Source organism: Talpa europaea (assembly GCF_964194135.1).
Source record: "Talpa europaea genome assembly, chromosome: 12".
In the NCBI taxonomy this organism is placed as follows: domain Eukaryota; kingdom Metazoa; phylum Chordata; class Mammalia; order Eulipotyphla; family Talpidae; genus Talpa; species Talpa europaea.
Window position 1 is genome coordinate 81295613 of NC_140079.1, and position 72089 is coordinate 81367701.

General features: G+C 41.5%; 4 protein-coding genes across 4 annotated transcripts; 3 read left to right on the top strand and 1 right to left on the bottom strand.

Moving 5' to 3' along the window:
• Nucleotides 1-284: 284 nt before the first annotated feature.
• Nucleotides 285-1097, top strand: GJC3 (gap junction protein gamma 3; the record flags this gene model as incomplete). The annotated part of the gene is made up of 1 exon (XM_084250173.1): nucleotides 285-1097. One exon carries the CDS (start codon nucleotides 285-287, stop codon nucleotides 1095-1097), a length of 813 nt encoding a protein of 270 aa, XP_084106299.1.
• A 17541-nt stretch (nucleotides 1098-18638) lies between these two features.
• Nucleotides 18639-19577, top strand: LOC311182580 (olfactory receptor 2AE1-like; the record flags this gene model as incomplete). The annotated part of the gene is made up of 1 exon (XM_084251452.1): nucleotides 18639-19577. The coding sequence occupies one exon, from the start codon at nucleotides 18639-18641 to the stop codon at nucleotides 19575-19577; it is 939 nt and encodes a 312-aa protein (XP_084107578.1).
• A 5436-nt stretch (nucleotides 19578-25013) lies between these two features.
• OR2AE1 (olfactory receptor family 2 subfamily AE member 1) lies at nucleotides 25014-25958 on the top strand (the record flags this gene model as incomplete). The annotated part of the gene is made up of 1 exon (XM_084251451.1): nucleotides 25014-25958. One exon carries the CDS (start codon nucleotides 25014-25016, stop codon nucleotides 25956-25958), a length of 945 nt encoding a protein of 314 aa, XP_084107577.1.
• Nucleotides 25959-27671: 1713 nt separating this feature from the next.
• LOC311182576 (cytochrome P450 3A12-like) lies at nucleotides 27672-53352 on the bottom strand (the record flags this gene model as incomplete). Its single annotated transcript, XM_084251447.1, has 13 exons — nucleotides 27672-27767; nucleotides 30299-30461; nucleotides 31339-31565; nucleotides 32594-32754; nucleotides 33865-33931; nucleotides 35248-35375; nucleotides 37850-37998; nucleotides 38682-38770; nucleotides 39561-39674; nucleotides 42461-42560; nucleotides 48114-48166; nucleotides 49969-50062; nucleotides 53282-53352. The coding sequence occupies 13 exons, from the start codon at nucleotides 53350-53352 to the stop codon at nucleotides 27672-27674; spliced, it is 1512 nt and encodes a 503-aa protein (XP_084107573.1).
• Between the last annotated feature and the right edge of the window lie 18737 nt (nucleotides 53353-72089).

The window sequence follows — 72089 nt, forward strand, 5'->3', positions numbered from 1 at the left end:
TCTCTGACTAGTCAAAGTTTGGGAGCGAGTGAGGAGGAAGAAAGAGACAGAGACCTTCGTCCCCTCTAGCGGTGCAGGGGGCCACACCTGCTGCCACACCTGCAGCCACTCACCACTAGACAGAGATGACTCCACGTTCTCTAACGAGGCCCTGTCAGAACCCTAGTGTTTGAGCAACCAGATCCCTGGAGAGGAGCAGGAAGGCTGCCTGGGCCAACCTGGCAGCAGGAGTGGAGGGCGGGGAACACACCTACACCCACAGTTGTTCTTTGTTCCCTCACAGGATGTGTGGCAGGTTCCTGCTTCGGCTGGCAGCTGAGGAGAGTCGCTGCGCCACCCCCGTGGGGCGCCTCATGCTTCCCGTGCTGCTGAGCTTCCGCCTGGCACTGCTGGCCGCCAGCGGGACTGGGGTCTATGGTGATGAGCAGAGTGAATTCGTGTGTCACACCCAACAGCTGGGTTGCAAGGCCGCCTGCTACGACGCCTTCCACCCTCTCTCCCCGCTGCGCTTCTGGGCCTTCCAGGTCCTCTTGGTGGCTGTGCCCAGTGCCCTCTACATAGGTTTCGCTCTGTACCACGTGATCTGGCGTTGGGAAGAACCTGAAAAGGCGAAGAAGGGAGAGACCCTGGTCCTGGAAGGGGAGGGCATCAGGGAGCCCTCAGAGGCTGGAAGCCCAAGGCTGCTCTGGGCCTACATGGCCCAGCTGGGGGTGCGACTGGTCCTAGAGGGCACAGCCCTGGCGGGGCAGTACCACCTCTTCGGGTTCAAGGTGCCCAGCTCCGTTGCATGCCGTCGAGAGCCTTGCCTGGGGAGCATAACCTGCAATCTGTCCCGCCCCATGGAGAAGAGCATCTTCCTGAAGACCATGTTCGCGGTCAGCGGACTCTGTCTCTCTTTTACTCTCTTGGAGCTGGTGCTTCTGGGCCTGGGGAGATGGTGGAGGAACTGGAAGCACAAATTTTCCTTTTCAAACTACTTCCCAACTTTAGAGCGCACCAGAAGACACAAGGAGGGAAGGGGCAGCGTCCCAGTGGTGGAGCAGTTCCCAGAAGTAGGTGAGAAGGGGCCCAGTGGCCCTCTTTCCTCCCACCCCTGAAGCCTCTGCGCTGCTGATCTTCTATGGCAGGCCCCTCACCCTCGAGAAGCGCACTGCCCACAAAGTCGATAACCAGGACCCGACAGGTCTGACTGCTGCTTCCAGCCCTCTTCTCCATTTCTTCCTTCCAATGATTCTGGACCAAAGCGCTCAGTCAGGTTTTCCTCCTTCCCTTCCATTGAGGACTCTTCCCATTTAGAAAGTCTCAGTTTCTGGTTGATGCTCTACTTTGCAGAGTTGTGAAGACACCTGGCTCAACTCTGAAGAAACCCTATGATTGGATCTTCTTCCCAAAGTGCAGTGAGTAGGGGTTTATCTCCAGGATGCATTAGTGGCTATTGAAGCATCTGCAAGGGCCATGCTGTCCAAAACATCTCCTGGGAGAACCCCTGCTTGAGCTGCTCACCAGAATTTCCTGGTGTAGGTGTCACAGTTTTTAAGGGTTCGGTCCCCGAGTCAGCCACCAGAAGCCTCCACAAAGCTGTGCCTTTCCCTGTCCAGCACAATAAATATTGACTATGGCAATCTCGTTGCTGAAGACAGTCCTTCTTCCTGTCCTCTTTTTGGTTCTTCTGTGCCCTCAAATTCTCAACAAAGAGCAATTACCTGGTTTTGTTTTCTTCTTCTTAATCCCAAATTAACCCCCAAGTAAATGAGGCAGGCTCACTCCTAAGGGAAGTTATTTTGGTTCTCCTGGGGGCACTTATTCAACAACTAGGAAAATAATACTTTTTCTTTATGCTACACAAATGTTATATAAAGAATCCCTTATTTATAGCCAGAAGGACAGGACCCAGAGTCCAGCCAAGTGACCAAGACAGCAAGCAAGAGAAAAAAGCAAGAGGAAAAAGAGACCAAGAGAAAAAAGCAAATGTCATTTTGAATTCTTTCTTGATAGTGTCAATTTTCAAACAACTTTACTGAGAAATAGCTCACATGCCATGTAAGTCACTCATTTTGAGTACAAAAGTCAGTAACTTTTAGTATATACAGAGAATTGTGCATCCATTCACACAATTTAAAAACCTTTCTATCAACTCAAAAAGAAATCCTTAGCTACTACTCTCAAATTCCCATATCCTTCATTTAGGTATTTGTAAGCAACCACTCATCTATTTTCTGCCTCGATAGATTTTCCTATTTTGGGTTTTTCATACACATGGAGCCATACAATGCAAGGTCTTTCGTGACTGGCTTTTTTCACTTAGCACAGTTTTGAGGTTCATCTGTGCTGTCTTAGTCCTTCACTCCTTAATATGGTTGAATATTATTTCATTGGATGGCGAGACCACATTTTGTTTATCTGCTTCTCGGTTGATGCATACTTGGCTTGTTTCCACGTTGGGGCTATTATGAATAATGGTGCTATGGCCATTCATATACTAATTTTTGTGTTCTCTTGGATAAACATCTAGGATTCGAATGGCTGGAACATACGGTAACTCTTTAACTTTTTGAGGAATTGCCAAACCATTTTCCACAGCAGCAAGGTATAAATGGGTTCAATACTTGGCATTTGGGGTTTTTGTTTGCTTTGATTTTTTAACTGTAGCCATAGTAGTGGCTGTGAAATGGCATCTCATTGTGGTTTTGATTTGCACTTCCCTAATGACCTAATGATGTTCATTATCTTTCCATCTTTTTACTGCACATCTGCATGACTTCTTTGAAGTAATATCTCTTCAAATCCTTTGCTCATTTTAAGATCAGATTGATTGGGCCTCCCCTGGTGATGCTGGTGGTTGAGTGCAGCGCTGCAAAGCTGTCCGAAGCCTTGGCAACGCTGGTTTGATCCCGGCCGGCCAGGGAGGGTCCCATATGGCACGGCAGACCTCTCCTGTCTCGTCTGCTGCTCCCCTCAGCAGTGTATTTTGTTAGTCTGCCTGTTCTGTTCCCTGCTCTGTCTCTGGTGAATCCTCTCACTCTCCCGAGCATCTGGCCTGTACCCCAGTTCTTGTATAAATAAATAAATCTTAAAAAAAAGATCAGATTGATTGTATTTTTGTTGTTGAACTCTTTATATATTTTGGATATACAATCTTTACTGGATATATAATTTCCAAATACTTTCTTCCCTTTTGTGGGTTGTCTTTCATTTCATTGATAATCCTTTGAGGCACAAAATTTTACATTTTGATGAAACCCAATTTATTTTTCCTCATGCTACTTATGATTTTGGTATTATATTTGAGAAAACATTGCCTAATCTGTGGCTATAAAGATTTACTCCTGTATTTCCTTCTAAGAATTTTGTAGATGTAGCTTTTACATATAGGTATTTATAATTAGGTTGTTAATTTTTCTATATGGTGAGTAATAAAGTCCAACTTCACTCTTTTGTATATGGATATCCTGTTGCCCCTGAACCATCTGTTGAAAAAACTATCCTTTTCCCATTGAATGGTTTTGGCATCTTTATTGAAAAATCAATCGATTGTGGATGTATGGGATTATTTCTGGGTGCACAGAAATCTATTTTGTTGCTTTATACAAGTATCCTTATGCCAATATCACATGGTCTGATTACTGTAGCTTTGTAATAAGGTTTGAAATTGGGAAATATGAACCTTATGTTGTTCTTTTCCCTGCCAATATTGTTTTGGTTATTTGGAATACCTTGGAATTCCATTTTTGTAAAAAGGTTGTTGGAATTTTGATAAGGATTGCATTGACTCTGAGTAATATGGGGGATATTGCCATCATAACAATATTAAATATTAAATCTTCTAATCCATAAATACATGATGTCTCTGCTTTTATTTAATTTTTTAAAATTTATTTCAACACTGATTAGTAGTTTTCAATTTTCAATTGTGGTCCTTCTTTGGTTAAATTTATTCCTAAGTATTTTATTTCTGCTCTAATTTTTTTTCTTATTTCTTATTTGTATGTGTAATCTGGGTTTGTCAGCAACTGAATGCTTATTTTCCTCCAATTCCCTTTCCTCATTTTGGTCCCATTATTTTTTTGTATCTTTCTTGACCTTGTTCGCGAATTGCACGACCAGCATTTGAGTTATTTTCAGCCTGGCTCCATTTTCCATTCGGAAAGATGTAAGTATTTCTTTCCTCAAGCAGCTGCTATTTGTGCATTTTTATATATTTTCCTTATTCATTTGTTGCATTGGGTAACATTCTTTTTTCTAGTTTCTTCCATGTTTTCAAGCTACATTATTAAAAGGTGCATTTTTTTAAAAAGTTGAGGTAACATAAGTTTACAATGTTTTATAGATTCCAAGACTGCATGGTAATGCCCACCCACCACCAATCAAGCAGCCTTCCTACACCTTCCCCCTTCTGGTAACTGCCATTGTGTTGTCATAGTCCAAAGGTTTGTTTTTGTTTTCTTTCTATTGCACAAATGAGTGGAATCATACAGTATTTGCCTTTCTCCTTCTGACTTATTTCACTTAGTGTAATCCCCTCAAGCTCTATTCAGTTTGTCTTACATGGCAAGGTTTCATCTTTTTTATGAGTGAGTGGTATTCCACTGTGTGTGTGTGTACCACATCTTTATCCATTCTCTGTTCTTGGGCACTTGAACTGTGTCTATATCTTCACTATTGTGACTAGTGCTACAATGAACATTGGAGTACAAATATACTTTTGAGTTAATGTTTTCATGTGCTTTAGGTAAATACCCATAAGGTAGTTCTATTTCAGATATTTTTGAGGATCCTCTATTGTGTTCCCCATAATGACTATACCAATTTACTGTCATACCAACAGTTGACAAGGTATTTTTCCCCTCCACATACCTGCCAACATTTATTATTTCTTAATTTTGATAATTGTCATTCTAACCAGTGTGAGGTAAAATATCATTGTGGCTTTGGTTTGCATTTCCAAATATAAGCAATGCAGAGCATCTTTTTGTGTGTCAGTTTGCTATCTGTCTCTCTCCTATGGTGAAATGTCTGTTTAGATCCTTTCCCCATTTTTTGATCAGGTTGTTTTTGTTGTCGTTGAGTTGTACGAGTTTATAAATTTTGGATACTAACCCTCTGTCTGATATATGATTTGCAAATATCTTCTCGCATTTTGTTGGCTGCCTTTCCATTTTAATGATGGTTTCTTTTTGTTGTGCAGAAGATTTTTTTTTTCAAGATTTATTTATTTATTTATACAAGCACTGGGTACAGTCAGAAGCGCGGGAGGGTGAGAGAATTCACCAGAGCCAGAGCAGGGAGCAGAACAGGCAGAAGGACCGAAGTACACTGCTGAGGGGCGCAGCGGGCGGCAGGAGAGGTCTGCGGGCCATGTGGGACCCTCACCCGGGTGAATCGAACTGGTGCTGCAGAGGCTGCGGGCAGCTTCGCAAGCCAGCACTCAACTGCTGCGCCACCGGGGAGGACCCAGAAGATCTTTAGTTCAATGTAGACCCATTTGTTTATATTCTCTTTTGTTTCTTTTGCTATTAGAGATGAATCCACAAAGATATCACTAAGACTGATGTTAAACAGTTTTTAACCTATGTTTTATTCTGTGCATATTATGGTTTCAAGTCTTATATTCAGTCTTATATTCAAGTCTTTACTTCATTTTGAGCATAAGCTGATGATTAGTCTCATTCTTTTACACGTGGCTTCCCAGTTTCCCCAGAACCAATCATCAAAGAGACTTTTCTTTCTCTATTGTATGCGCTTGGCTCCTTTGTCATAAATTAGTTCTCCACTTAGATATCATTTTAATTCTGAACTCTCACTTCTATTGCATTGATCTGTGTCCATGTTTTTATTCTACTACCATACTATCTTACATCCTGTAGCTTCATAGTATAATTTGTAGTCAGGGAGCATGATGCCTCCATTTTTTTCTTTTTTCTAAGTGTTTTTTTTACTGAGGTCTTTCGTGGTTCCGTATCATTTTAGGATAATTTGTTCTATTCTGTGAAGAAGGCCATTGGAACATTAATAAGGATTGTGCTGAATATGTATATTGCTTTAGGTAGAATGGTTATTTTGACAATATTGATTCTTCTGATTCACAAGCACAAATACCTTTCCATTTCTTTGTGCTCTTCAATTAACCAGTTTTAATGCTTGATGTTGCCCCCCTGCCATCTTGTGGCAGTTTCTGTTACTGCAGGGAGGGAGTTTTCTAAATTCTCTCAAAAGTTCATGTTTATTCAAGAATGCTATTAATATTGAGATCCCAGAATACAAAAGGACTTAGGTAGAGTCTTGGGTAACAGAATTAACCATACAAGTAGTTCATGCATGTTTGTTTGTTCCTTGTCTTTGGAGTCAGCTCTGCAAAAATATAGCTACGAATGATGTCAAGGGGCTTATTGCCTGTGTTTTCTATTAGGCATTTTATGACATCAGGTCCTACATTCATGTCTTTAATTCCTTTTGTGGTGAATTTTATGCATGGTGTAAGATAGCAGTCTAGTTTCATCCTTTGCATGTCTGGTTTTCTCAATACTATTGAAAGAGACCATACTTTCTTCACTATATATTCTTTTTTTTAAATAATTTTATTTTATATAATTCTTACATCATTTTTCATTTTTGCATAATGTATGCATTTTCATTTTGGTTATATTCCCCATACAATTCCCATACACTTTTTCTGACCCTAATCCCTCTTTTCCTCCCCCTGCCCCCCCACTGTACTGTGTCTCTGCTCTATAGTTGCTTGCTGATTTTGACTTTTACTTTATTGCAATTAGTCTTTTTTCTGGTCTCTTATTTAGGTTTTCTAAATTCCTGCTATGAGTGAGACCATTCTGTATTTTCCTTTTTCTTTCTGGCTTATTTTGCTGAGTATGATCCCTTCCAGCTCCATCCATGTTGCTGCAAATTGCATGAGTTTATCTTTTTGATTCCATTGTGTATATATACCACATCTTCTTGATCCAGTCATCTATTTTTGGGCATTTGGGTTGTTTCCATAGTTTAGCAATTGTAAATAGTGCTGCTATAACCTTAGGGGTGCAGGTGCCCTTTTGAATTAATGTTTCTGTGTCCTTTGGGTAAATACCTAGGAATGGAGTTGCTGGATCATATGGAAGCTCCATCTTGAGCAGGTTGAGGAATCTCCACACAGCTTTCCATAGTGGTTGGACCATTTTGCACTCCCACCAGCAGTGCAGGAGAGTTCCTTTTTCTCCACATCCTCACCAACATTTGTTGTTGCTAGTTTTTTTAATATGTGCCATTCTCACTGGAGTAAGATGATATCTTATTGTAGTTTTGATTTGCATTTCCCTGATTACAAGTCTTCACTATATATTCTTGACTCCTTTGTCATAAATTAATTGTCCACACACAGGTGAGTTTACATCTGGGTTCTCTATTCTGTTCCATTGATCCCATTTCTATCCAGCTTTTCTATCCTTATCCAAAATGTCTGTTTTCACTCTTTTACCATACTGCTTTGAGTTCTACTGCTTTGTTATAAGTTTGTTACCAGGGAGTATGATACCTCTAGCTTTGTTCTTTTTTTCCCTCAATATTTCTTTGGCTATGCAAGATCTTTTGTGGTTCCATACAAATGTCAAAATTATTTGTTCTATTTCTGTGAAAAATTACATTGAATTTTTGATGGGGATTGCATTGAATTTCTCGATTGCTCTAGGTAGTCTAGACATATTAATTGTACTTCTCCATGATACAGAATGTCTTTCTATTTGTAACTTCTGCAATTTCCTTCATTGGTGTCTTATGGTTTTCAAAGAATAAATAAAATAAACTCAAGAAAGCAAGACATTTTTATATCTGAGTTAAGACAGGGAAACAAAGAGTAGCTTAACATATGCTTTGAGAAGAAGAGCAGGGCTTGAGAGTATAATGGAGTAAATAAAAAGGAACGTATGTAAAATTTTCACTTTCTTCAATATCTGAAATCTTTTCAGATGTTACACTAAGATTTATAAAATTATTGTATGATCAACAGCTATGGAGGTAAATACAAGAGGTAATAACTACATCATTTTATTGACTTCTTTTCTAATATGTCATATAGGGAAAGCCTCAAAAGGGTTCTGTGGGTAATGGAAACTAGATCTTTCTGAACTGTCTGATCAAAAGGGCTGGATAGGAAGGGTTTATAGAGCTCTTGTTTCTAAATTTAAAATCTGGTGTGACATTGGTGGTATAGTGGTGAGCATAGCTGCCTTCCAAATTTAAAATCTGGCCATGAGCTCTAGGAATTGTTTCCATGGCTAATTGGTTCCTTGGAGAAGATTTTTCCATGTTGTCTGCAAGCCACACACCTCAAATTCTATCATTCCCCTGGCCCCCAAAACAAACTTCAAGTAAAGCCCTTCGGGAGTGCTTATCTTAATGCATGCAATTCTAATTGGCATCTTGAGTACTAGTTTCCAGAAGAGATTCAGGATGAGTCCCATGGGTTGTGATCGCCAATACCATATATTTAGTGTTCTAATTTGCCTCAGGTGATGTCAGAGGTCCTATAGGATAAGGGATGTTTTATTCTTAAAGTTGGTGCTTCTTTTCCCTCATGACTGACTCACATCTGGCCCACCTTGTCCTCCGTCTAATTCCTATGACTCCCTAGGACACTTTCTGCCTCTTAAGAAAAGTAACTGGAGGGACAGCGATCAGAATGCAAAATTATTAGGAAAGTTACCTAAGCGAGGGGGAGAGACATGAGCCAGAAGTTGGAAAAATTTATGCTATGGAGATATAAAGAGAAAGATGAAAATAATGAGTAAACAGATGAGGAAATATATGGATACTTATGTAAAAGGGGAATGTGCAGCTATCTCGACTGAGTTGGTGTGATCAGGGGGAGCATGGGGAAAGTTGGGTGCTTGTCCCCCAAGAGGCTGAGTTTGAAATAACAATGTGGGAGATGGTCACAAAGATTAAATCCTAGTCTACATTACTAGGGAGAGAGATAATAAATATGTTTGACCTGCTAGTCGACCCCCTCAGCCTCCATCCTGTGCTTGGGATGGCCTGCAGGTCGACCCTGTCAGCCTCGTGCCTGTGCTGCAGCCGACCTAGAGGTCGACCAGCCAGCCTCGAGGCTCTGCTGGGGCTGGCCTGCACCTCAGCTCCCTGGGCTTCCAGCCTGTGCTGGGGACAACCTGCAGGTTGAACTCAACCTCCAGGCTGGGCTGGGTTCAGCCTGCTAGTCGACCCCCTCAGCCTCCAGGTTGGGCTGGAGCTGGCCTGCAGGACCACCAGGTAGCCTCAAGACTATGCTGGCACCGGTCTGCAGGGCGACCCCCTCAGCCTCCAGCCTGTTTTGGGGCCAATCTGCGGGTCGTCCCCCTCAGCCTCGAGGCTGGGCTGAGGCCGGCTTCAGGTCAACACCCTCAGGTTCCAGGTTGTGCTATGTTCGAACTGCTGGTCGACCTCATCAGCCTACAGCCTAGGCTGGGGTGGCCGCAGGGTGACCCCCTCAGCCTCCAGGCTGGGCTGGAGATGGCATGCAGTTCGACCCCCTTGGGTTCCAGCCTGTGCTGGGACCAACCTGTAGGTCAAACTCCTCAGCCTCCAGGCTGGTCTGGGGCCAGCCTGCAGCTCGACCCCCCTCGGCCTCCAGTCTGAGCCATGGCAGGCCTGCTACTTGATCCCATAGCCTCCAGGCTTAGCCTTGGCTGGCCTGCTTTCGAACACTTAGCCTCCAGGCTGAGCTGGGTCCTGTGGTCATCGAAGAACTTAGCCTCCAGCCTGAGCCATGGCAGGCCTGCCCTCGATCCCCTTAGCCTCCAGTCTTACCCTGGGCCTGCCTGCATTTGAACTCTCACTCTCCAGGCTGAGCTGGGGTTGCTGCTGGTCAACCTCCTCAGACTGCAGGCTCAGCTGTGGCTGGCTATTGTTCGACCCCCCCATTCTCCAGGCTCAAGTCTGAGCCATGGCCTGTGTGCTGCTCGACCCCATAAGCTTCCAGGCTGAGCTGGGGCCAGCCTGCCCTTCATCCCCCTCAGTGTCCAATCTGAACTGTGAATGGCCTGCCGCTTGACCCCAGCGGCCTCCAAGCTGTGCTCAGGAAGTCCTCTAGTAGACCTCACCAGTCTCCAGACTGAGCTTGGGTTGTCTTCTGGTCAACCCCATCGGCCTCCAGGCTGAGCTGGAGCCAGCTGCTGGTTGACCCATTCAGCCTTCCAGCTGAGTCGGATAGTCCTCTAGTGGAACCCATCAGTCTCCTGGCTGAGTTTGGGTAGTCCTATCGTCGACCCCATCAGCTGAGGGGGACTAGCGGCAGGGCAGCGATGGCTCAAATTTCAGACTGATTGGGTCAAGTGGCAGGCCAGCGCCAGGTCAGCATATAGGCTGAGTGGATCAAGCAGCAGGATCCCCATTTCACCAGGGAGCTGAGGTGGTGTACCAGAGGACTACCCCCTGGAGACTGATTGGGTCTACCAGAGGACTATCTCTACTCAGTGTGAAGCCTGAGTGGGGCAACCAGCGCCAGCCCCAGTTCAGCCTAGAGACTGAGGGATTCGACCAGCAGGCTAGCCCCAGCTCAGCCTGGAGGCTGATGGGGTGGACTTGAGGACTACCCAAGCTCAGCCTGGAGCTTGACGGGGTCGACCAGAGGACTGCCACACTTCAGCCTGGAGGCTGAGGCGTTTTACCAGCAACAGGCCCCAGATCAGCCTGGAGGCTGAGGGGGTCACCAGAGTACAACCAGAGCTCATCCTGGAAGCTGAGGGGGTGGACCAGCAGCCAGCCCCAGCTTAGCCTGTTCTTATCTTTCACATGGGAGATTTAAATGTTGTTTCAAAATCTAGATCATTTTATTCCTACTTATAACCCTTTAAAATCTGACTGTAGCACACACATAAAATCCAAAGTACTTTGCTTAGCTTGAATGAATGTACCTGCCCTGGCCATGCAACATTTCACTCATTTTATCCCTGTCATGCTGCCCCTTGCTTCCTGTATTACCAGGCACATTAACCCCTGGATGGTTCTTAAATACACAAGAGTCCACTTGACTTGTGCACATATTATTCTCCAAGCCCTGGAAGTCCCAAATACTCTCTCATTTCCTTTTGATCTTGTTAGGTGTAAGCTTGACAAAATGTGCTCCCCTGATGAGCCTGTCTACTATTTGCATAATAGTATACATTTTGCTTTATATTAATTGCCTGACTTACAAAACTGCAAGTTCCACAGGCAAGGATTTTACTGTATTATTGTCCTGGGACAGGGACAAGGGGAAGACAGAAATCAAAGATAAAAATTTTCTAAGAGTTTTACTATTCCTTCAGGCTGGTAAACAGGGGTTAAAAAGCTTGATGACTTTAGGTCCAGACACCAGCCGCCATTTATATCCTTGGCTCATTGTGTTTTTCACTAATTTCCCCCAACCTGGGCAATTCTGAGCTCTCCTCCACAGTTACCAAGCTGGTCAGTATGGGGCAAAGAGGAGTTAAAAGACCTGGAAGAAGAAGGGAGTCACTTTCCTGAGACCAGATCGGTTCACACTGCCGCTGCGGGCACTCAGCCTCCACAAGATGCTTGCCTTGGAGCTGACGTTTTCTTCTAAGAGTTTTATAGTTGTAGGGGCCTCCCTGGTGGTGCAAGGGGTTAAGCATCAACACTATGCAGCATGAGTTAGATCCCAGCCAGAGATAAACCCACATGGTGCAGCAGACCTCTCCTGTCTCGTCTGCTGCTCCCCTCAGCAGTGTATTTCAGTCAGTCTGCCTGTTCTGCTCCCCACTCTGTCTCTGGTGAATCCCCTCACCCCCTGCACTTCTGGCCTGTACCCCAGCTCTTGTATGCATAAATAAATATATTTTAAAAGTTTTATAGTTGTAGTCCTTGTATTAGGTTTTTAAAATTTAGGTAACATTAGTTAGTTTCCAACACTGTCTGGTTTCAGGCGTATAGTTTGTCACCTCCATGACTGTGTATATCACATCACACTCATCACCAAAAGTCCAGTTACCGCCCACTACCAACCAATCACTTACACTTCCAGAGTCCTCCTTTCCCCCAACCATAATGTTGTCAGAGTCCAAGGTTTTATCTTGGTTTATTTGCTTTGTTTCTTTACATTCCACAAATGAGTGAAATGATTTCAATAGGTTTTTTTTTTTTTTTTTTATAGAGGCATGTTTTTTATTTATTTATTTATTTATTATATTTGTTTGTTTGTTTTGTTTATACATGCGCTGGGTACAGTCAGAAGCGCGGGAGGGTGAGAGAATTTACCAGAGCCAGAGTGGGGAGCAGAGCAGGCAGAGGGACTGAAGTACACTGCTGAGGGGAGCAGCGGGTGGCAGGAGAGGTCTGCGCACCATGTGGGATCCTCCTCCGGTGGCCGGGGAGCAGCCGGGGATCGAACTGGCGCCGCAGAGGCCGCAGGCAGCTTCGCAACCCAGCGCTCAACCGCTGCGCCACCGGGGAGGCCCTGATTTCAATAGGTTTTGATGATTTTAAGTTAAATTTTGCCTACGGTATAAGGCAAGGTTCCAATTTAATTATATCTACAATAGCAATCAAAAAATTGGAATTAACTTATCCAAGAAAGGAAAGATTTGTACTCAGAAAACTACAGAACTGTGGAAACAAATTAAAGCAATCAATCAATGAAAAGATACCCTGTTTTCATGGATTGGAAGACCTAATAATATCAAGTCATCCATACTGCTCAAAGTGACCTGCAGTTTCAATGCAATCCAGTCAATCCAAAGGGCATGTTTCAGAAATAAAAAACTTATTCTAGGGCCTCCCTGGTGGCATAAGGGGTTAAGATGCAACCTATGGAGCTGTCCACAGTCACTGCAGCATGAGTTCAATCCCTGGCCAGAGAGCAACCCACATGATGCAGCAGACCTCTCCTGTCTCACTCACTGCTCCCCGCAGCAGTGTTTTTGGTCGTCTGCCTGTTCTGCTCCCTGCTCTGTCTCTTGTGAATCCTCTTACCCCCCACACCTCTGGCCTGTACCCCAGTTCTTGTATGCATACATAAATCTTTTTTTAAAAAAAAGAATTAAAAAAAAACTTATTCTAAAACTCATTTGAAATCAAAGGAACCCAGGTAGCCAAATGACCAATTGATTCTGAAAATGAACAAAACATGTAACTCGTCTCTTGATACCTCCTTACTAAAAACTTTTCAAATAACTCACATTCTGCTCTGAATAAAACCTCCTTGGTCCATTGCAGCCACTGTCACACTGGCCTCCTTTCAGCTCCTGAAATAAAACACAAATTTCTTACTCTGGATTTTGAATATCCCGTTGTCTTTATATTTACCTACATCTCTTTTTATCTTCTGTTACCACCTTCTAACACCCCCTATTCCTTACCTTAATTTAGAAAGCTTAGCTTAACACCCCTTATGACCCAGTCTAGCAGGCAACCTGCCACTTTTGCCCTAGCTTAGTGAATACGTCCTTGTCATAATTTACTAATTGTTCTTATTTATTTATGCAAACCTTCCCTTTTCTTAAAGTCACCCCTCACAGTCACACTTGTGTGTATGTTTGCTGATCCTACTCTTTTAAATCCATGTGATGGGCACCTGTCCTGGATAGGTCCACTATTTCACTGTAAGCTCTGAGATAGGGTGATGGAATCAAATATGTCACCAACCTAAAATTGTTTTGAAAAATTTCTTTCTGGAATTTTCTGAACCAGTGGTGGAGGACTACTGAATTTCAAGTCATAAGTAGGGCATCCAAGCTTCCAGCTATATATTTAAACTCCTGTGAAAATGCCTAAGAGAGTGACATTAACACAGACACTAAGACCAAGTCAACATTATTGAAGTTTCCAGATCTAGCTGATTCTGGGTTCAGTTTACCTAGTTCATTGTTGACCCCACATCATTCCCTTGGATAGCATACATTGTCTTATGTCACTTGCATTTGAAGAGCATGAATTCAGACAAATTCTTTTTTAAAAAAGGTTTATTTATGCATACAAGAACTGGGGTGTAGGCCAGAGAGTCATGGGGTGAGAGGATTCACCAAAGAGAGTGGGGAGTAGAACAGGTGGATCTACTGAAATGCACTGCTGAGGGGAGCAGCAGGTGAGACAGGAGAGGTCTGCTGTGCCATATGTGTCAAACTCTGGCTGCAGTGGCTGGCAATACCTTGATAGCACTGAGACTTTAACCTCTGCACCACCAGGGAGGCCCCAAGACAAATTCTTAACCCAATAAGATATACTACACTTTCTTAGTTATTTGTTTTATCTCTAAGTCCAAAGAGGGAAGGACCATGCTTGCTTGTTGGTCACCCACACATGCTAGCCAGTATGATGCTTGGGACATAGCAAGTTTCAAAATATAAATCAATGAATTGTATCGATGCCACAGCTACCTTCACTAGAAATATGTAATATCTTGGTGAAAGGAGACCACTGGGTAAAAGCGTAAACAATAGGTTTTGAAGTTAGCAGTGATAAATTGAATCTATTCAAAGAATTAACAACAAAATACATTAGTGAAATAAGACATTTCAATATCTGAGTTGAGAGAGAGAAGTAGAATAGCTTAACTTATCTTTAGAATGAATAGGAATACGGGTGTAGGGGCAGGAATGCACAAAGCAGGATGTCTATGATCCAAGCAGACAGATAATGAGAGTCCTGGAGCACTCGGTGGCTTTTCAGGCTTTTCTTGAGCTTTTACCAGGTACACGGCAGGCAGGGGTACTGGGGGCCAGGAGGCTGGCAGGCCTCCCAGCCCTTGACGAGTTTTCACTCCTTCTGGGCTCTCTGGTGATCTCCTTCTCTCATTCCCTTGCTGCTTCTCGTTCTCCTTCTATTCTGCTACTCTCGTTCTCTCTGCTCTGGTGGTTCTGCTCTCTTCTCCTGGTTTCGCTGGAGTCCCTGTGATGCCGCCCTTATAAGCCCAGTCTCAGCCCAGGTGCACCCACCTATGCATGCCCACCCCCTCCTCCAGGTGTCCGCCATCAGGCAAGCATGGAGCCATCATTAACGCAATGGCGGGAGGGCGGAAAACCCTGATTAATTTTTCACTTACCCTACATTGGGGTATAAGAATGTGAGAGGAGTAAATAAGAAGGAGGTATAGGACCATGCCACTTTCTTCTTTTACTCCTTTACCCACATCTTCTCACATGTAATTAATGTAATCATTCACATTTTGGATGACCAGCAGTGAGGGTGGAGAATGCTAGTAATTGCCTGGCCCCACTGCTTGACTTTTCAAAAGGATCCTATGGGCAATAGAGCTAGGTCTTTCTCAGATTGTCTTAATAGGTTGGGTGGAATGAAGCTAGAGAGCTCTGGGTTCTAAGATAAAAAACTATACAGATTCTAGGAATTGTTTCTCTCCATGGTTAATTGGCCCAAGATAACCCCTTATTATTTCCAGAGTCTCATTCCTCACAACATCTCATTCTCTTGACCCCTAAAAAACAACCTCCAAGTTAAGCCCTTTGGGAATGCTTATATCAGTGCCTACAGCAAGTCTAATTGGCATCTTGAGTACTGATTTCCAACAGAGATTCAGATGTGTCCTCTGGGTTGGAATCCCTGATGCCATATGCTAAGTGTCCTCAATTTATCTCAGTTGACATCATAGGTCCTCTGGGTTAGGGGTAAGATTTATTTTTACAGGAGGTGCTTCTTAGCCCTCATGATTGGTTCCTATCAGACCAAGTGTGTCCTCCTTCTAACCCCCATGATTTATGCTGAGGAAGCATTCATGCAGTGAGGGACAGGCTTAAAAAACAATGCCAGAGGTAATTTTTTTATTTTATTAGGTAGGAAAGGAGTTGCAAAGCCAAGCAAACAGTGCCTGGAGTGATTCAAAATAGCAGAAACACCAGAAGAGAATTTCTCTTGATGGTGGACTCAGTGATGAGTAAGATGGCAGCAAATGTAGCTTCTTAATCAGGAAACATTAATGGAAATTCTTACCTTCCAAACTATTATTCTCATTTTGGGGTAGACACATGACTTACATGCACATTTAGAGGGAGCAGAAGCATTCACATGATTCAAGTTGCAGCTAGTAGAGATTAAAAAGGTACATAACCTGTACTGCTATGTAATAGTAGAACTCAAAATCTAAACATAGACTACAAGATCATCACAGAATTACAAATATTGCTGTCCTTGGTGTTATTATGACAAAGGGTCATTACTGTAAAAAAATGAACGTGTAGGACAGTTTTCTTTAAACCATGTAACCAGTAATTGGAGGTTCATAGGGTCAGAGAAGGAATTCTTCTGAGCACTCCAGGAAAGGCTACTTTGGATGATCAGAAGCCAATGTGTGAGTCGGTGTGGACCTACCCTGTCTTCTGCATTTCACTGTTACTCGTGTCCTGCCTACAAGTCTCTGCAGAGAAAATTCCAGGTAAGCTTATGTTGGGATGTTATGGGATGAGCTGTGCAGAAAATCCTTCATTTGAAACTTGGGCATCTCCTACCATTTTAGTTTATTTCTCCATGCGTTAATTCATAGGGTGACATCTGGACAGTTTAGAAGGACAGCTTCTAGAGAAGGAGGAGAAGAAAAGCCACTTGAGGGTCAGAAATCAGAATGTGAAGTTATTGGAAAGGTTACCTAACATGTCTTCCCCGACATGAATCAGATGATGGAGAATCTAACACTATGGAGATCTACAGAGAAAGATGGAAAGTAATGAGCAAAGAGATAAGGAAGTCTGTGAATACTTTTATATAAAGGAAATGTGTGGATAACTTGGCTGGGTTGGTGTGATCAGGGGGAGCTTAGGGAAATTTGGCTCTGAGTCCCCATAAAGCTGAGTTTAATATAACAGTATGACGTCATGGCCAAAAAGATTAAATCCTAGACTACATTAACAGTGAGAGAGACTACATTAAGATACTACATTAACAGTGTATCTTAGTATGAAAGATTGCCTTGAACTTAAATGATTCTTGTCCAATTATCCTGTGAATAATGCATTCAGTTCTAAGTTCTTTACTTTATAGAGTTTTAGATAATCTGGATAATCTGGAAGATCTAGGGAAATGTTTTAAGAAAAACATGAAAAGGGGTAGGGTGGATATATTAGTCATCAATTTAGATTTTTTTGTTTAAGTTGGACTTCATCTAGAATCAAGCTCTTTCGATCAGAATTTATATGATAGGATTAAGAAGGACTTCGATATTTGTCCAGTTAGAAGTTATAATCCTAGTTTAATCAGCCTGATCCAGAAGTTGAAGACTCTTGGGTCTACACTGGACACATCTATTATTGTTTATAAGTACATAGCGTAGTGACTTTGGTATGTCTCATCCTAGCACACGTGTGTCACTTTAAATCTCCAGGTAATGACAATACCAACTTATCTTCCATCTAGCATGGCACAACTATCAATATTTCATGTACAAACAAAGCATGTTAACCTGTCCCAAGAACAGGATATAAAACACACCATTCTTTCCCCACATGAGGATATAAAATCTCTTATTTATCCTGGGTCAAATGTATTATAATCCTACCTGAAAATACTCCCCTTTTTATTTCCTGTAATATGAATTGTGAATTAAGAGATTAACTATTAATATATCTTATGTTAGAAAAGAGGATGAACATGGAGAAGAAAATGAAAGTGTCTGGTTAACATATTAAAATATTGCGATTTGTAGGTAATGTACATATTTTGGTCATTCAGATGACCAAAGTATATTTCTCATACATATTAGGTCTTTACCCACAGTTCTTATTTCACAGCTCCCCCAAAAGCCTTGTATTTCTGGGCCTCCCTGGTGGCGCAGCGGTTGAGCGCTGGGTTGCGAAGCTGTTCGCAGTCTCTGCAGCGTCTGTTCGATCCCCGGCTGCTCCCCGGCCACCGGAGGAGGGTCCCACATGGCGCGCAAACCTCTCCTGCTGCCCGCTGCTCCCCTCAGCAGTGTACTTCAGTCCTGCTGCCTGCTCTGCTCCCCACTCTGGCTCTGGTGAATTCTCTCACCCTCCCGAGCTTCTGACTGTACCCAGTGCTTGTATAAATAAATTAAAAAAAAAAAAAGCCTTGTATTTCCTAAGTGTTGAGAGTCTTTAAGTTGCCTGTTACTATGTTAGGAAGATAACTTTTGGAAAACACCTCAGGATGGGGGCTGGCTGTCATCAAGCCAACAAGAATAAAGGGTGGAAATTTCAGTCTTAGCCCCCTGACCTCCTGCAAGGGGTGAGGGACTGGAAGTTGAATCGTTCCTCAATGGCCAAGAATAAATCAGTCATGTCTATGTGATGAGGTTGCCACAAAATCCCAACAGGACGAGGCCTGGAGAGCTTCCAGGTTGTGATATGTGGTGGTCTGGGGAGAACTGAGCGCTTGCAGAGAGCGTGGAGGGTCTGCGTCATTACCCATAGCTCACCTCCTGCCTCTCACCATCAGACTGTGGATTCATTCCTTAATTACATTTGAAATTCATTGGTGGAAGAGTGCATAAGTGAGTTTCCTAAGTTCTGTGTGTCATTTTAATTTTCTCTTTAAGTGGTTATTTCAATCATCATAGCTATTGAAAAATTAGAGATAGAAAAACTTATCTTCAAAAATTCCCCATTAAAAGATGTTGTTGCCAGATTTACTGAACCCCAGGATTTCTGACAGCATGTTCATCTCTACTTGTTTCCCCAGGGCCTGAAGAAGGGGAAATGTGGCAGAGAAATAAGACCTCAGTGGTATACTTCATCCTGGAAGGACTCTTTGATGACTCCCTCACACATGTCTTTCTTTTCTCCCTGACCATGCTGGTCTTCCTTGTTGCAGTGAGTGGCAATGCCCTCACCATTCTCCTCATCTGTGCTGACCCCCGGCTGCACAAACCCATGTACTTCCTGCTCAGCCAGCTCTCCCTCATGGATCTGATGCACGTGTCTACCACCATCCCCAAGATGGCGACCAACTACCTATCTGGCAAGAAGGTCATTTCCTTTGTGGGTTGTGCAACCCAACACTTCTTTTATTTGTCTATTGGTAGTGCTGAGTGTCTTCTCCTAACTCTCATGTCCTATGACCGCTATGTTGCCATCTGCCATCCTCTGCGTTACACTATTCTCATGAACAGAAAGGTGACACTGATGATGGCTGTCATGTCATGGTTGGGAGGATCCATGATCTCCTTAATTCTCACAGTGACCTTGATGCATTTCCCTTTCTGTGGACCTCGAAATATCCACCACTTCTACTGTGAGCTTCCAGCTGTTGTGAAGTTGGTATGTGGAGATGTTACTGTTTATGAGACCACAGTGTACGTCACTGGTATCATTTTAATCCTTCTCCCCATCCTCCTGGTTGCTACATCTTATGTCTTTATCATCCACAGTGTCATTCAGATGCGTTCAGCTGGGAGTAAGAGAAATGCCTTTGCTACTTGTAGCTCTCATGTCACCGTGGTTTCTCTCTATTTTGGTGCCTGCATCTTCTCATATATGAGACCCAGGTCCCAGCGCACTCCACTGCAAGACAAAGTTGGTTCTCTGATCTACAGTATCATCACTCCCTCACTGAACCCTCTGATTTATACTCTCCGCAATAAGGACGTAGCAAAGGCTGTGAGGAGAGTGCTGGGGAGAGATAGCATCTCTCAATGATTGCAGTGGTAGTTGTCTTGAGAATAAAATTAGAATGGATTGAACTCATTAAATCAATCTGGTAAACCTCTAATATTTCTCAAGGGTTCAGATTTCTGATGCTCTTTGATTATGATTATTCAAAAATGGAGTAGTTAACACAAAATCAGTGTTCTAATTTTATCACTGGCCTCTAAGCACCAATTGTATTTGCTATAGTCCATTGTTATAGTACATATAGCTGCTATAACAAAAATATATGCTGAGAGTTAAACAGCAAACATATCTTTTTTCCAGTTTTGGAGATAGGGAAGTTGAATTTTGGGGCCTCCCTGGTTGTGCAAGGAATTAAGCACCACACTATGAAGCAATCCGCAGCCTCTGCAGCACGAATTCGATCCCAGGCTGGCCAGAGAGAGAGAAACCCACATGGTGAGACAGATCTCTTCTGTCTCGTCTGCTGCTCCCCTCAGCAGTGTATTTCAGTCAGTCTGCTAGTTCTGTTCCCCACCCTGTCTCTGGTGGATCCTCTCACATCACCCCTACCCCCGCCTCTCTGGCCTGTACCCCAGCTCTTGTATGCATAAATAAATAAATCTTTTTTTTAAAAAGGGAAGTTGAATTTTAATGTGCTGGCATATTTGGTATCTAGTGAGTTCTAGACCTTGGGTCTAGTGAACTCTTGGTTCTTAGACGGACATCTTCTATCATGGTGGATGGTGTGTGTTCTCTGGGTTTTCTTACTAATTCTATTAATGACCTAATCATCCCCTAAAACCCCCCACTTCCAAATACCAGAACAGTGGGCATTAATTTTCAACATATGAATTTTGGGGACACAAAAAACACTTAGTGTATATACCAAGTATGCCTCAGTATATCTTTAAGAGAATTGCCAAAATTTTTTCAATATCCTTTAAATGAAGACATATAAAGGCAATGGCACTTTGAAAAATGATAAAAAGTTAATGATATAAAGCTCCTTTCCCATGATTATTTTTATTAACAAAAATATGTGTAAAAGTGAAATGCCAGCAGTATTTCATTCTTGTGACCCCACATCATTCCCTTAGTATAAGTTGTTTTATGTCACTTGCATTTGATGAGTATCAATTAAGACAAATTCTTAACCCAATAAGATATACTATACTTGTTTAGTTATTTGTTTTATCTCTAAGTCCAGAGGGGGAAGGACCATGCTTGCTTTTGATGACCCATACATGCTAGCCAATATGATGTTTGGGACATAGTGTCAAAATAGAAATCAATGAATTGTATAGATGCCACAGCTACCTTCACTAGAAATATGTAATATCCTGGTGAAAGGAGAGTACTGGGTAAAAGCATGAACAATAGGTTTTGAAGAAAGTAGTGATAATTGAATCTATTCAAAGAATTAACCACAAAATATATTGTGAAATAAGACATTTTAATATCTGAATAGAGAGAGAGAGAAGTAGAATAGCTTAATTTATCTTTAGAATGAATAGAAATATGGGGTATGAGAATGTGAGAGGAGGAAATAAGAAGGAGGGGTAGGAATATGCCATTTTCTTCTTTTACTCCCTTATCTACATAGTCTCACATGGAATTAATGTGATCATTAACATTCTGGATGGCCAGCAGTAAAGATGGGGAATACTAGCAGTAATTGCCTGGCCCCACTGCTTGACTTCTTTTCAAAAGGATCCTGTGGGCAATAGAGCTAGGTCTTTCTAGGATTGTTTAATAGGTTGGACGGAAAGAAGGTAGAAAGAGCTGGGTTCTAAGATGAAAAACTATCCACAGATTCTAGGAATTGTCCTAGAATTGGTTAATTGGCCCAAGATATTCCAATTCCCTTGTTATCTTCCGAATCTCATTCCTCACAACATCTCATTCCCTTGACCCCTAAAAAACAACCTCCAAGTTAAGCCCTTTGGGAATGCTTATATCAGTGCCTACAGCAAGTCTAATTGGCATCTTGAGTACTGATTTCCAACAGAGATACAGATGTGTCCTCTGGGTTGGAATCCCTGATGCCATATGCTAAGTGTCCTCAATTTATCTCAGTTGACATCATAGGTCCTGTGAGTTAGGGGTAAGGTTTATTTTTACAGGAGATGCTCCTTACCCTTCATGATTGGTTCCTATCAGACCAAGTGTGTCCTCCTTCTAACCCCCGTGATTTCTGCTGAGGAAGCATTCATGCAGTGAGGGAGGGAAGAGCTTAAAATAACAGTGCTAGAGCCAAAATTCTTATTTCATTAAGTAGGAAAAGAGTGTAAATCCAAGCAAAAAGTGCCTGGAGTGACCCAAAGTAGCAGAAAAATTAGAACAGATTTTCTTTTGACTGTGGACTCATAAATCATTACGCACCTATAACTGTAGCTTCTTAATCAGATAACATTAAAGGAAATTCCTGTTGCTCCTACTCTCATTGCCATTTCGGGATGCAGAGACAGCTTACATATAACTTTAGAGGTAGAGGAAGCATATTCATGACTGAAAGACCAGTCTAGTAGAGGTTTAGTCAAGTTCAATTATTTCACATGTCCTGATGGAATTAAAATCTTAGCAAATTGAAAGAGCACCACAGAATTACATGTACTATTGCTTCTGCTCCCGTTCTGTTGCAGGTTAGTTATGTCCACAACGTATGTAGACATCATTCTCTTTGTCATTCACTAGTAAATGGAGATTTCCTGGGTCAGAGAAGAAATTCTGATGAGCACCCCAGGAAAGTCTCCTTTGGATGATCAGTAGCCAATGTGTGAGTCAGTGCGGACCTACTCTGCCCTCTCTATTTCACTTCTGTACTTGATGTACCCACAGGTCTTTACAGAGCATATTCCAGGTAAGATAATATTGGGGAGTAAATTATCCAGTGTGTATTTATTAGAAACTGGAATCATCTCACATTGTCATGTAATTTTTCCATCCCTTCAGTCAAAGGGTAATATTTCATCAATCTAGGAGGAAAGGTTTACGAGAAGACAGACAAAAAAATCATCTGAGGATCACAAAACAAGATGGGAAATTATTAGGAGTGTCATCTAAAGGAGAATGTGAGATATGAGTCGGAGGGTGGGAAATTTATGCTATAATGATAACAGAGGGAGACAGAGCTAATGAGGAAGGAGATAGGGAGCTGCTTGGACACTTAAGTTAAAGGGAAACATGTAGATATCTTAACTGAGTTGGAGTGATCGGGGAAAGTTGAGCTTTTAGTCCAGAAAAGGCTGCAATTAAATAAGTGTGAGGCGACAGCCAAGTAGCTGCATTAATAGGGAGAGAGATAAAAGTGGCTCTTTTTTAATTGGACAATGCATGTAGTTCTGATTTCTTTACTTCAGATAGTAGTAGAGAATCTAGAATGCGCAGAGATCTAGGGAGATCTTCAGGAGAAAAAAACCACAAAAGAAACAGTGTCATTATTTTGGTCATCAATGTAGATAAAAACAAATTTTGCCTTCACCGTAAATATCAAGCCCTGAATCTGATCAATATTCATAAGAGACTTGGATAAAGGGACAATTGGGGAATTTGGTTGATTAAATATCATGAACCTATTTTTGTCATTCTGATTGAGAATGAAGAATATACTTGTTTGTTTCCAAGTGTGAAGTACGGAGGCTTTGTTATCTGTCAATGTGGAAGCATGTACATCTCTTAAAACCATTCTTAATCTCCAAATACAGTACCAAGTTATCCTTCCAACTAACATGACAAGGGGACAATAGAGAGCATGTTAACTTTTTCCTCTAGAAGAGGATAAAAAGGCACCAACCCTTTATCCCAAAGAGGATACGAAATCCTTTTTTATCTTTAGGTAAAATTCCTTCTACTCTTATCTGATTCATACTCCCCTTTTATATCTTGTTACTTAGTACTGAGATATAAAGTTAACTATCATTGATATATATTAATATATATTAAAATATCTTAATTAGAAGAGGATGACAGTGGGAAATAAAACAATAATTGATTAATATGTGTATCTACTGAACATCATCAAAATAGGGAAGAAACACCTATAACTAAAACAGTTTTTACTTCTGCAGTTGCTCACATGGTCATATCTGGTGTTTATAACCACGTCCTTTCGCTAACCATCCCTTATTTCCTTTGCTCACTGTTAGTCATGGTTCCTTGTCCAAACCTTCATTTGAAAAATTTTGGTCATTAGTAGTCCTATGTGAAATAGATTGTTATAGTTTCCCACTGGCTTTTATCACAGAACACTTCAGGACAGAAAATCACCCTAGTATATTTCCAGCAATGCAGAAATCCAGACATGCTCCTCCTCATCCCTGTGGCATAGCGGCAACTCAACCTCCTTGCCAGTGAGTGTCGATCACACCAGCCAGTTACTATACTATTCATTGCCTGTTTATTCACTGACAGGAGAAGCCCAAAGAGGCAGAGATCGGTCTCAACTCCAGTGAATGGAATTATTGTTTGTGCCCTGGTAGAGATTTCTGCCTTGGAACTGAGACCTCTAAAACAGCAAAGCATGTACAGGAAAAGGCACAAAAATTATGCTGGTGGGTATTATAGCGGTTGTAGCGAGTAGCTTGTTCCTACTTCTACTTCTTGAGCCCAAGTCTTATGAACGCTGACTATGGGATAAACGCCACTGGTAATGGATGCACATTTGGAATAAGTATCACCTCCAGGAAGACACTTCTCTAGCAGTGCAAGGTGCTGCTTACTTAGCTATTATAACTGAATTGTCAAAAGGCCAATCCACTATTCTAGAAACCAGTTGTTTCAGTGTGATGGAGAAAATGGGAAGGTAAGCACGCCACCAATTCCAGAATAACAAAACTGATTTCATGTGTGGGGGGTACAGCCCCCGGTTGTAGGTTCCAGCCTGCTATTGACCTTCCACACTTTATAGCCATGATCCTTTTCTGAACACTTTCCCTATGGACTCCAAGTTCTAGTGTAAGAAACAAAGGTGACAGACTTACACAGACTGCCAAACCAGCTTCCACAACTGCATATACAATTTTGCCAAATTTCTGTATAATCCACTGAAAGACTATGTATGTATAAGTCTCTTGTTCAGTTTCTCTAAATGTTGATGGATGTATTTTTTAAAAAATATAGTTACTTATAAAAAGTATATCTGCATTTAATATAGGATAGATAATATACTTATAAGGAGATACATATAAATATACACGTGTGTGTCTCTCCTCCCTACTTAATGGGAAGGAAGTCTTGTTTTGAAACTTGGTACTTAATACAGAGTAGATATTCTGGAATTTTAAGGTGATAAAGTTTGTGAAGAGAAACTATGTTCTCTCTTTTTAAAAAAGTTTATGTCCATAATTAGAGCCATTGGTAATTATAAATTGGAAATTTGTTCTTCAAAAATTCTTTGAGAAAAAGGTGCTAATTCTCGGGTATGTTGAATGACAGTACTTCAGATATCACATTCCTGATTTCCCAGGGACCGAGGAAAGGGAGATGTGGCAGAGGAATAAGACCTCGGTGGTAGATTTCATCCTGGAAGGACTCTTTGATGACTCCCTCACACATGTCTTCCTTTTCTCCCTGACCATGCTAGTCTTCCTTGTTGCAGTGAGTGGCAATGCCCTCACCATTCTCCTCATCTGTGCTGACCCCCGGCTGCACACACCCATGTACTTCCTGCTCAGCCAGCTCTCCCTCATGGATCTGATGCACGTGTCTACCACCATCCCCAAGATGGCGACCAACTACTTATCTGGCAAGAAGGCCATCTCCTTTGTGGGTTGTGCAACCCAGCATTTCCTCTATTTGGCTATGGGTTGTGCTGAGTGTCTTCTCCTAACTCTCATGTCCTATGACCGCTATGTTGCCATCTGCCATCCTCTGCGTTATACTATTCTCATGAACAGAAAGGTGACATTGATGATGGCTGTCATGTCATGGTTGGGAGGATCCATGATCTCCCTAACTCACACGGTAATGTTGATGCACTTCCCTTTCTGTGGACCTCGAAATATCCACCACTTCTACTGTGAGCTTCCAGCTGTTGTAAAGTTGGTATGTGGAGATGTTACTGTTTATGAGACCACAGTGTACATCAGTGGCATCATTTTAATCCTTCTCCCCATCCTCCTGGTTGCTACATCCTATGTCTTTATCCTCCATAGTGTCATTCAGATGCGTTCAGCTGGGAGTAAGAGAAATGCCTTTGGTACTTGCAGCTCTCACCTCACAGTAGTTTCTTTTTTTTTTGGTGCCTCCATCTTCTCATATATGAGACCCAGGTCCCAGCGCACACCACTGCAAGACAAAGTTGGTTCTCTGTTCTACAGCATCATCACTCCCACCCTGAACCCTCTGATTTATACTCTCCGTAATAAGGATGTAGCAAAGGCTGTGAGGAGAGTGCTGGGGAGAGAGAGCATCACTCAAAGACTATAATTGTAGTCAACACTATGACACTATCCTGTGGGTTTTAAAACACTAACTTACTGAATTCTCACAAAATGCTATAATGCATAGGCCTCCCTGGTGGTGCAGGGGGTTGAGCGCAGTGCTGTGAAGCTGTACGCAGCCTCTGCAGTGTAAGTTCTATCCCCGGCAGGCCAGAGAGATACCCACATGGTGTGGCAGACCTCTCCTGTCTCGCCTGCTGCTCCCCTCAGCAGTGTATTTTGGTCAGTCTGCCTGTTCTGTTCCCCACTCTCTCTGGTGAATTCTCTCCCACTCCCACACCTCAGCCCAGTACCCCAGTCCTTACATAAATAAATAAATAAATAAATAAATCGTTTAAAAAATGCTATAATGCATATAGTATTTTACCAGCATTTTTAAAGAGATTTATAAGCACAGATTGTTGAAGTGATTTGCCTGAGACCACACAGTCAAAAGGCAGTAAAATTGGGATTTGGTCTCAGGGTCCCTAACCCCATAATCCTGTGCTGAATCACTGTAGGGTAAATGATTTTCAGGCTTTTCTGCCCTCCACCATTAGGATTTCCCTGCCTGATGGAGGACCTGCATTTTGTTACATTGATATAGTTATTCTGTGGGCCATGGCTCAGTATTGAGATACTGTCTGAGAGAAGCAGAAGCAGAAGAGGCAGGAGAGAGAAGGGGAGAAAGAACGCCCAGAGTGAAGACTTGCCCGGGGCTTGGAGGCCTGCTGGCCTTCGGGCACCCCTGCCTGCTGTGTACCTGGTTGCTGCACTACATGTAAAAGCTCAATGAAAGCCTGAGAACCCACCCCCACCCCCGCCCCGAGGGCTCCAAGACTCCTCCTTTACCTGGTCTGCGCAAATTATAGAAAACCTGCTCTGTACCTTCCTGCCCCTACAATCACTAAACCACCAAAGTTCTCGCATAGACCAGTGAGATCTATCTTATTGATTATGGTTGTTAGGAAGCTCTCTTTTTGTTTTTTACTTGAGGTAACATTGGTTTTCTTGCAGTAACACTGTTTATAATATTATGTAAGTCTAATATGTACAAAATTATAATTCAAAACCAATATACATTACACCATGATCACCCCCAAATTTCTAAGTGTCTACCCATTACCATACAATTGACCACCTTTATCCTCTTCACTTTCCTTTTCTTTATGGTAGCCACTAATCTCTTTTCCATTAAGAGATTTTTTTCCCCCTTTGTTTGTTCTTTTTCTTGCTTTTTATATTTCACATATAAATAAAACTGTATATTTTTCTTTATTCATCTGACACTTCATTTAGTGTACTTCCCATCAAGTTGCATTCTTTTTCATGACTGAGTGGTCATGATATAAATGTCAGTGCTGTAGTCACCACAATAAATTATTGTTTTCATTAAAGTTTGTTGATAAAATTGAGAAATTTTAATTCCTGATCAGTGCTTAGAAGATGGTTCTAACTGGGGGTGGTGTATGGAGATAGTCCTCAGAAGACCAGAGAAGACAGGTCTCCATATCTGACACTTAATCACCTCCTTCATATAATGCAATATGAAGTACTCTCAAAAGAAAACTAAATGAATATACAGAGTCCCTAGTCATCCACTGAGTCCAGTAGTACAGGGTGATTTTCACCTCTGGGTTTTAGTCACACAGTAAATAAGCTTTCTGGTGTTCTGGGATATAGCGCTCTTGATGAACAAAGTGGACGTCGTTAAGTAGAATCAAGCACCATTCACAATCCCATCTCTTGGCTCAACCTTTAGAACAATAGGTTTTTCTGGTTGAACAAGTCCTTGTTGGCCAAATTTCATGGGGATCTACAAGTGAAACAAACATATGAAAATTGATTAATGGAGCCCAAGCAGAAGCAAAGTAAGCAAGATAATTAAGGAAAAGAATGCTTTAGAGAAATTTCTAAAACCACATTTAGAATCATATATCCTTAATTCTCTATATTTATTCTATAAGCTATATCCATACTGGATAGCAAAATCATTCATCCATTCACTCATTCAACAAAATATCTATTTTTTTTGAAATTTTTTTTAATAGAGGCATGTTTTATTTATTTATTTATTTGTTTGTTTGTTTGTTCGTTTTGTTTATACATGTACTGGGTACAGTCAGAAGCGCGGGAGGGCGAGAGAATTCACCAGAGCCAGAGCGGGGAGCAGAACAGGCAGAAGGACCGAAGTACACTGCTGAGGGGAGCAGTGGGCAGCAGGAGAGGTCTGCGCGCCATGTGGGACCCTCCTTCGGTGGCCGGGGAGCAGCCAGGGATCGAACCAGCGCCGCAGAGGCCACGGGCAGCTTCGCAACCCAGCGCTCAACCGCTGCGCCACCGGGGAGGCCCAACAACAAAATATCTATTGAACACCAATTCTGAACCAGGCTGCAGACAAAATGTTGGTTTATGTTCATTTTTATTTAAATTTTAAGTAAAAGGTATGATTTTTTAAAATTGAAACCCTATTTGTATGCACTGTGGCAAACTATTTTGAAAAGCCACAGAGTTAATTTTGTATATGTTGAAAACTTAGAATTAAGTAAGTAGATGCTACACACTTTAATTTTGACTTCTAAAACCTCCAGGCATGATTCCCTGTGGAACTCATCTATTTTCACGCTGGGACTAGGTCTTTGTGAAGCATTATGCTTTTGTTTTCTAACATATCCTGGCTCCCAACGGTGGTACAAATGGTGAACTTCTGAAGACTTCCGGTGCTTTGATTCATGTTTTTAGCACCTTTATCACCAAGTTACTCCTTCAGTGCTGGGAGAGCCACCAACAGAATCACATTCTAATTGCAGTTTGACCAGAGGGGCAAGCAAATCCTAGCAGCTTGCAAGGGAACCAGAGCCTACTTCCTCTCAGGGGTTGGGACTCCTCTTTGTACATATTTATGTAGGAACTGCTACAGAACTTCCCTAAAGCCACAAATAATATGGAAACCATCTATTCTCTTCTCCCCTGAGGAAGCCTACTAAAGAGAAGAAGCTGCATATTAAATCTACAAGTACTAGAAATAAGCCTGATAAGACATTGCTTGGTATGAATCAATGGTAACTGATTTCAGATCTTTCTATAAGTGTTATTTAAAAATTTCAAATGTGGGCCTCCTTGGTGGTGCAGGGGGTTCAGACGCAACCTATGAAGCTGTCCTCAGGCACTGCAGCATGAGCTCGATCCCCGGCCAGGGAGATGGCCTACATGGCACAGCAGACCTCTCCTGACTCACCCGCTTCTCCCCTCAGCAGTGTATTTCAGTCAACCTGCCTGTTCTGTTCCCTACTCTGTTTCTGGTGAATTCTCTCACCCCCTGCTCCTCTGGCCTGTGCCTCAGGTCTTGTATGCATAAATGGATGGATCTTTAAAAAAAAAAATTCAAATGTCAGGGATATATTTCCTCTGTAGGTAGAAACACACACACAGAGCACAAATGTCATTTGTTAAATCTTTGGAATTAAAATGTGTATCCAAGAGCTCTGGCAGAAATGCTTTAGATCAATGGTTCTCAACATTGGCTGCACATGAGAATCAATGCAGGAGTTTTTAAAACCACACTTTGGGTAATTTACTTTAGAAAGTCTGAGATGATTTACATTTTAGGATTTTTTTTAAGCTTCTGGATGGTTCCATTGTAAAGTCAAGAATCAAACTGTACAGAAACCATGAGAGTTTCTGTAAGTTCTGGTGAAGAAGAATTTCATTGTTCACAAGTCATGATATATTCACTGCTGTACTTCATGGCCGTGCACCCTTGCTTTTCTTTCTTTCTTTTTTTTTAAAAGATTTATTTATTTATTTATACAAGCACTGGGTACAGTCAGAAATGCAGGGGGGTGAGAGAATTCACCAGAGCCAAATTGGGGAGCAGAGCAGGCAGACCAACGAAGAAATACACTGCTGATGGGAGCAGCAGGCGTGGCAGGAGAGGTCTGTCGAGCCATGTGTGACCCTCGCTGGTGGCCGGGGATCGAACCGGCGCTGCAGAGGCTGCGGGCAGCTTCGCAACCCAGCACTCAACCGCCGGGCCACCAGGGGAAGCCCTCACCCTCGCTTATCTGATGGAAACTGAATTTAAACTTTGGTCACGTTCCAAAGACTATATATAACCATGTCGCACTAACTATGCTGACTTTTGATAATTTTAGAATTGGGGCTTTATGAAGTCATAGACAGCACTCCAAAGCTTAAGGGTCCTTGAAGCTCAAAGAGAGCTCCAAATAGATTCTCAGGCCACTAGAATAAATTAGTAAAGGATGGATGAGCACATTCTTATCTCCATCCGTCAGGAAAGAAACAGCTTCCAATAAAAATTATTTTGCAGAAAGCCGATTGTCTGACCTGTGTTTCTTTACAAGGCTTGAAGGTGAAGTTCTGCAGTACTCGGACAAGAGCAATTTTCATGTTCATAAGAGCAAACCTCATGCCAATGCAGTTCCGGGGTCCGTTTCCAAAGGGCATATATATATAAGGATTTATGTTGTCCTTGTTATTCTTGCCAAACCTGGTTGCAAAATAGTTGATGAAAACAAGTTAATGAAACAAAACCACAAGAGCTACATGTTTGGGGTCCTCAGATTCAAAAAGCAGTAATACTACAGAGAGTACTTTCATGGGCTAGTCATCAAAACCCTGTCAATGTTATTTTGTTATGAGAATTGTAAACTACAGATCCTCTCACTCCCATATTTCATAGGCGCTCCACTATTATTGAGAGACAAGATGAGTTCTGTTTAAAAGAAGATGTGTAACCATTAAAATTACCTTCAGGGTAATGAGCTGTTCTCACTTGGAAAGACAAAGAATTTCCTGACTGAAGGAAATTATTGAGAGAGAGAAATAGAGAGAGAGAGACAGAGGGCAGGGAGGGAGGGAGAGAGAGAAAGAGAGAGAGAGAGAGAGAAGACAAAGCATTAAGTTAGTTGGTACAACTGTGTGTGTACGTGTATATATATCAGAATATTACACCAGTATATATGCCTCATAAATATATGTGGGGAAATTAACATAAGATATTGTTTATAGTTTACTGTTAAACAAAGTAGGCAGTTCAAAACCAAATATGATGCAATGCATTCCAATTTAAAAAATCTATATATGCATAGAAAAATATCCATATGGAACATACACCACATTATTATAATGCGGTCTATCTTAAGGTATTGGGATTGTAGACATAAGTTTCTTTTTTTCTATTCTACACTTTGTAAAATTTTGACAACCGTGATCACTCTTTTAAATGAGGAAAAAAACTTTTAAAAGAAAAAAATGTGCAAATAAATGATTGTACAATCACATGTTTGTCATCTTTTCTGAGAGACATCAGAACATGTTTCAACCAGCCAGGCCAGGGTGGGCGCCCTTGCCCGGGGACAATGTACCTTTCAGGCCGGAACTCCTCTGGTTCTGTCCAAAGCTCTGGGTCTTTGTGAAGAACAAAGATTGGCATCATGATCACTGTTCCTTTGGGAATGAACACCCCACTGACTTCCACATCTTTTTTGCAGACCCTCTCAATTCTACCAGCAATTGGGTATATTCTGAGAGCTTCATTCACCACCATATCAAGATATTCCATCTGCATCACGGTATCATAGGTGGGTGGTGCCTGGGAAGAAAGGACCAGAGTTTGATAAAGTAAGATTTGAGATGAACTCTCAATCAGTGTAGTCAGCATTATTGAAAAGTTAAGAGCTCCAAAGAACAACTGATTATGGTTGAAGACCTTAACGTTTGTAGGCATTTCAATATCTATCATGTCCTTGACCTGCTCAGAGGCCCCTTGAGATGTGTGGCATAGTTATAACTGTGGGAGACCTGTAGGAAAATCCCCTAAACATCCCTGAAGTCCCTCACTTTACCATGCAGTGGTTTTTTGTTCTCATGTGAATCAGTCTAACTAGTAAACTATGACCACTAATCTTATATGAATTATTTCAAAGTCACTGTTCTCTTTCCCGTACCAGGGAAATAGAACATGTAAAAGAAAAAGTCCACATTCAACACAAAGCTTTTTCATTGAAAATCCCTCTTGCTCTTTTGATTATGTATAAAAATAAATGTTATAATTACATAGAAACAAATTATATAGTATAAACATATTCATACATGAAATATGAATATATACATATTTATATTATATAAAATGTATTTATAAATATAAATAATTTAGAAATGTTTTATTATATAAAAACTATAAATAACTTGGGGGAAACTAGTTCCTTTCTAAGCTAAATATGGTAAAAGAAGGGTGTGACTGGATGCCTCCAGGGCACACAATTTCAGTTCTAGGGAAAGTTACAAGAGGGTCAGAACCTCACACTCAGCTCCATTCTCTGTTCCTGGAACAGTCCCCTGGTTGTTGCTTACGGGTTTAACTTAGGTCTCTTCATAACACAAAGAATTCCATATAACTGATACACAAGAATCAGCATTTTTTCAAAGATCTTTTATTTCTGTGAGTAGCATAGATTACCTATTTTCCTTCTTTGCTTTTGTCTCTTCATCTCTTTCCTAAGTAGCACAGGTGGAAGAACTGATGTTCATGCTTTTAGTTAAAATTCTCCCAGGAAATGGAGGAGGCATTCTTACTAAGGCTCTACCTTCTCCTCCCCTCTTCAGGGATCACCCACTCACCTTATTGGGGAAAGTGGTATCAATCTCTTCCTGCAATTTCTTCTGGACATCAGGGTGAGTGGCCAGTTCATACATAATAAATGAAAGGGAAGTGCTGGTGGTCTCATAGCCAGCAAAAATAAAGATAATAGATTGGGCCATGATCTCCAGATCAGTCATCGCTAAAAGCGGAAGAAAGACATTTTCAATTAAGCAAGCTGATGTAAAACATCCCAATTTAGATGATGAGAAATAAATCCATATGAAACTCCCAAATCCCTAGGGAGGAATTGGGAATGCAACCCAATCTAACTGGGAGTGTTTTGCACTCGGGTGTCTATCTCATAGGGTCAGAAAAAGACAAAATTGTCTTGATCCAGTTTTTCTCAAGGTCTATATTCTCTCCTCCCTCTTTTCTCCTTTCCTCTATGAGTAGGTAGGGGACATATGGGAAATCTGTTCATCTTCCAGTCAATTCTGCTGTAACCTAAAACTGCTCTAACAGAGTCTACAAAAGAATAAAAAAGGACAGGATCTCATCTGAAATGGAATTTGAGAAAACTCGAGTCTCAAAATAAAGAATAATGTAAGAGTAAATTAATTATATATGAGATCATACAGATAGATACAAATAAATAAAAGGGGCAGAATGGAAAGCTCTCCCTTACAATGGAACATCAACTAAATACATGTAGATGAAATATTAGAATTAGAAAGTCATCATCTCGTAGCCATTAAAGTAACGGTGGTTTCAGCCAAACACTATTCATGGATGATAAAACTAGTAGGTGAAAGCTTAGAGAGGGCCAGACTGTTTACAAAGACATCCTCCACGAGTTACTTACTAATGACAAAGAGAAAAATAAAACTTTACAGTAGATTAATTCTGTGAACACAATTTTAATCAAGTGTCTGACTTAAGGTCCAAGACTGGGGTAATATCTATCCCAATGTGCTGCAAATTCCCAGGCAAGAATACTGATTCACTGGGTCTGGATGAACTCTGAGAATTGACATTGGAATCAAGTTCCCCAGAGGTTCTGGTGCAGCTGATTTTTCAGATCACTGGCTTTTGGGCTTGAAATGCTTGTTTATGGTTATCTTCCAAGCTTTGAACAAAACCATGCTGTATGCTTCTAGAAGTGCCTTAGCTACAGTTAATACCTGAACATGTATCTTTTTGATTTGGAAGAAATTCTCATCTGCTTAAAGAACTTCCTGCATATTTTCAGAACCAACCTCTACCTCTGAGCCTCCCCATCTGTGGCCCTCGGAAGCAACTCCTTGGTTACCTTTATGGTTGCCAGTGTCTTTGGAATTCTGGGAGTTGATCATGAGCTGAAGAAGATCCACTCGGTGCTGAAAGAAGAAAGAGATTCTCAATAACAGAAAGTCACTTGTGAAGTCAGAAAAACATCAGGAGTGTGGTAGGTAACCTGCTTCCTCAGAATATGGCCCCTTTGAGTCCAGAAGTCTGACCAGTACCACCTGAATCATTCCTGAACAAAGAAGGCACTCTAAATCTTGCATGGCAGGATATTTCCTTGAGAGAAATCCAGCCTTCATGTCCAGCTGCTCTTTGGTCTTTGCTTTCTCTGATCCTCAGCTTCTCTGACTTTTGAACACAGCCTCCAGGCCAAAGAATAGCCTGCTCCCTCTCCTGTTACCCCTTAAGAAGTTCCTGACTGCAATCCTTTTTTCCCTCCAGTCTTAACAATGAATGGCCAGAGTTCATTAGCCGTTTTTGTGTGAGAATCTTCAAATGCTACCCTACCAGAATTTTATACACTCTTCGCTGACATCTTGGAGCATTCAGCCCTGTCCTCTCACCTGCAGACATCCTGGTACTGGCCTCTACACCTCATGAAGGCAAAGATGGTTAGCTGACTTACAGCCTCAACGCCCAGAGAAAATTTATATCTTTCCTAAGATATAAATGAGGGCTCTAATTTAAATAAACTGTACTGCACTAGGTAACCTGATGAGAATGTACAAAATAAAAGGCTTGGAATTGAAGTGATTCTTTGTCACTGTAAGATCTCGGAAAATTATCATAACAGAAAAATAATTTTAAACAGTAATTTTTTTATCCTTTGATAATTCATTACAGAGAAGTGGTAAAGCTTAATATTTCTGTAGTAATATTCTAACTATAATGTCTATTATTAAATTTTAAACGTTGTCTCTCTGATTCATTTTCTTTTTTTTTTTTTTTTTTTTTTTTTAAAGATTTATTTATTTATTTATACAAGCACTGGGTACAGTCAGAAGCGCGGGAGGGTGAGAGAATTCACCAGAGCCAGAGCGGGGAGCAGAGCAGACAGAAGGACCGAAGTACACTGCTGAGGGGAGCAGCGGGCGGCAGGAGAGGTCTGCGCGCCATGTGGGACCCTCCTCAGGTGGCCGGGGAGCAGCCAGGAATCGAACCGGCGCCGCGGAGGCTTCGGGCAGCTTCGCAACCCAGCGCTCAACCGCTGCGCCACTGGGGAGGCCCTGATTCATTTTCTTATCTCATTTCCCAACTTCCATCTTTTTCACTCCCCCTAAAATGTCAGACCTCCTCTGCCTTAAATCTTAGAGTTAAAAAAATACAAAGAAGTATTTAAATCATACATATACGGCTCAATAACTCATCTAAAAGTGAATACTCTCATGTAACCACCACCAGATTTTACCTGTTGGTCATCCTTGAGGCGATTTTCTTTCATCCTTTTTATAGAGTTTCTGAAAAAACCAGTGACACTTTTTGGAAATAGAGAGATGTTTAATAATTCAAAAACGGGTGTTAAGAATGGGAAGAAAGCTGTAGGGAAAAAGAAAACATGATAAAAATATAAAATATACCAGCAAATTACAATTTTTTTCTATTAACCAGAAGAGTAATTAAACAGAGTTCTCAACCAGGAGCCATTTCCTCTAAGACCTTGGCTCAGACTTCCAAGCCATTCGTTGAGCAAGGAAAGTCACACATGGGGCCACCACTATAGCAGCGAGCCCCTTCTATGCTTTTGTAGTAATCCAAGAAACGGAATTAAACTCCTTGACTTCTCGGTCCCTTATCTATGGTACTAGAGGCTCTTTGGATGCACCAGACTACAGTCTGCTACTTTAATTATTTGTGCTGTTCAAAAAATATTAGTCAGAACATACATAATAATGCATATATATTTCAATCACAATGAAATGAAATTAGAAATCAATAACAAAAAGAAAATTGGGAAACTCAAAAATAGTTATACATTAAATAACACACTCATAAATAACCAATGGGTCAAAATAGAAATCAAAAGAACAGCTTGAAATTACTTTGAGATGACCAAAAATAAAGACATAGCAAAGTACTTTGAAATGAATAAAACTGAATAGCCAAAGCTTATGGGATGTAATAAAAGCGGTGCTCAGAGAGAAATTTATCATTATAAGGTTTAAATTTGAAAAGAATAATGATTTTAAAAAATCTATTTAGACTATATAAAGAACTATCTCAATGACAAGAAGACAACCCGACCATACGTGAGCAAAGAATTTGAACAGATATTTATCTAAACATATAAAAGAGCCTCCCTGGTGGCACAAGGGGTTAAGCACCACACTATGAATCTGTCCACAGTCTCTACAGCACGAGTTCGATCCCTGGCCGGCCAGGGAGCTACCCACATGGCACGGCAGACCTCTCCTGTCTCACCTGCTGCTCCCCTCAGCAGTGTATTTTGGTCAATCAGCCTGTTCTGCTCCCCAGTCTGTCTCTGGTGAATCCTCTCACCCCCCACACCTCTGGCCTGTAACCCAGTTCTTGTATGCATAAATAAATCTTTAAAATATATATAAAAATTTCACAAAACATATATAAAGTTGCTCAATATGACTAGACACCAGGTAATTACAATCAAACCACAATGAGCTACCACTTTGCATCCACTAGGATGGTCATAATCAAAAAGACAGAAAAAATATTCACCAAGAGTTGGCAAAAATATGGAGAAATTGGAAGCTTCATATATTGCTGGTGGGAATGAGAAAAACAATTTGGCAGTTCCTTAATAGTTAAACATAGCATTACTATAAAACTCAGCAATTCTGTCTGAGCATATGCCTAAAAGAATTGAAAACAGGTTTTCAAAGAAAATTTTATACATGAGTGTTGAAAGCAGCACTGTTCACAATAGCCAAATGGCAGAACCAAATGGCAGAAAAAACCAAAATGTCCATCAACTACTGAATGGATACACAAAATTTAGCATGTCTATGCGATGGAATAGTATTTGTTTATAAAAAGAAATAAAAAACAGGTACATGCTACATAAGGATGAACATTGAAAAATAATGCTAAATGAAAGAATTCAGTCACAAAGAATACACATTATATAATTCTATATACATGGGAAGTGTGTCCAGAACAGACAAATCTATGTAGACAGAAATTAGATGCCTGGTTGCTTAGAACTAAGGAAAGCAGGAGGTAATAGTTACAAAACAGAGTTTCTGAGTTGACAAAAAGTGTTTTACAATTGACGAGAGTGATGGTTTTATGTCTTTGTATGTGCTAAAAGCCCTTTTAAAGTTTTATTGTTATAATTAGCATAAGTACTATAGAGGTTGAAGATGTACTGCATAATGATTTGACTGGCCTATGTTACAATATGATTACCACAATAAGTTTAACATCATGATCTCATATGGTTAGAAATTTTTTTTTCTCTCGTCAAGAGCTATTCTCTTAGCAACTGAAAACTATACATAGAGCAGTGTAAACTATGGTCATCATGTTGTGTATCACATCTCCAGTGTTCACTTATCCTATACAGAAAGTGTGTACCTTTGAGTGCTTTCCTCCCATTTTCCCACTCCCAGCCTCTGCCTCTGGTAACATAAATCTGATCTCTTTTAACATGAGTGTGTTGGGTTTTTTTAGCTTCCACATATAAGGGATATTGTACAGTATTTGTCTTTCTCTGTCTTATTTCACTACAGTGCCCTCAAGTGCTATCCCTGTTTTCTCAAATGGTAGGATTTTCTTCTTTTATGAATATATTCATATAGAGATACATACATACAAACATATAGATTCTTATATATACATATTCCTATATATACATATATGTGTACACACACATATATACATAGATTATATTTGCCTTATCCATTCATTTGCTGATGGACATTTTAAATGGGTAAATTACATTGTATGTGAATTATATCTCAATAAAGCTGTTAGAGAGAAACAGGCAGGGGAAGGGAGGAAGAAGGAACAAAGAAGAAAAATAATAGTCCACATACTTATTAAGAGAATGAATGGGTCAAGGAAATTAAATCTTAAGAGCTTCTGGGTATTTTCTACAAAGGGATCTTTCGGGTTGTTGAGGGAATCAACGCTCACTCCAAATGATGTGCTAGTGATCACATCCATGCTGTAGGCTCCAAATATGCTGAGGAAAGAAAGAAATGGAAAATTTAAATTAGCTCCTCTTTGCTATCTGCACCCAATATCTGCAGCAAGGAGTACTTGTAAATTCATATGCCTGGGCTAGACAGGTAAAAACCACACACTTTGAGAAGCATCAGCTGGATCATCTGAAGGATCTATGCTGCCATCACATTCATTCATGAGGTGTTTATCAGGTGCCAGCTGGCCCTTTGCCAGGGGTGAATTGCTAAAAATTGACATGGTCACCCTACCCATTGCCTGCACAGGACCTTCTCTCTTCTGAGACTGAAGGAAGGAGAGATGGCAAAACTTAATACTTAGTATTTTGCTAGTTTCCTTAGAAAAATCATGAAAGGCTTCAATTTGCTTCAAATTTCACTTTGTATATTTCCTGTCCTACCCATTACCCATCAATATGTACCTTGTGACTTCTCCTCTCACCATTCCATTCCCCCTCTGCACTCAATACTTTGGTGTGATTGTGTTTCTTCTTTCTAAATTATGTATTTTGTCTTCCAGAATATTTGGGGTGACAATTAAGCAGATAAATTAATCCTGTCCTGCTTTTTTGTGTACACTTCTTGTGGACACCAAAATCCCCCACTTTTGTGTGGGCTTACAAGAATAACTCAGCAGTGGGAATTTCACCTCAAGACAACTCAGAAGCCTGGCACTCCTACTTACTTTTTCAAGGACACAGGCTTGCCTTTCTCTGCTTCCTTCCTCATGTTCCTCACCAACACATCTCCAAACTTGCCAACCATCGGGAACATCTGAACACAAAATACAACAACACTAAAGTTAAAAGCAGACCCGAGGGCCTCCCTGGTGGCACAGGTGGTTGAGCGCAGCGCTGTGAAGCTGTCCGCAGCCTCTGCAGTGCAGTTTGTTCCCCACCGGCCTCGGAGCAACCCACATGGTGAGGCACACCTCTCCTGTCTCATCCACTGGTCCCTCAGCAGTGTATTTCGTTAGTCTGCCTGTTCTGCTTCCCGCTCTGTCTCTGGTGAATCCTCTCACCTCCTGCACATTTGGCCTGTATCCCGGTTCTTGTATAAATAAAATAAATCTTAAAAAAAAAAGAAAGCAGACCTGAGCATGAGTACTGAGTCACATTTTTTTTTTAAGATTTTATTTATTTATTTATACAAGCACTGGGTATAGTCAGAAGCACGGGAGGGTGAGAGAATTCACCAGAGCCAGAGCTGGGAGCAGAACAGGCAGACTGACGAAATACACTGCTGAGGGGAGCAGCGGGCGTGGCAGGAGAGGTCTGCGCGCCATGTGGGACCCTCGCCAGTGGCCTGGGATCGAACCAGTGCTGCGGAGGCTGTGGGGCAGCTTCACAGCCCAGCGCTCAACCACTGCGCCACCAGGGAGGCCCCTGAGTCACATTTTATAATCAATCTTACAATGTTTCTTTTAGGACATAGAGATTAAATGCCATTTTGGGGAAGCTCAAATTCAGCAGACTACCCCTTGGAAACAGACTATGACCTTATTTTCTATCTGTGCCCATATTCATTCTTTGAGTTTCCAATTTAAGTCCTCTTATGTTTTTACCTCCTTGAGTTTTCCGCTGGTGAAGGTTGGAGACAGCAATGACCGTAGTCTCTTCCATTGGTCATCCTCAGACAGCGAGAGGGCATGCTTCATAAATCCCACTGGACCAAAAGGCTAGAGTGAAAAACAAAAGATATTATACCCATTTGTTTGGATGTCTCAACAGTCGCAGACAATTTGTTAAATGGCCATCAGTCATTCAACAAATATGTAGTGACTGTCTACTTGGTAGCAAACCCTATGCTAGATACTCAATATTTATTCCAAATACCTAGCTCCCTTGAGGAGGGTAGAGGAGACATCTAGCACCTGATGTGGATTCCAACCTTTATGGTCCAGTCTCCGTTTAAGTGCAAATGAGCCAAGTGGTAAGGAAACTGATCTTCCAGTGGCATAGACAGGAATAAGACCTAATACATCCTCCAGGGCTTTGTGAGTAAAAAGAGATTGGTGACAGAGAGACAGATGACCTTGGCAAACTGTATGTTGCCTCAGACCAGTTCTGTATTTACATATATTTACAGCACAAACAACTTGAAAAAGAGATGTCTTGATTTGGTGATTTAAAAAAATAAACAGTAGTTTACTTAAAAGATTAGGTATCTATTTGCAATTCTGAAGAAATGTTGCAATTACATGGAAGTTCTTTTCCTTTTCATCCTCCCACCCCCTCCCCCATGCCAGGGATTTAAAAAAAAGAAAGATCATTTCATTTCTCAGTTTGGGACAGGGCTATCTAGCCAACCTGTTTGATAGCTTCTTTCATTTCCGAAAACTACCTTTTTAAACAGATAACTTCACACTCATTCATGATTAAAAACTCACAAACTAGCAAGAGAGGGGAACTTCCTAATCTTGATAAAGAACATCTACAAAAACTCTGCAGCTAACCTCACACTTACTGGTGAAACATCCTTGGAATGACATCACCAAGACAGCACAGTAAGAGATGCCAGGTTTCATCATCCCCAAAAGCGCAATGCTTAGAGAGCTAGCCACAAATGATAAATTGATCTGGGAGAGTTCAGAAATCTACTTAAGAAACTTCAGCAACAGTGGAGCAAAAAGTCTGAGAAAAACTGCACCAAAAGGGTAGGAAGAAGTTTCATTTTGCCCACATCGTCCCATCCTCCAGACCAGCTCTGCTCAGTGCCAAGAAGGAATTTCCCAACCTGAGAGAGTTCCTCTTGCGAGGAAAGGAGAGAGGGGTGAACAACCAGTTTCACTAGTATTTCAGGGCATTGCACATTGCACCTGCTTTGGTTTCACTCCACCCAGAGACTGTGAATAAAGGGTAAGGACTCTTAATATCAGCCATATGATCCAATGACCTTGGGTCTCTGAGCCCTGCTCTGAAGAAAACCACAGCAATCTTTACTACCAAGGAAACTAGCATGGCATCTGGGGACCCCCTGCAGACTTGGTGGCTGATGGGAGAGGCAGGGCTTGCACAGAAACCTGTAGCTCTCTGAGACCTGCCCTGCCCTTTTCCACCTCCACCACAGCTACCCCAGTCAGTACCATTACCAATGCTCCAGGAGCCTACATCCAGGTCAACGGCCAACCCAGGCTCTGAGGCTGGGCATGTATACACCAGTCCCAGCCCCTACAGCAGCTCAGGTTAATGGATATAATGTAAAAAGATGTAAATTGTATGTAAAGATGTAGCATCTAAAACATAAATTGGGTAGGGGGAGAGTAAAGGCATTTGGTTTTCAAATGAGAAAAAAGTTAAGTTACAGAACAGTGGTTTATCAGAGGCTAGGGAGGGGGACAGAGATATTGATCAAAGGATGCAAGCATTCCAATATAAGATGAATAAGTTCTGAAGAACTAATGTATAGCATGGTGACTATAATTAATATTACTGTAATTAATAATTACTGAGTAGATATTAAGTGTTCTTAACACACACAAAGGTAATATGGGAAGTAGGATATGCCCTACCTCCCAAATGGTGGTGACCATTTCACAATGTATCACATGTTGAAACATCATGGGCTAAATAAATAATGAACTTTGACCTAAACCACTCATCTTTTATAAAAATTAACACAGAATGGATCATAGACTTACACATAAAACATTAAGACAACATAATATTTAAGAAAAAACAGGAGAAAATCATGAGGACCTTAGGGCTGGGTGAAGAATTTTCAGGCTTGACACCAAAGGCACAATCCATAAAAGGAAAAATTGATAAATTGGCCTTACCAAAATTAAAAAATGTTTGCTCAGTTAAAGAGACTTAGGGAAAAAGGCAATCTCTGCACTGTGACTATAAAAGAATAGTAAGAGGGGAGCCTCCCCGGTGGCGCAGTGGTTGAGCGCTGGGTTGTGAAGCTGCCCGCAGCCTCTGCAGCGCTGGTTCGATCCCCGGCTGCTCCCCGGCCACCAGAGGCAGGTCCCACATGGCGCGCAGACCTCTCCTGCCGCCCGCTGCTCCCCTCAGCAGTGTACTTCGGTCCTTCTGCCTGCTCTGCTCCCTGCTCTGGCTCTGGTGAATTCTCTCACCCTCCCGTGCTTCTGACTGTACCCAGTGCTTGTATAAATAAATAATTAAATCTTAAAAAAAAAATAGTAAGAGGGAGCCTTATGCAATAAGCAGCTCTGTTTTCTTGGTTGTGGTGTTTGTTTTCTACACATGTGACAAACTGTCATAGACCAAATGATAAATTGATCTGGGCACATAAACGTAATGAATCTGACTAAGTTCTGTGGACAGTACCAATGTAAGCTTCTTGCTTTGATATTGTACCATCATTGGGTGAGATATCAGCATCGGGGGAAACAGGATGAAGGTTACCTGACATAGAACCGCCTTCACTTCCTGTGAATCTATAATTATTTCAAAATAAAAATTTAGTTAATGAATAACTTTAAAAAAAATGGATGCCTACCCGCCGGTTTGTGAAGACAGAATAACATTCTTTCACTAGGACTGTTTTGATCATGTCTGGATCGGTGATAGCCAATACAGCCTGTTGACCGTCGTAAAACCTGTGTCCAGAAAACAGAACTGATTAAATTTAAGAAGTTGGGGCCTCCCTGGTGGTGCAAGGGGTTAAGATGCAACCTATGAAGCTATCCACAGCCACTGCAGCATGAGTTCGATCCCTGGCTGGCCAGGGAGCAACCCACATGGCACAGCAGACCTCTCCTGACTCGCCCGCTGTTCCCCTCAGCAGTGTATTTCAGTCAGTCTGCCTCTTCTGTTCCCCACACTGTCTCTGGTGAATCATCACCCCCCACACCTCTGGCTTGTACCCTAGTTCTTGTATGCATAAGTAAATAAATCTTTAAAAAAAATAAATTTAAGAAGTTGGTTTCTGCACGTGGGAGTCCAGACTCTCCTCCTGGCATTATCCCTTGCCCAGCCCTTTTGCAAAAGGACATATGAAATACAAAATTTAAATAAATTAGAATTTTTTTAGAACAGGGATCACTGCGTCCAGAATCCACCGAGACTGTCTGGAACTGGGTAAGGGCTGTCCCCACAGCCAGAGGTGAGCTGAGCACCAAAATATATCAGACAACTATTATTATCTCTGAAAACAGTCATCAGAGAAAATACACATGTAGTAGGAGACTTTAACACACCACTATCAACAATAGATCAACAAGACAAAAAATAAATAAGGACACTAAAACTCGAAATAAGGATCCAGACCTCATGGGCTTAACTGAAATCTATAGAATACTAAACCCAAAAAAAATTTGAGTACACATTTTTCTCAAGCACACACGGATCATTGTCCAGAATCGATCACATACTGGAACACAATACAAACATCAACAGATACACCAAGATTGAAATCATACCAACTATCTTCTCTGACCATGAAGGCATCAAACTAGAAATAAACCATAAAAAGAAGCCAAGGAACCTCCTACCTCATGGAGATTGAAACCCACACTACTGGAAGACCATTGGACTAATGAGGAGATCAAAGAAGGAATTAAAAAATACTTTGAGTTGAATGACAAGGAGGACACCAATTTCCTAAATGTATGGGATGCAGCAAAAGCAGTAATAAGAGGAAAACATATAGCAATACAGGCTAACATCAAGAAACAAGAAAGAACTCAAAGAAACAACCTAATCACACATCTCAAAGAACAAGAAAAAGAACAAAAACCCTAAAACCAGTAGAAGAAAGGAAATAATAAAAATCAAAGCAGAAATAAGTGAAATAGAAACTAAAAAAAAAATCCAAAAGTTCAATGAAACTAAGAGCTGATTCTTCAAAAAAAAAAAAAAAAATAAAATAGACAAACCCCTAGCCAGGCTCACAAAGGAAAAATGGGGGAAAGCACAAATAAATAGGATTACAAATGAAAGAGGAGAAATCACAACAGACACAGCAGAAATCAAAAGAATAATCAGAAACCACTATGAACAGTTATATGCAAACAAGCTCAACAATCTAGAAGAGATGGACAAATTCCTACAACTTTACAATCACCCAAAGCTAGATAAAGAAGAAATAGAACACCTAAACAGATCAACAACAAGCAGTGAAACTGAAATAGTAATCAAAACCTTCCCCCAAAACATAAGCCCAGGACCAGATGGATTTACAAATGAATTCTACAAAACATTCAGAAACGAATTAGTGCCTATCCTTCATAAACTCTTTCAAAAAATTGAGAAGGAAGGGACAATACCAAACACGTTCTATGAAGCCAATATTACACTAATACCAAAACCGAACAAGGACAACACACACACACACACACACACACACACAAACTATAGGCCAATCTCTCTAATGAACACTGCTGCAAATATCCTCAATAAATTTTAGCTAACAAAAACCAACAATGTATCCATAAGATAATTCACCACTACCAAGTAGGATTTATTCCAGGGACACAAGGATGGTTCAACATACGAAAATCAATCAATGTAATCCAACACATGAACAAAAAGAAATATAAAAACCATATGATAAATCAATAGATGCTGAGAAAGCTTTTGACAAAGTACAACACCCATTTATGATAAAGGCCCTTGAAATTCTCGGGATACAAGGAACATACCTCAATATCGTAAAGGCCATATACGACAAGCCCATAGCCAATATCATTCTCAATGGTGAAAAGTTAAAAGCATTTCCATTAAGATCTGGAACAAGACAAGGATGTCCATTCTCACCACTGCTTTTCAATATAACACTGGAAGTCCTAGCCAGAGCAATAAGACAAGAGAAAGACATACAAGGAATCCAAATAGGGAAGGAAGAAGTTAAACTATCACTATTTGCAGATGATATGATAATATACATAGAGAACCCCCAAAACTCCACACAACTAATCAAACTAATCAATCAGTTTAGTAAAGTAGCAGGATACAAAATCAATGCACAAAAATAAGTAGCCTTCCTATACACAAACCATCAATCTGAAGAAGAAGAAATCAAGAAAACCATCCCTTTTATTACTGAAACAAACAAAAAAAAAAAATCAAATACCTGGGAATAAACCTAACAAAAGAGGTAAAGGGCCTATACAAAGAAAATTACAAAACACTGTTAAAAGAAATAAAAGAAGATACAAAGAAATAGAAAGACATCCCCTGCTCATGGATTGGAAGAATTAACATTATCAAAATAGCCATTTTACCAAAAGCAATTTACAGATTCAAATGCTATTCCAATAAAAATTTCAATGACATTCTTCAAAGAAATAGAACAAATATTGATGAAATTCATATGGAGCCACCAAAAACTCCAAATAGCTGAAGCTCTCCTGAAAAAAAAAAGGGGGGGGGAATGAAAGTATCACACTCCCAGACTTCAAACTATATTACAAAGCCATAATAATCAAAACTGCATGGTACTGGAATAAGAACAGACACATGGACCAATGGAACTGAATAGAAAATCCAGAAATAAACCCACAGATTTATGGTCAACTAATCTTTGACAAAGGAGCAAAGAATATGCAATGGAGAAAAGAAAGTTTGTTCAATAAATGGTGCTGGGAAAACTGGGTCACGACATGCAAAAGAATGAAGCTAGACTACTACCTCACGCCATACACAAAAACCAACTCAAAATGGATTAAAGAATTAGACATACGGGGCCTCCCCGGTGGCGCAGCGGTTGAGCGCTGGGTTGCAAAGCTGCCCGCGGCATCTGCGGCGCCGGTTCGATCCCCGGCTGTTCCCCTGCCACCAGAGGAGGGTCCCCCATGGCGCGCAGACCTCTCCTGCCGCCCGCTGCTCCCCTCAGCAGTGTACCTCGGTCCTCCTGCCTGCTCTGCTCCCCGCTCTGGCTCTGGTGAATTCTCTCACCCTCCCGCGCTTCTGACTGTACCCAGTGCTTGTATAAATAAATAAATCTTTAAAAAAAAAAAAAAAGAATTAGACATACGACCTGAAACCATAAACTATATATAAGGAAATATAACTACATGACATACACCTCAGTAACATCTTTAAAGACACATCACCCAAAGAAGTGATAGTAAAGGCAAAAATAAACAGCTAGGACTACATAAAATTAAAGAGCTTCTTTACAGCAAAAGAGACAGTAACCAAAACAAAGAGAAACCCCACCAATTGGGAGAAAATTTTTGAACACAACATTAATGATAAAGGACTGATCACAAAAATCTACAAAAAACTGACGAGACTCAACAAAAACAAAGTAAATAATCCAGGGCCTCCCCTGGTGGCGCAGCAGTTGAGCGCTGGGCTGCGAAGCTGTCCACAGCCTCTGCAGTGCTGGTTTGATCCCCAGTGACGGGTCCCACATGGCGCGACAGACCTCTCCTGCCACGCCCGCTGCTCCCGTCAGCAGTGTATTTCGTCTGTCGCCTGTTTTGTTCCCTGCTCTGGCTCTGGCGAATTCTCTCACCCTCCCATGCTTCTGACTGTACCCAGTGCTTGTATAAATAAATAAATAAATCTTTAAAAAAAAAAAGAAAAGAAGTAAATAATCCAGTCCAAAAATGGGCAGAAGAGCTAAAAAGAAACTTCTCCAAAGAGGAAATGCAAATGGCCAACAGGCATATGAAAAAATGTTCAACATCACTTGTCATCAGGAAAATGCAAATCAAAACTACTATGAGATACCATCTTACACAAGTGAGAATGGCACATATTAAAAAAACTAGCAACAACAAATGTTGGCAAGCATGTGGAGAAAAAGGAACTCTCCTGCACTGCTGGTGGAACTGCAAACTGGTCCAACCACCATAGAAAGCTATGTGGAGATTCCTCAACCTACTAAAGATGGAGCTTCCATATGATCCAGCAATTCCACTCCTAGGTATTTGCCCAAATGACACAGAAACATTAATTCAAAAGGGCACCTGTACCCCTATGTTTATAGCAGCACTGTTTACAATAGCTAAGCTATGGAAACAACCCAAATGCACAAAAATAGATGACTGGATCAAGAAGATGAGGTACATATACACAATGGAATATTACTCAGCATCAAAAAAGATAAACTCATGCAATTTGTAGCTACATGGATGGAGCTGGAAGGGATCATGCTCAGTGAAATAAGCCAGAAAGAAAAAGAAAAATAGGGCCTCCCCGGTGGCGCAGCGGTTGTGCGCTGGGTTGCGAAGCTGCCCGCGGCCTCTGCGGCGCCGGTTCCATCCCCGGCTACTCCCCGGCCACCGGAGGAGGGTCCCACATGGCGCGCAGACCTCTCCTGCCGCCCGCTGCTCCCCTCAGCAGTGTACTTCGGTCCTTCTGCCTGCTCTGCTCCCTGCTCTGGCTCTGGTGAATTCTCTCACCCTCCCGCGCTTCTGACTGTACCCAGTGCATGTATAAACAAAACAAACAAACAAATAAATAAATCATAAATAAAAATACATGCCTCTAAAAAAAAAAAAAAAAAAAAAGAAAAAGAAAAATACCAGATGGTCTCACTCATAGCAGGAATTTAGAAAACCTAAATAAGGGACCAGGAAAAAGACTAATTATAATAAAGTAAAAATCAAAATCAACAAGCAACTATAAACCAGAGACACACTATGGGGGGAGGAGGGAGGGAGTAGGAACAAAACAAGGCGGGGTGGGAATTGTATGGGGACTATAACCAAGATGAAAATGCATACATTGTTCAAAAATGAAAATGATGTAAGAAATATATAAAATTAAAAAATGAAAAATTTAAATAAATTAAATTTCAATTTATTTATGATTAAATAATTAAATGAATTGATTAATTTAATTAATTATTTAAATTTTAATTAAATGTGAGTCATATGGGAAAAGGCAATGGCATGCAGACATTAAGAGTCTGAAATAATGTATTTTATGCAATTTAAATGGACATAGGAAGGAAAAATGAGACCAGAGGAATAGGAGACACCAAACAGGAAGTGATGCTAGGATGTCCCCAGGCCATCAAAGACTGGAGAAAAAGTGAGACTCTCCAGGTCTGAGTCAGAGACCTGGAACCCAGGGACATAGAGGATCCCTGTAGGAAAAGCCTCTGAAGGCCTCTAATAGGCTCCATCCCAAGAGGCTTTGAAGGAGATCGTCCTCTTCATAATAAGTTACATACAGGAAATGTCCAGAATACTCACCCCCACATTTTTCCATACTTTTTGAAACATTTCATATCGAAATCCCAAAAGCCCTGTAACAAAAACCAAAATTATATTATTGATCTAAATATATTGAACCCTACTTCTAATTGGGACAAAAATGACTATTTGAATAGCATGAAATCAGGCTTACTAACTTTAAGTGGTAATTACAGGAAAGCTTATTCAGAGATGTCTTAGGAGAAAGGACAGTAAATAGAGCAGACATTTGAAACAGTATTTAAGGTCACCTTTGACTGTTCTCTGAGTATAGTGGGTACTGACCAAATTATCCCATCTACTCTCCAGTAACACCTTGTCTCTGGCATATTTTGTGGATGTTTTGTGTATAGTTGCCTCGAACGTCTCATAACCCTCTGAATTATCACCTCCAGGGACAGAGGAGAAGATTGCAGCTGAGGGAATGTGACCACAAGTAGTCACACACACTCAGCTCTCTTAGTTAAGCACCCTTTCCCTTCATCTCACAGGCCTCGCTAGAATTCCAGTAGAATGAGAAAGTTAAAGACACCAAAGACTAGCAGATTTAACAAACTCTAAGGCATGTTTGTTGAGAGAGAAAGTGAGCGGGTATTTGACAAAAAGGACCTTCCACTTTTCCAGCTCAATGTGGAAAAGACAGAAGGTGCCACCACTTCCAAAAGGACAAAGCAAATTAGACCCTGGCTCTGAGTTTTTGCTTCTGTAAATTGAATTAAAAAAAATCCTGTCACACATTTCAACTGTTATATTTTATATTTTAAATGTGCAAAAGAAAGTTCCACAATGTGGGTCTTCAGGTGCTTTTATTAAGAGAAAGGTAGAAAGGAAATAATGACTTTTTCTGAGGGAAAAAAGTACAGAAAGTTCTTAGGCAGTAAGGAGGCAATGAGGCCCTAGTTGGGACATGTAGGATCTGAGAAACAAGGCTCAGGCCTACAGGAGAGGAATCTGAGCTGCCCACTGGCCTTCTGGACACCAGTTCCTAACATCCATCCAAGGCCAGGCCTTGGGTGAGGCATTAGAGCCGGATTAGTCACAAAGGTCCTGCCAAAATCCAGTCCATGTATCACCTAATACATGCCACTAAATGAAATTACATTTTTATAATTTCATTAAATCATCTCCTTTCTAGTGATCTTGTATAAGCAATTCTGCCTGTGTTAAAAAAAAACAACAAAATCATTTAGTGGTTAAATATCTGAAGCCGATAGACAGCCGCCATTTTGTCTTAGTTATACCCGTAGGGTGCTCGGACTCACCCACAGGATGCCTCCTTTCAAGGAATCTCTCAAATCCCCAAAGATGTCATGCGTGACAAAAAGTAGAGCACAGTCATGGAAATAATTGCAGGGGGATTCACCCAATGGTGACTACTTGGATTGCCAAATAGACTGACGTGTCAATTTTAGTAAGTTGACTCTGTCCAGGAGGAAGAAAATCTTTCCTGAGTTCATACTATGAACAGGAAGTTTAAGTCTAGTTACACAGCTTGGTAAACTACTACCAGCACTCCCATCATGTTTTTCTCCTAACATTTAAGTATGAATGTGCCTATCCGGAAATCTGTCCCTGCCTGTAAGATAATCCTCTTCACAATGCTCACATGTTAGGCCATTCATTCCTGTGCTGAATCAGTCAGAGCTGGGCTGACTGACTGAAGGCAAACCCAAGACTCTATATAGCTGACAATAGAGCCCTGGGGTAAACCTGGCCCGGTGCTGGGTGGGACCTATGAAGTCATTTCTGGAAAATATGGAACCTCAGAATTTCCTCCAGGGATGGACATTTTTACTATGGCACTCAGCAGGTATTTACAACCACAGACAAAATAAGGGGCTCAAACAACACTCACCTTACGGTAGGCCAGAACAGTTCCCAAAAAAGGCACCGGTGTTGGCCCAGGAATTCCCAGCTTCTTAAAAGTTCCATGTGAATAGGTCCCATAGCTATAAATTGAAAGAGAGAGCCGGTCACAGGAATTGTGGGGTAGATGGTGGATCTGATCAGTTACTGATTGGGATCTATAAGCTAAGAGGTAACATGTAGGCATTAAATAATAGTAGCAACTCCAACAGCAGTAATTATATTTGCCATCATCTCCTTTCCCACCTCTACTGTGAGACCCACAAAACTAAGGACAATTAGCTAAAAGCAATTGAAGCCTTCATGGTCCCAATCCTACAATGAAAACATGAGAAAAGTTTCCAAACTTGTATGCTCAGGAGAGGTTCAGGCTGGAATTCTTCCAAGGATTTCTTTCATGTATCTTTAGTAAGTTGACTCTTCCATGATTCAGAGATTCTCATGTTAGGCAGAAAAGGTAAATCTTTTCTGTTCCAATGATGAGATTTTGGTTAACTGTATCCACTCAATAACACAGAGTTACTGAGACTCTACTATGACACTGTTTTTACAGTTTGCTCAGAAACTTATGCTTTTTCTTCCCTCTATGGCCTGACCAGGTTTCAAGATTTCGTTCATCTTAAATTTATGTTCATAAAGAGACCTGGAGCAGTCACAGTGCTCTTATTTCTACGGGATAAAACTGTGATCAAGACTTCCATTAGCCTCAGAAATATGAGCACCTTTCAACTACACCTGTCTCTGTTGTCAGGCAATTTTGTTGACTTGAGCTGTAGAGAAGAATGATTGACCATATGTTCCCTGAATGATACTGTATAAAGAAATCAATAGTTAAATAATTCATTTCCATACCATTCTTCCCCTCATGGCAACTGGTCCACTAACATGTGATACTCACCTGCTAAGCATAGTGCCAGGCACACTAATTTTTTTCAAGATGGTCAATCACAGAGCAGTTAGGTTACTGCATCTGTGCATCAACTATCTCAAAAACCCATTAAGGCAGATGCTTCTTTAAGGTTGCCTGCAATTCATCTTTCATGTGTCACATGTAAATCCCACAACTGGGGGCTCTGGATATTTGGGAGCCTTCCCTCTCAGGCTGTTACTAAGAGACAGCAGAGAGGAAGCAGAAGTGAGAGGTTGAGGGAAGCGGTTGCTAGCAACCATTTTAATCTTGAAGTTGCTAGGCTTTCAAGACTAACCCTATCGAGGCAAATTAGGAAAGTACAGTTGAAGAATATGCTGGTTATAAACGGTTCATCATGCCCTCCTAGGGCTTTCAGCTAAAAGATAGTGCTTTTCCGCAGTTCCGGTACCTCCCTGCTGATTGCAAAAGATATGTTATACAACATAAAATGAGTAACCACAAAACGTCCCAGATTATTGAAGACCTATTTCTTCTTCTTTGGAGATTAGCCTTTAAGGCACTTACAGGTTCCAAGTATTCTGTACAGATTATACAAACCTTATGTTATAAACGAAAAAAAATGGGTGAAAGGACTTGTGCTTGAAGGACACAGCAGAGGCACTCTGGCCAGGACCAGCTGGGCATTTATATCCTTTCTCTGAGGCAAATGGTGGAGGCAGGTTCATCAACTGCCAAAAACAGGGGTTTTGGCCTCTGTTTGTCCCACCCAGTTTCTTCGTCGTCACTATCACTCAACCAATTGATTGGCAAATCACTTAAACCAGTTCTGCCTCTGAACTTTCAAAGTGTTACATGAACTCTCAAAAGAAGTCAAGGTGTTGAAAGACTGTATCAGAGACATTTGTCCCCAAGAAAAGATCTAGACTAAATGTGTAAACTCACATGGCTTGACATGAAAGAAAGCAGAGGATGGGCTGGGTGATTTTTTTTTTTTTCATTTACATTGTATAAGCATACTAAGTCTTGGCTGTGCCGGTGTCTTCTAAGGCTACAGTGTGGTTTGCCCAGTAGAGACACTAGCTAATGATAGTCCATTGGTAGGCAGGCCACACACAGTTTGACTTAGCTGCTGCCCCTGTCCCCAGGCTTCAAGTAGATAACAGGCCGACCATGCTGCCCAGTGAGTGATCTCCTGTGTGACCAGGACCAAGAGTTCTCTGTGGGACGTCTGCTCTGAGGGAGGAATAGTCCTTCACTCCATCCTGACTCCAGTAGGAGCTTCTCCTATCACTGGCTCACAATCTCTCTTACTCACTAGCACTGAGAGATTAAAAGAAACTGCTAGACAGAAATATTTAAAAACACATACATAATCTATATCCGAAAGATAGTATTTGTACAGTAGAGTCACATTCCCAGCCTTATTCTAGAAGGGTGTGGTTGTTTATACATCTTTGTGGTCACAAGTACTGACTGAACCTATTTTATCCTTCAGGTAAAAAAACAAAAAAAAAAACTAATCTTGAGTCAATAAAAGATCTGGTATTAAACAGAATGAAATTACACCATGTCAATGATAATACCATCAGACAAAAAATACATTGCTATGATACCCTGAACTCCTAGAATTTCTTTCAAAGAATTAAAACAAGTTTATGCTGTCTATGTTTGTGTCATGATTTCCTACTCCTAATGAAAGTGATATTGAAATAGAGCTCAAATGTGACATGGAGGGTGACTTATCTATCCACGCATCAAAAATAACTTCTTTCCCAACCTGCTCCATGATCAGGAATCCCACCACTCAAAGGAACTCCTCTGCTGGATGATTTCGATTCATCCTGCTAAACTATAACTTAAAGGGGAAAGATACTTTTAACTCATCTGGTTGGGGGGACTCATGCATTTTCAGGCTGCTAGCAAATTTTATATCAGGGAGAAAATAAATCTCTAGACCAAGATAACCTCCCTAGAGACTGGAAGGAAATGGTAAAAGAAAAGATTACAATGTCAAAATCTCTGCCAGGGCTTCTCTACACTCGGGTTTTCTCATTCAGGGGCAAGTAGTTCTGCATATTACAGAATGAGTAATTGAGTCTTAGGAGGAGACCCCAGGAGGAGGCGCCAACTATTTTTAATCTACTGCAACTGAATTTTGGTCAATTAACTTAGGTCCACACTGGCTCCGGCAGAGCAAATATTACAAAACCTCCTAACCAAAGAAATTAGGCATTGTCAGGAGAGGGGTTTTACTCCCTTAGCAGCTCTACATAAGATCAATAATAACCTTTTATGTGTTATAGCATCTAATGCTGGAGCAATTTCCGCTCAGTTAACCCTTTTGATCTTCACAACAGATAAAGAAAGGGGCACCTGGCTAGCACCCCTAAGACCAAGGTTGCCAAAGCACTGAACCTGAACAGATACTCACAGATAGAGGAGCACTAGGCTGATAGCCAGGAGAATCCATGTTTCCATGGAAAAGTTTGGGATCAGGTCCATGGTCACGTTCCTGCTGAGATTCTCTCCTCTGGATTTTCCTTTCAGCGGCTCCTGATAGTCCTTGCTGGCCAGTGCCTGGAAAGTTTCCCTTCCAGCCCAGTGGTGATTTGGTGAAACTGGAAGGTTTATGTGCTGGGAGAAGGGGCGGGACTGGAGCCGCAGCCAGTAGAAGGGCTACCTGTGCTCCACCTGCAAGGACAAGCTCCACCCACAGAGCTGGCAAAGCACCCTGGCATGCTCAGTTTAGGGAATCAATGATTAAACAACTCTACAGCATTATCAGTAAGCCCAAAGGTTACAGAAATTGATGTAAAACCACTGAACTTAAATCTCCCCTCATCTGCTCTTGTCTCCATGACAGCTCACATTCCATAAGTATTGAAATCCTTCACACAAGTTCTGTTTATAGATTTTTATACATGCAATTTCCTCTGCCTAGAAATGCCCCTGTGCCCCTTAAAGGCTCGTGCTTGTCTTTCAACACCCAGCTCAGATCCAAGTCCCTCACACCAGTGAAAAGTCAAAAACGGATTAAGTCAAAACGTCAAAAGTCAAACCAATGTGAGTCTGGAATGATCTGTACTGATATCTGCAGTTAATGCTTTCCTGAATATTATTTAAGATTCAACTTTGACCAGTTGCTAAGGGGACAGAAACAAAAGTCATTTGCCATTGATAAGGACATTGTTTTTCATAGCTGTGTTATAACTTTTACAGAGTTGGACTATAATTATCTGTTTATTTGTCTCTATCTTCAACCTGAATAATGTCTGGGTCTAGTCATATCTGTATGCTAAGCATGTAAACAGAGTTGTGAAAGTGCACAGGGAGGGCAGCTGTGAGCAAGCCAATGAGGGGGTGGGCTGTGGGGGTGTCTTCAGCATCTTCCTGCACACGTTCAGCCCAACTTTTAGTATGCAAGGCTCTTCATGCTTTAGTCTATGGGATTATGGGGCCCAAAGATCATGCTATTATTTCTCCTGTGGAGCAAGGCGGTGCTGGTTACATTTCCATCCCTAGCAAAGCCTAGCTTATCATGTTGGGATAGATTCCAGTGAGCTGGGCCAAGCGGGATAGATTCCAATGAATAGGGCAAGTGGATGGCCATATTAGGCTTAGTGAAAAAATCTTCATAGCTGAGTAAGCTTTTTAGAGGAAGATGGGATTTTGTTTCAAGAAGAATAAGGAAGACTTATAAGAATAAGGTTAAGAAAGTTTTAGGTGGGTGAGTTACATTGACAATAGTTATCAGATGACACCCTAATTTTTTCTCATGTGGACATATTCTGTGTGCCTCTTGGTTGGAACACAGGGACAACACTTCATATCATCATGACTTGTATCTATCTTTGTTCTTGCCCAAATGGAGTCCTTTGATCTTGAAGATCGATGGGGAGTTGTTGTGGGGATCACCATGGAAATAGGAACCAGAATTTTAACCAGTTTGCTATTGCAAGCTTTGGCTCTCAGTATCCCCCCATAGTGGTCCTTATCAAGAGATGACAAATGTTGGACATTGGCATTCAGAACTGCAAAAGACTTTTCAGTCTCCCTTCTTATTAGCACATCTGTAAAGTGCTGTTATGAAGCCACTTGTGATCACTGAGTCTCAGTTGCTTTATCTGTGAACTGGGGATAGAAGCATGACACTATTTAACAGTGTCTAATGAAGGCACCAAAGGGGGGTAGAAATGAATCAGATTTTTTGGGACTTTCTGGCCTGCTTTTCCTGAGGATCACATTCCCACTTCCCATGTCTGTTCTTTGTTGGTTCCTTCCTTAACTACCTCTCTGTTAGCCTCCTGTATCTGTTAGGGGGAAATGATGTCCTGAGCTAATCCCATACAGGCTTTGTGGACCCCACCCCCACTCCAGACAAAAGCCATCAAGACATTGGGAAAGACAAATCCCATCACCACCAAAGGGAAAGTGGCTGGGACCTGAGGGTGGAGTTGGGCAGCCAGGTTGGATATAAAAACCAAACACGTGGGCCTTGGGGTGGCTCGCTATCGCTCGCCTCCTGGCTTCACGGCTCCTGGCTCACGGCCAGCTCTCAGAGAGCCATTTTGGGATTCCTGATCAGCGGATCGGGTAGGACTCATTTAAAACTTTGTCTCCCACTCTTCTCCCTGAGCTGTACATTTCCTCATTTCCCCTTCCCTTGTAAATAAACCTTTTATTAACCTTTCGCGTGTGCCTACAGTAGAGCATTGATAAGTCCTTTTAAGCGCACGGGTGAGGACCCACAGTCAGGCACCCCATTTTGTATCGGGGCTGCTCTACAACATATCCAGAGATACCTGAAGCATGACTTGTTCCAAGCACTGTTACGTGTGTCTCCACATCCAGATAAGGAAGAGGACGAATGGTTTCCACTGCACCTGGCATGATACCTACATAAAACATTCACCCACTTGACCTTGAATCAATGCATAGATGTATTAATGTATTACACTTTCCAGTAGCAGCTGTGGGTTTTGGTGGGTTACTTTTGAAGAAAGTCTTAAGTCAAATATGACAAGCTAGTTTGTCAGACTGGTAGAAATTCAGATAAGACAAGATCCCAAGTAAATAAAAGGACATAGTTGAGACTTATTTATTTTACTATTGTAACATCTACCTATTCAGGCCAGTGTCAGGCAGTCTTGGGAACTTGCAGGCCAGAGTTGGCAAGGAGTAAGTATCACTTTCTACAAAAAGGCTGAAAATAAGAAAGGACAAAGGTGTTTTCTAGAGGAAGATGGGGTTTTGTTTCCAAGGAGACTAAGAAAGGCTTCTAAGAGTAAGGATAAGAAAGGTTTAGGTAAGTGAATTCCACAAACACAGCTTAAATATCTTGTTTCTGTTGAGTTTTAAGAAACTTTCAGGTTTTGTTTTTCACATAACCCAATATTTTTCAGGTCAAGCCACCAGAGAACAAGGGTCAGTGATGAACTAGTGAGTGTCTGCACACTAAGTCCTCAGTCATCTCCCACCATGAATGCCCTGGGGAGTGAGGTGGTACAGGTAACACTGACTGCTATTATAGTCTTCCTACTGGCCACTACCCACAGAAAAACCCCGCTCATCAAAGAGCAGGAGGCTATCTGCTTTGATCCCCTTGACCCTAGAGAAGAAGCTCATGCCATCTTTTTTGGAGTCTCACATGTGGTGTATGTGGTCTCTAATGACATCTGCCCTGTCCTCATTGATGGTTAAGGTGACTGGGGTCCACTTGGCCATCCAGACTGCAGTTCTCCCCTTTGCTCCATTCACATCTATCGTTCTTGGACATCGGTCTTTCCAGGAGAGGAGACAATTTGGTCAAGACTCTATCTTACTGGATGTCCACTTCAGAACCCTCTGAAGGGCCTGAACAAGAAGCAGTATGAACTGTCACCACTTGGTGCAGTCATCACCATCTTAAGCATGCCCTGCCTCTCATTCAGGGGCCTTCTTGCCAACCAATACTAATAGATCAGCCTGAAAGTGCTACTTTGGTAGCTGAGGCACAGCCATGCTTCTTGCTGTATAAGTAGGAAGGTGGCATGGTCACCAAAGAGAAACAGGGAAAAGGACACCTGGGGTTCCTTCTCTACCAACTCAACTCCATCAACCTTTCCATCACGCTGCATAAAGTGCTCAGCTGGGTACTAGGAAATTAATGGTGACTAATGCCATGCTGTGCCCTTCAGAAGTTTACAATCTGGTAAGTGAAGTGTGCGTGGACCCCAGCAATGGTGCTGAAGGGTAGAGAGGGCAATGATGGATTTGTGCACAGGGCATAGAAGTTGCCCAGAGGAGGAAGTGGTTGGTGAGGAGGGTTGGTGAGGAAAGGGTTGGTAAGAAAAGATACACCTCTAAAAACATTCAGTAGAAGGCTAGGCTATGAGGTTTTGGTAGGTTAGATGTGTTAAATGCATATTCAAATTAGGATTTTCAACTTACAATGGGTTTATTGAGTCACAACCCCATCATAAGTGGAGGAAGAGTTGTATGAATAGGGGACTCAGTGATACAGGGAACACCATTGTTCTAATATTCCTGCCCTTGTATATTGTTAGTCTATTGACATTTCTTCTGGGAGGTTTCCCTGACGTCCACTGGCCAAACATACTGCTCACGGTATGAGGAGGCAGTGTTGCCTTGGAATGATTTTTACATAAGACTCAAATATCAAAGATTATAATTCTCATTGTGTGAAAAATGAAAGCAAGATTATGTGTCTGTAATTCAGTTCTCAAGTCCTCATTCTTTTCAGTAGGGCAAAACTCGATCTTTCCAATTCAGGGTAACCACATGACATCTAACCAGGTCATATTTTGGAGGCTACAGAAAAGGAGTAGCTAACTCTCCTGGGTCTTGTGGTACTGGGGGTGCTGGGAGTGGTAGGGAGAGGGTAGGTCTGAGGACATTCTCTCTTGGCATTGGAGGAGAAGGTATCTCACTCCAATGTTATTATATGTTGGTTGAGTTCTGTGCCTGCTGTGTTCAGGCCATATGCCAAGCACTTAATATAAAGGAGTGAGAATACTGGCCCTCATGGAGCCTACAATCTAAAGGGGAAAAGAGAGGCTAAACAAATAAATATAGAATTCTAAAGTGGGACACATGCTATGAAGAACCCCTTTACTTATGTTCCCAGCAGCATGTGATAGCTGACCTTTCTTTCCTTCTTTAAACTCTCTCCTCCTTTGAAAGCTATGTTCCCAGCAACATGTGATAGCTGACCTTTCTTTCCTTCTTTAAAATCTCTCCTCCTTTGAAAGATATGAAGACATGAATCAACAGGATGTAATGCTTTGGAAGTCATGTGACCTTGGGCATGCTTGGGCCTGTTCCCTCTTCTGTTTTTGAGGGAAATTGGCCTGAATTGCCTTACAAGGGCTTTATCGCAACCACAAGGCCCCTTAGGTTAGCCTTTCTCAATCACTGTGCCCCTCTAGGATTTTCTATAAAACCTCAGGAACCGAAAGTTCCTAAGGGCACGATGAAGGAAAAAAGATAGAATAAGGAGGACCTGGGAGAAGACTGAGACCATTTAGGCTTTGAAAGTGTATGCTAGAGGGCCTCCCCAGTGGCGCAGCGGTTGAGCGCTGGGTTGCGAGCCTGCCCGCAGCCTCTTCAGTGCTGGTTCGATCCCCAGCCTCCAGGGGAGGGTCCCACATGGCACGCAGACCTCTCCTGCCGCTCACTGCTCCCCTCAGCAGTGTACTTCGGTCCTTCTGCCTGTTCTGCTCCCTCTCTGGCTCTGGTAAATTCTCTCACCCTCCTGCACTTCTGACTGTACCCAGTGCTTGTATGAAAAAATAAATCTTAAAAGAAAAGAAAGTGTATGCTAGAGTTTTCTAGAACAGTTTCTCATCTGGGACTGAGGAGAAAGGGGTACATGTGCGCGTGCGTGCAGGCACACACACACACACACAAAAAAAAAAAAACCACACACACAAACACACACCTAGCCCAAACCTCACCATAGGTGATGATATTTATTGTTCTGTGCACTTGGCCTGCATTACTGATTAAATCTACCCAACAATCCTATCAAGCTTTAGGTCTTAACTTTAACACAGGCTCATCTTTGTCCAAGTGGGGCAAATTAGTGGGAGAACTGGCACTAGAGCCCTGACCTTCTGAAGGGATATCACCAACACTCTGCCAACACAGAGACAAGGTTGAGTCCTTACAAGTCCATTAATAAAGTGTGTGGCCTAGCTGTGTACCCCTGATACAAATTCCCATAAGTCCTGCTATCAGGCTAGACTGTAGTCCTATCCAAATTCTTAACTGGGAGAGACTTCACCTTCAAGTCCACTTAGGTGTTCATCAACAGGATTCAGTTTCTTGCAAACTCACGGATTCATTTTCTCACAGGCTGGTTGGCCAGTGGCCTCCCTCCCTTCAGTTCTCTGCTGTATGAGTCTTTCATTGCTCATAACAAGGCAGCTGGATTCCCTTTGGGCTTGAGTGAGAGAGGGCACCCAAGACAGAAGCCACAGTCTTTTAATAAACTAATCTTGGAAGTGGTGTCCCAGTTCTTTTGTTGTATCTTATTCATTAGAAGCAGGTCACCCCACTGAGCTTACACTGAGAAGGGGTTATGCAGAGGTGTAACTGTTAGGAAGCAGGCACCATTGATGGTCATCTCAGAGCTGACCACAGAGATGAAGCCAAGAAGACCTTAAATGTCACAGAAAGTCAATCCAGCAAATTGAAATAAGAGGGTACCCAGCCAAGCTCATTCTATGAGACCAGTATCAACATGGGCCAAATCAGATTTAAAAAAAAAAAAAAACAGACAAGAAAGGAAGATAGCATGCAGGTCTCACTCATGAGCTTCAGTGCAAAAATCCTAAACAAAATAGTAGCAACCCAAATCCAGCAGGGATCATATACCATGCCAGGTTGGATTGTCCCTGGAATTCAACAGTGGTTAACATAAAAAATATTAAAATCAGTTTTCACAGTAACAGATTAAGAGATAAAAGTCACATTCATCTCACTAGTTTCAGAAAAAGTACTTGATAGTAATCAACTCCTTTGTGAGTTGATTACTAAACTGCCAATAGTAGGGAATTTTCTTAGTCTGACAAAATTATCTACCAAAAATTCCTGAAAAAAAAAAACAAACCCATCGTCATAGTATAAATGCATTCTCCCCAGGCTGTTTTAATGTTTTGCCTTGTCCATGTAGGTAGCCTTTTCAACAATAGCGACTTTTTAAAAAAAGAAAACCCATCAGTTAATTTTTGGCTGTAAATGGGAAAATTGTTATCATATATTGTTATCAGAAACCCAAATTGTGGATTTCAGGGTAAATCGTTCAAAAATCACTAAAAATTTTTAAATATTTGCCGACTTTGTGAGGCTACCAGGACTAAACAGATTTCCAAACAGCAGGGGCAGGGGCTAAGAGAGAACCAATGGGTTCATCCAGCTGAGGTCACCTAAGTTCGGAGCTTGAGGTTCTTTTCTTTTTTTAAGATTTATTTATTTATGCATACAAGAACTGGGGTACAGGCCAGAGGTGTGGTGGAAGGGGCTGAGAGGATTCGCCAGAGATAAGAGTGGGGAACAGAAGAGGCAGACTGACTGAAATACACTGCTGACTGAAATACACTGCTGACTGACATACACCCCCGCACTTACTGAAGGAACACTGTTCTGAGCAAAGTGCAGGTCCTTTCTCGACACATCTGCGTGATGGTGTTTTAGACACTTCACTACATGTGCTGCAGCCTGGGTCTCACTTCCATTCATGGGAGTGACACTGTTCTGAAGCAGTTTGCAGGCAACTTAGTCAGAAATATGTTTATTGTAAATGTTCTTAAACTCTTCATGACAAAATCCTGTGCTTTTGATGACCAACCCAAGAAATCATTGCCAAGAAGTCTTCTTCCTATGTTTTCTTTGAGGAGTTTCACCATCTCAGTTCCATATTTGATTTGACTTTTGTGCATTGTGAAAGGTAGGTGCTGTTACTCTTCCATCTCTGGCTTCAGTTGCAAGCACTCACAATTTTTACGTGCAGTTTCAAAGGGTTCCCAACAAGACATGTCACTACGGTGCTGCTCAAGCCCAGGACTTTTTACAGGGGCTCTGCCCCTGATAAGTTGAGCCCATTCCTGAACACCAGCCTTGTGCCAGCAACTTTGTCCCATTCTGACTGATTGTGTGGTTACCACCAGGGCATGGGACTGGTGATAGCCTCTATCAGTGTAGGCTGGGTCATCCAGTTCCATGACACACAGGGGAGGCAAAGTGTAAGCAAGATGGTGAGAGATGGTACTTATTCAGAGGATCTAGGCAGGGCCCTTCACTGTAAGCAGACACCCCCAAAGGCATTGGGTTTGGGGAGAGGCAGAGCTAAGTTGGATCTGGAACCACCCAGGGGCCCAGGAGGATTTCCAGAGGAGGTGACACTCTGCTTGCACTACCATGGACAGAGGTGTGTTTGGACAGAAGAGGAGAGCTATGAGAATGTCCTAGCTTATCATCATAATCACTGTTATGTTGTCACTCTTGGCTACAAAGTACAGTCCCTGGATCAAGTGAACTTTCATTACCCCTAACAAGGAAGTCCTCAGTTCACAAGCCAAGCTGGGCATCCACCTTCTAGAGCAAAAGTTCAGCCCTTGACAGGTCAGCAGGAGTTTAGAAGCTGGGCAGGCCCTCTGGAAAAAGTCATTGAGTTTGGCAAGCACCATGGACCAGTTGTTAAGATAAATTTCTGGGATTTTTAAAAATGCATTAAGAGTAAAATCCATAGAACTTAAAATTAAATAGTTTAAAGTGAACAATTTGGTGGTATTTAGTACAGTCACAGCATTGTGCAACCACCACCTCTACCTAGTTTCAAACCATTTCAGTTACACCATAATAAAATCTTGTGCCCATTCAGTAATTTCTCCCTACTCTCTCCTTTGCTCAGATCCTGGCAACCACCAAACTATATTTTGTCTTTATGAATGTACTCATTCTGGACATTTCACAGGAATAGAATCATGTAATATGATTCTAGGACTACGTTTTTTTATTAATTTTTAAAAGATTTATTTTATTTATTTATGCATATAAGAGCTGGGGGGTTGGCCAGAGGTGTGGGGATGAGAGGATTCACCAGAGACAGAGTGGGGAGCAGAACAGGTAGATTTACTAAAATATACTGCTGAGGGGAGAAGTGGGCGAGAAATGAGAGGTCTGCTGCGCTATGTGGGTCAGCTCCCTGGCTGTGGATCGAACTCTGGCCGCAGTGGCTGACAATAACATGATAGCGCTGAGACTTAACCCCTGCGCCACCAGGGAAGCCCCAACAATGTTGTAACATGTCTCAGTACTTCACTCCTTTTATGGCTGAACAATGTTCTATGGTCTCTGCATACCACAATCTATTATCCATTCATCCATTCATTTACATGGTCTCCACCTTTAGCTATTGTAAATTGCTGCTTGAACATTCAAGAACCTGTCTTCACAATGGAATATTACTCAGCAATCAAAAAAGATAAACACATGCAGTTTGCAGCAACATGGATGGAGCTAGAAGGGATCATGCTCAGCGAAATAAGTCAGAAAGAAAAAGAAAAATACCGGATGGTCTCACTCATAGCAGGAATTTAGAAAACCTAAATAAGAGACCAGGAAAAAGACTAATCAATACAAAGTAAAAATCAAAATCAACAAGCAACTATAAACCAGAGACACACTACGGGGGGTGGGGGTGTGGGGGCGGGAGGGTTGGGGAAAGGAAGGACTAGTGTCAAAATAAGGGGGGGTGCAGTTGTATGGGGAATATAACCAAAATGAAAATGCATACATTGTGCAAAGATGAAAAAGATGTAAGAATTATATAAAATATTTAAATTTAAAAAAATAAAAATAAAATGTCATAAAAAAAGAAAAACAACTGATATTTATGAAAAGTTGCATTGGGAGAATTTTTGGTGTACATAAAATAAACAAACCATTTTTATTAAAAATAGATGCTACAGAGGAATGTTAAAAAAAAAAAAAAGAACCTGTCTTCAATTCTCTTGGGTATAAACTCAGGAGTGGGGGGCTCTCTGGTGGCCTAGCAGTTAAATCTCAGCACTATCACTGCTATGGCCTGAATATGATGCCCGGCCAGGGAGCTGACCCACATATGGTGCAGCAGATCTCTCCTGTCTTGCCTTCTGCTCCCCTCAGCAGTGTATTTCAGTCAATCCACCTGTTCTGCTCCCCACGCTGTCTCTGGTGAATCCTCTCATCCCCCACACTCTGGCCTACACCCCAGGTCTTCTATGCAAAAAAAACAAAAAATCAAAACTCAGGAGTGGACTAGCTCAGCCACACAGTAACTCTACACTTAACTTTTGGAGGAACTGCCAAACTATTTTTGACAGTGACTGCACATTTTACATTTCCATCAGTGATGTACCTGGGTTCCAAACTCTCCACATCCTCACCAACACTTGTCACTTTTCTTTCTTTTTCTTTTTTAATAGCCATTATTGTTTGTGAAGTAGTAAAATTTTCAGGATTTCAACTTTGTACAGCTCTAAGGGACAAGGATCTGTGGGAAAATTCAGAGACAGAGGGAGGACAGAAAAGTATGTGGAAGGCTGGGAGCCTGTCCAGGTGACTCCTGGGCTGTCTGCTAACTCCAAAGACATCTATGCTTTCTGTGTGCTGACCACTGGCAAGCAGGGATGTACAGAATGCTACTGATTCACAAGTCCTGTGTAAGCAAGTTAGACACCCTCAGCTTCAGTTAGTTGCTTAATGTAGAAAATGGGTATGCATAATTTGTCTTTCCTTCCCAAGGAGCCCAGACCAGGCCAGATTGTGGCTTGGGACCTGCAGAGAGTTCAGGCCTAGATCTGCAAGTTTGGCTCATGTGGCTTTGACTGAAGAGAACTTGATGCATTGTCCAGCCATCATCTGACCCCTGGCAGGCCCTTAGCAATAACAATCGGTATGAACTCATATAGTTCAACCAGTGCCTGAGAGGACAAGAGTTATAGAGTAACCTCAAATTGTGCAACGTATTTTCCTTTAGCAAGAAGAGAGACATGGGCTTATGTTTTGGTTTAATGTAATTTCTTAATTTTTTAAATTAAAAAAATAAAAATTTAAATTAAAAAATATTTTAGTTAATTAAATTTTTAACTAAAAATGAACTTTTTTTTTCGATTTTATGTTTTTTTTTTAAGATTTATTTATTTATTTATACAAGAACTGGGGTACAGGCCAGATGTGCAGGAGGGTGAGAGGATTCACCAAAGACAGAGCAGGAAACAGAACAGGCAGACTGATGAAATACACTGCTGAGGGGAGCAGCGGGCGAGACAGGAGAGGTCTGCCGTGCCATGTGGGACCCTCGCCGCCCGGCCGGGATCGAACCAGCACTGCAGAGGCTGCGGACAGTTTCACAGCGCGGCGCTCAACCACCTATGCCACCAGGGGAGGCCCTAAAAACGAACTTTTTAATTAAAAATAAAATATAATTTTAAAACTGGAAGTTCACTAAGTCTGGACTCTTACCTTTTACCTTCTTTTCTTCCTTACTTGTATTTAAGTGCCTTTTCTTGATACTGCCTGCTCTGTGAGGAGCCACTGATGTCATAAATGCTTCGACTTAATTTCCTGGAGTTTCACTGAGGATTTAACTGGTAGTTCCTTCCAGCTGTGTGAACACTGTGCCTGCAATGGGACCTCCATTCTGCTTCCCTACTCCTTAGGCTCCTAAGGTCCCCAGCTGCTGAAGTCCTTCCTCCCTTCTGCTCACCAGGGGAGAGTTTATTTCTAAAAAGTTCCTGAAATTGAGAAAAAACAAAACTCAAAGGACAACAAAAAGAAGTAGGAAGAGCCATTCTCTCCTTAACTTACATATATAAAATTTTTTCTTTACAAAATTCCTGGTAGGGGCAGGATGAGGGTGAGGAGAGCAAGGCATTCCACTTGAGCATAAAATTGTCAAAAATCTCAGTAATCAAGATAAATGATATTCTAACGAAATATTTTAATAGTATATTTATATATTTTACATTATTGTCTAACAAAATAGTTTTAAAAATCAATATCAATGCAAAAAATTATGAGGAACAAAACATTAAAACTTTAAACCAAAACAGGAGCAGTAACTGGTTATCTTTATTTATATAGCAGGATCCATCTAGTTAATGACACGCATGTTGCAGTGTTAGGGACAAAGTGCCTTCATTCTGTATCTTACACCAAATGAGTCAAAATGGGTTGGTAGAAGGGTGGGGTGATAGTTGATAAAGCAAATAAAGCAAAATGCTAATTGTAGATCTAGGTAATAGGTACTTGGGTGTTTCTATGCAGATTTTTCTGTCTGTTTAAATTTTCTTTTTTTAACTTTATTTTTTATTAATTTGTCAATTGTTTATATACATAACTTACATATCTGGAAATTGTCTTTATTAAAATTTGGGAGGTGATAATTAGCAATATTATTTAAGGGTTTAAGTAACTCTCAAACATTCCTCCTTTTCTCACTAGCCTTCCCCCACCCTCGTCAGATTTTCATCATCTCTGTCCAGACAATAGCCACCGCCCAATCTCTTTTCAGAGGGTAATCTTTGCATATCTAATCAGAGCCCTCCCAGATTTGACCCCACTCAAAGTCAGACACTACCTGTGCCTCATCCAGGCTGGAGGTGTGTTCTGTGGCCCTGAGGTCTAACTGGTCATGGGCATGTCCCCACATGCTGGTGGACCCTCAAACCCCTGCACCTTGGCTCATGCTGCCTCCACTGCCCCAACCTCTCCCAAATGCCTCCTCATCTTTAAGATTTCTCTCAGAAATTTAAACACGGTAGATTGAACACATGCATTTATGTCTAAAGCCTCCTGAAACCCAGTGAATGCTCACATGCTGGTCACGTGTGGACAATTAGAGCACATTCCTCTGGGGCCTCTCAGTTAGCAGAATGTGCCTCAGAACTTGTGAGAGGTAAGAAAGGTGGGATGTTTTCTGCCCCTTAATTGTGAAGGATTACTCTTTTAGACATTAACAGCCTGGTACTTCCTTCTTGTCCCTCAGTAAGCCAGTGCCAGTGGGTAGAGACATCTGAGCCACGGGAAGCCCTTGGCATGGAAGCTGTCTGCAGGGATTGCTGTACACCCAAAGCATCTGCTCCAATACATGCACAACTGAATTTTAATTTTCCTTCTCTTTTCTCCCTTTTTCCTGGCACATGTGCCCCCAAAGTTCTCAGGAGAATGAAATGAATAGGGAATAGCTTAGAAATCTTGATGAAAGTCAAACTGTTTTTACTTCACCATCAAGCATTTTGCCTGACAAGAGAGTTCAGAAATTCATGTTTATCCGTCAGGCTAACAGTGAGTCTTTCTATGCTCAGCCCTTCCCTGCTGGCCTCCCAGCTGCTAATACTGCTGACATCTCTCATACCAGAGCCTTCTACAAGCCACTCCCAAGGGTCTACAGTTCTCTCCACGGTGTCCAGTACAGTCCCAGAAGGCAAAGTCTCAGCAGGGAAGTAACACACAGTATCACTGGGTTGGAATGAGGACATATCTAGAAGGATGAATAACGGAGCTGGAAGAAGCAGAACAGAGGCTCGAGTGAGTGCTCCAAAATCTCCTCAATCAGCTGTTTTCCAGCAGGGGCCACCAGCACAGATGTAAAATGGATGCTAAAAGAAGAAAATGCCATGTGGATAGGCCCAAGTCTCCCATTAGCTTCACCCAGAACAGCTTTGTAAATTGAGACCAATTACTTCTAAGGATGTAGTCAAGTGCCACAAAGTCACCTATGGAAGGGGATATTGGGAAAGGCAGGGAGCACCGGGAAAGCAGAAAGCAGTCAGATCAGACCTGAGATTCTTAGGAAATGAAACGACAACTAAAACAGTATTGATGGGGGGAGTCATTGTTGGATCCCAGACCCCAGGCTCCCACACCAACCTCTCATCCACTTGCTTAACCATGGGCAACACTCTTCCACGCCCAACTCCCTGAGGCAGTACAACATGTTTTCAGTTCAAAATTCAAGGTTGCAGACCTAGAAGGCAGTGATAGAAAGAAGGGGTGGCTAATATCAGTAACCAGGCGGAATATGTTGCAAATCAAAACAAATCACTAACGATGGATTTAAATCTGCATCACTGGCGTAATCCTTGTTGAATATTAAACAATGACCTCAACTTAACATGTGGACCTTAGAAAGTTCAGATTACAGTCAGACTATTTCAGGCAGTCTGAGGATATAAATTCAGCTCACTGAAAATGAATCAAAGACCTAAATGTGAGAGTTAAAATATAAAACTCTTAGAAGAAAACATAAGGGAAGGAAACTTCACATTGAGTTTGGCAATGACTTCTTGGCGATGACACCAAAAGCACAGGAAACAAAAGATACAGATAATCTGAATATCAAAATTAAAAACTTCTGTGTCTCAAAGGATATAATCAACAGTGTCTCATATATCAGGTATCCGGTTAATATCCAGACTATACAAAGAACTCCTACCACTTAACAATAAAAAAGGACTTGATTACAACATTGGCAAAGAACTTGAATTTGTCCAGATACACAAATGGCCAACAAGCTCATGAGAAAACAGTCAACAGTTCTGATCATTAGGGAAATGCAAATCAAAACCATAATGAAATACCAACTCACACCCATTAGGATGGCTACTGTATCATACATGTGTAATAGTCTGTGTACCATCTCTCTCCTAGTTGCATAAAATAATGACAAATGTTCTCATTATCATGCTCAGAAGGCCCTAGACAAAGGCAAGGCGGCCTTCACAGTAGTCTACTTGCCATGGTGGTGAGCTGTCTCTACATCATGCTTAGCACCCCTGGGATAGAAATTTGAAATAAAACTACTCGAGGACTTAGGGAAGGAAGAAGCAGAAACTAAACATCACAATTGGAGAAATTGGAGGACTATGGCATCACATTCACTATCCTTGAATTCAAAGGCTGTGAACTCCTGCCCGGGCACTGCATTCTCTCTGATGTAACTATTGACCATAAACTCCTCTGTTAGACACAGGAGTCACAGTGCCCTAACCGTCCTCAATATTCTCACTGGCATGGTCATCTGTAATGCCTCTGAAGTCTCACAGCTATGTTCCATTTGTTGGTACTCCCTCTGCAGGCTCATTTCTTTGCACCTAGTAAACTTTAATAAGAAGAAAAAAATAAAATAGTAAGTATGGTGAGGATTGGAAGAAATTGGAACGCTTGTGCACCATTGGCTGGGATGTAAAATGGTCCAGCTGCTATGGATAACAGCTCCTCAAAAGAACAAAGAGAATTGCTACATGATCCAGAAATTTCATTTTTGGGTATAATCCCCAAAGAACAGAAAGCAGCAGCTCAGAGAAATATCATTATTCCCCATCACCAAAAGGTAAGGGCAACCCAAACATCCACTGACTGATGAATAGATGGACAAATGTTCTGCATCCATACAAGGAACACTGTCCAGCCTTCAAAAGAAAGGGGTGCTGCACATGTGGTCACACCGATGGGGCAGGCATTATGCTAAATAAAGCCAGCTGGTCACAAAGGAGAGATACCGTGGGGTTCCTCTTACATGAGGTAGCGAAAGGAAGCATATGTAGACAGAACGTAGAATAAGGCTGCCGAGGCTGGGGGCAGAAGGGTGGGGGAGTTGTTTTGTAGGTCCAGGGTGTCAGGATGGGAAGATGAAGAGGGTGCTGAAGTTGCACAAAATATGAATGTACTTTAACACCACAAAACTGTACACTTAAAAATGGTTAAGACAATAAACTTTTTTTCAGTTTTCTTTATTTTTATTTTTTCAATTAAAAAAATTAAACTTTTATTTTCTTCCACATTGTTGTTCATTTTTGTACAATATTTGATTTCTCCCCTCAGGTATAGTCCCCATAAATCTCCCACCACCATGTCACCTGTGAACCATCACCATAGTCCCTTGTGCTCTTCACACCCCTGTTTTGACACCCCTCCCTCCCCCTCTCCTGCACTATGCCTCAGATCTATGGTCAGCTTGCAAATTTTGTCTTTTTTCTGACCGTTTATTTGGTTTCCCTATATTCCTCCAATAAATGAAACAATCTGATATTTTTCTTTTTTCCGTAAGTAGGTAACTTTTATGTTATATATAATTTATCATAATTTTTAAACAATGACTATCAATATGAACCTTGGAGGTCTGATCTGGTTGAATAAACAAGATGAATTCCCTGGACTGAAGATAAAAGTAAGAAAACATTGATTTTCCCTATAGACTAAAGTAACAAATGAAATCAGTAAAAGCAATAACTTTCCAGTGGAAAAACCCAAAAGAGATGATGTGTTTGGAACCCAAGAGAACTGGGCCCTGCAGGACCCAAGGCAATTACTGCACATTTATCTTTTAACAAAGCCCATTGTGTACTACTCCCCAGCAGCCATAAGTAGCCCTGCAAGTAATTCCAGCATGAGGTCCACATGCCTCTTCTTGGCTGAGAGCCTGGGAGTGGAGTCCTACTCTCTCAGCCTTCTTGCCCACCCTGCCTTCCACCTGCAGACCTGCTCTTGCTTTCCATGGAGTGTGGAGGTGTATCTCTGGCTCTAGACTGCTGTGAATTGTCTACCCTTGCTTAGCGAGAAGGGGCAGCTCAGGAGGAGACACATAGGGCTGGCAGAAATCAGACCAACTGGACAGGGCAGTGACAATATGGGACAAGAGGTATACTCCTCTCTCAACATCCCAAAACCTATAAAGCCTAAAGACATCTCTTCCTCCTCCACTTCCAAAAGACAAGCAGAACCTGAGATCTGTGCAGGACCAAGGAAACCATGCAGGGATCCAACCCCATTGCTGTACAGAGAAGAAAACAGTGGACAGAATTCCTAAAATCAGGATTAGATTCCTGGACAACCTCTCTCAGCCCCTGTCTTCTAACCCAACTATGGAGGCCTATCCAGTAATTCTAGCCCTCTTTATCTTTGGCAGAGACAGGTTTGTTAGTGCTAAGACAGGCTCAGAAGCCTACCGTGGCCTAATTTTCACATAATGTTGAATGCAAGCAAGTAACTTAGCAGAGGGAAAACACCCAGAAATTAAAATAAAACCTGCTCCCATTACAATCCAAAGTTCTGACTATATCTCAACCTTTTATTTCAAATCAGTTTATATCTTACATACTCCTTTACTCCATCTGTTATAATTTTCTTTAAACAAGTAGTTTCATTTTCCAAGTTGAATTAAAATGCAAATATTTGATTTTGTCATTAGTAGGAACAGAATCACTCTTTTCATTGCTTTTTTCTTTGGTGATTATTTATTGCTAACATATCAGTAAACAATTTACTGATTTTTTTTATTTTTTATTTACTTTTTATTTATTTATTTTAAAGATTTATTTTTTATTTATTTATACAAGCATTGGGTACAGTCAGAAGTGCGGGAAGGTGAGAGAATTCACCAGAGCCAGAACGGGGAGCAGAGCAGGCAGAAGGACCGAAGTACACTGCTGAGGAGAGCAGCGGGCGGCAGGAGAGGTCTGCGCGCCATGTGGGACCCTCCTCCGGTGGCCGGGGAGCAGCCAGGGATTGAACCGGCACTGCAGAGGCTGCGGGCAGCTTCGCAACCCAGCGCGCAACCACTGCGCCACTGGGGAGGCCCAATTTACTGATTTTTATGAGGCATCTCAGCTTGTAGCTTTCATCAGCTAACTTCATTTTTAGTAATGATTTATTTTAATAACTTAGTTATAAGATAGACATTTTGCAAAAAGGTATTTTCTTTTTGCTTTTAGATAGTCACCACCAGCATTTCTAGTGAAATACTAAGTCAAGAATGATAACAGAGAATGCCTGTATCTTGTTCTTTTAGGGAAAAAGTTTTGTTTTTAATAAACATGATCTACTTGCAGTTTTTTTCACATTGAGATTAATTTGGAGTTTATTGATGCATATAGTGTAAGAAATGAATCTATTTTTATCTTTTTCCACGTTATCCAATTATTCCAGTACCATTCTTTAAATCCATCTTTGCCAGTGATTTAAGATGCCACCTTCGGTGTATTTCTATGTAACACACACACACACACACACACACACACAGAGTATTTCTGTAAATTCAGATTTCTATTGAGAGTTGGGTCTATTTCTGAGCCTTTTATCCTATTGATCTATTTACTATTTTAATTGCTGACTTTTTCATCACTTATTTTCCATTCCTTTCAGGAGACAGGAACCCTTAGAAATAAAGGGTTGCAAAGACTCTCAGTGACAAGCTGCTTATCATTTTATTCTTCTTGTAATGTGCTTAGCCCTTTTGCCCAAGTTAGTGAAATTTCTAGATGATTCGATTGAATTTTTCAGTCATAGAAAATGGCATTAATACTCACCTTTAACTCTTGGAGGGAAGAGCCAAAAAGCACATACAAACTTCAAAAACTTCCTTTCCCTCCTCCATCCCTCCCCAATCTAAAAGTTAACTGACCACCTTCTCTAGAGACTGCAGTTTTCACTAGAGAGCTTGCTGCCATTTTGTCTCTGACCACTTAGATGATGGAGCCATGTTTTATGCACACAGCGGTGAAGTAGCCTTTTCATTGGAACCATTTGCTCTTTCAGGAAACCTATATGCTTCTCCTACATCCCTCTGCTTTTCAAGGCATAGCATCTGAATTACCCAGCTCTTTCCACCTGCAGTCTCCTAGCAGTTTCAATTCCCAACAATAACAAAGATTTTTGCCTATTCTCCCTGCTTCACAACAAATTTTACCTGAGATTATTTATTGAGATAAGGGGTGGGAGGAGAGAAGAATTGTGTAGGCAGCACAAGTGCACATTTCTTGGCTTGTAGAATTTCCAAGTGAATCTAGTCTTAATGAATTGGTGGTACAATATAAGAACTGACAACCAGATTCAGAGTCAGGTCAAGTGCTACAGTGTTCTTTTCTCCCACTAGCTACTAAAATGATAGAAATCCAGGCCTCTCACTTATTCTAATATGTTCTGTCTACTGTGTGCCTTAAAGACACTATTATGGAGGGGAAAAAAATGTAGAAACTGGCTGCACTAAGCTCAATTTTGCCCTGACCTCCCCGCCCCCACATGCATGTACTGGGGAAGGTGAAGTTGGAGCTGGACCCCAGGTAAAAGCTCACTGTGACAGAGGCTTCATGGCAGGTGCCTACCTGAAAGGAACCCAGAGCAGAGGGCCTGGTTGCCTACATAGCAAACACATAGATTGCTTGTTACAGATTTCCAGAACCCTATCCTGAGATTTT